This window comes from Carassius gibelio, chromosome A10 (genome assembly GCF_023724105.1).
Source record: "Carassius gibelio isolate Cgi1373 ecotype wild population from Czech Republic chromosome A10, carGib1.2-hapl.c, whole genome shotgun sequence".
NCBI classification, from domain to species: domain Eukaryota; kingdom Metazoa; phylum Chordata; class Actinopteri; order Cypriniformes; family Cyprinidae; genus Carassius; species Carassius gibelio.
The window spans coordinates 17,655,589-17,727,677 of NC_068380.1; the positions used below are offsets into that span (position 1 = coordinate 17,655,589).

Here is a 72,089-nt window from a genome sequence, read left to right on the forward strand (position 1 = left end):
AAACATCATGAAAGTAGTCCATGTTACTCCAGTGGTTCAACTGTAATTGTAACTATCCCTTTAAGTATCAAATATGATCCATCGGCTTTTGAGGAGCATTTATTTCTTCATCTCTCAATCATCACAGTTTTGCAATTATTTGCATTATTTGCTACAGCTACAGAGCTTTTATCATAAAACTAAGCAATGAAATTAACATCTTACTAAGAAATGGTAATGGTAGGGATAGAGTGCAAACTGATTTTTATATGGATTTTATGTAAGTCTGCTATACTAGATCCTATTTATTTACATTGATTACGAGTTATTAGAATTCAGAATTTTATTTGACTATTTTAGCCTTAATATCAGTAGCTGCATCAAATTGCACCTTTTGCTCAGTTTAGGTCTGTGAATAAAATCAGTGTGTTTTTCCTTCTCATATTAAACTTCATATTATATGGAAGCCCGTTTAATAAAATAAAAAATATAATTGTGACTTTTCATCTCACAGTTTTTTTGCCCTTCATAAAAAAAACCTGAATTGCCAGATATTTATTCTGAATTATGAGGGAGGAAAAAATCTGAGTTTATATCTCACAGTTGACAGGATATCTCAGAATGACAGAATAGTGAGATGTAAACCTGCAATTGTGAGAAAAAAAGTTGCAATTATCTTTTCTTTTTTTCCAGTGGTGAAACAAGCTTCCATAATATTCTCACTATATCAGAAAAGAGACTCAATGCAAACATATGCTTTTTAACAAATATTAATTAAAAAAATATATTTTCCTAAAGACTCAAAAAAGAGCTCCATTTAAAAAAGAATAATTAGGATTTCCTGAGTATTATTTCAATTGTCAGGCTTGACTGGGTTAAAAAAAAAAACATGTCTCGACCTTTTTCATTCTTCTGCTTCTCAGGTTTTTAAGCCCAAAAACTGGTTCTCTGTGAATGGCATCTGTTAGCAGCGTCTCTCTGCTCTGTCATGACTCATGAGAGCTCTAGAAATGCTTCTCGAGGCGTGTGGGACAGAGTGTCTGAGAGATAAAGCAGTGACACGGCATGGAAATCAAGGCGGTCATTACTCAGCGACTGAGGTCTCTGGCTAATGTTAATTAAGTCATCAGGCAGCTAATGAGCCAGAAGTCTTTTAGAGACACCACCAACATCTCCATGGGCACTTGCTACGCTTCTTCTAAGATCCTGTCGCCCATTTGTTTCACTCCCCTTTGATTTGTCTTTCACTTGCCCTTCATTCTTCCTTGGTATTCCTCTGCTTCTGTTCATTATTCCTCTCCTCTCCTGTCCGTTCAGAGCTGGCAAAGATTGATTCACTCTGATGGTACAACTCTTCAGGGTATCGTTCACCATGAACCGATTGGCAGCTATCAGTCACATTGTTTCTGGAGAGGTACTTTGTAGCTTGGTAAATGTTGTGCCGTGTTGCTTTGGGTTGTATACAAGTTTGACTGATTATCTGAAGTAGGATAAAGTAGACTTGCAGTTATGTGCTGTCGGTGATGGGATAATGATTGACACGTGCTCTGTGATTTGATTGGCAGGTATGATGTTAGGGGGAGGATGCGGCAAAGATTTTGCTCACTGGATTATTCACGGGCGTCCTGGAAAAGACATTTATGGTTATGATATCAGGTACATTTTGTGCGAGCAAGTGTTTCTGTGAGTACTACTTTATGTACTTTGTACTTTTTTATGTTTTTTTTTGTTCGACCAGTGGAATATGGGAAATTTAAGCATTTTGAGACGGACGAGGAACCGTTCTGAACAATTCAATGCGTTAGTCAGTTGTTAAACCAATAACTTATTAACATGTAAATCTTTCCCACTGATACACTTAAATATCATAAAATTAATTAGTTCATGATTCAGTCTAGGGCTGCACAATTAATCAAAATAAAGACAAAATCAAGATATGATTTAGTGCGATTATTAAATCATAAGTGTATTTGTAAATCCAGTGTTTTTAGCGTCTTCACAATAAATGCTGCTCCACAAAAAACTCATCTCTGCATCTCGTCCAAAGTTTGAGTCACATAACATGCATTTGTGAACGGAACGTGCAGGGAACATCTTCCCAAACTTGTGATGTAAAGTGCTGAGAGGCCGTTGTCAACAAAAGAGAATCTTTAGAGAAGCCATCCATTTGGTTTTCTGACAGGCCATTAATATTAGTATTGTAATTTTACAGTTCTAATTTAAAATAACAATTATTATTATTATTATTATATTTTGCTGAAATACTCTGTTTTATTTTACAGTGAAATTTAAAATGGTAAATTATTATTTATTTTTAATAATTATTTAAATATAATTTATTTAACAATTAATAACATTAATAATTAAATATAAATTGTTATTAATTAAATACGTATTTATTAACCTGTTAAATGTCACTCACATTTTTGAACATAGACTTGAAAGTGCATGATCCAAACCTAAATTCATGACTGAAACATTTTGTAACATGATATATACAATTTTCATGGTAATGCAATGTTTGATTTTAAAATGGGTTTTAAAGGATGAATTTTAAGATTTTAAGTTTTCAGTTGATAAATAATTTCTGCTGATTTCTAAAATGTGACAGAGAAAAAGGCAACGAAGAAGACTTTATTTGACAAAGGTCAGAACTCCTGTTATGATGTAGGTTTTTGAGGTGCACTTTTGCCATAAATTAATCTATTACGTTTCCTACATAATATTTAACAAAAAAGATTGGTAAAATATATATTTAGGAGTCTTAGACCTATCCAGCGATTATATAGTTTGCAAAGATTAGATTAGGATTTAATTGTAGTATAGCAAAGTAAACATAGTGTGACAGTTAGGTTAAATGTAAAGAATAATAAAATTATTATTAAAATGGTAAACCTAGAGGGCTTTTTTTTTTTTTTTTACAAATCATGTTAAATCAAAATTTTTATGAGAAATTTTTATTATAAAAAATAAAATTGTGCAACCCTTGATCAGACTATAGTGATGTTTTTTCGTCAGCTTCGTCCAAACTGCTGGAAGAATTCAGACATGAAAGAACCATTAACCACAGCAAACATCATGAAGCTCATAGTTTCTGCTAAATACGAAAATCAGTTCTTGATTGCCAGTCCTACTGGTGTCTGAAGTAGTATTTCAAACACCACACACGGGTTTTGTTAATATGGTCAGTTTAGGACCATCATGGCACTGAGCTCAGGACATCATCGGATGTGTGAGCTATTACCAGGTTCAGCCGTTCTCTTAAGTCTCTTTACCCACTTTTGGCTCAAGACGTCTTTGTTTTACTGTCCATTATAATTAAATAAAATTTCCTATAGGTGCATGCATATTAGTTGGGCTGATCTAGGCAAAAAAGCACATATTATTTTATCTAAAGGAGGAAAATTTATCCACTTTAATGAAATCTATTTTTTAATAATATATGTCAAATCAGCATTATATATAGAAATAAATGGTACCATAAAGGCTGCTACTCAAATCAAAGAAAGAAGTTAGTTTTTAAGGATGGTTCAGCTGATTATATATATATATTTATGTATTTATTTACTTGATTTATTTTCCAATATACTTTTTTTCCCACTGTGACCTTATTTATAGACAAAGTACAATCCCACCCTCCCCACTTTAAGGCATAAACAATCTTATAGTCATTACAATAATGCAAAAAAAGTTATAAATACATTTTATAGAATTATTATTTATTTATATTCTCTTGAAAAAATTAATTTAAAAAGGATGCATTACATTGATCAAAAGTGACAGTAAAGACTTTTACATTGTTACAATATATATATATATATATATATATAATTTATTTTTTTAATAAATAAAAAATATTCTCTAAAATATAAAAATCTAAATAACAGCCCCAATTTTCTAAATTATGGTACATTTTAGTGGTAATTGTTAATCTGAATTTAAGGTCATGAAAATAATGGCTCAGTTCAAAATTTTTTAATGGTATTAAATGGTCCTTCATTTTCTACTGATTTTTGTGGTAGAATATGACTAGAACAAATCTGGTATATGGTACTTTTTGCTGTTAGCGCTCTTTTAGCAGTAAACTAAATTAGCTTCGTTAAGAGACTAATCTAGCTAAGTATTAATGGGAAACAAACACGCCTTCCTTATTTTCTCTTTCTCAGTTTCCTTCTTTCTCAAGCGTCTTCCTGTCAGTTTGTAATTGCTCGTATTGAGACTACAAACTTTCCACAAGCCTGTCCCAAGAACAAATGGCGTTAATTACATCAAAACATCATCCCTTTAAGTGTAAATCATGATTTAAGTTGAGAAATTTCACAACATGGCAACTTAGCTTACACTTAGCTAGCCAAAAGTATTATGTGTGAATTTATTAGCAAGTGTTTCGCTGCCAGCATCTGTGGGGCTCGAAAGACTTGTTGCTAAGCTACTGCTAAAAAGATTATATTAAAGTGTTTCCAAAAATACCGCTTTGTTCTGGCTAGGCTCCAGGCGTGAAGCCACACAAGAAGACTTCATCCTTGAGAATAATAGTCTGCTGAAATATAGACAGCTAGCAATAATAACACTGCATTCATTTAGACCACTGAGACTCACAGAGATGACTGTAAACTAGACATTCCTCCAACATATAAGTGCCAGCAAAGGGATGTGAGACCGATATAATTTGGTTAAAAAGATACCTGCCTTATATCTGATCTCTAAAGTTAACATTTCACCCTTCATTCATGTTAATATGTCGAAACGTTGAGCAGCGTTTCGGGTGTTAGAGGAAAGATGGAAATTCTGTTGTCGTTTACTCTCTCATTTCATCAAAACCTGACTTTCTTTTGAAGAACTCAAATGAAGATATTTTGAAGAATGTTCAGGCTGTTCTTTTCCATTTAATGTATATTTTTATTAGGACTGCAAAGTATTTTGCCATTGTTAATGATGAAGGCTATTTTATTAGTAGATACACTAAAAATGTTCACCTATTTCAACTTAAATATTTAAGTTTTTAAGTACAATCAACTTAGTTGTGTTAGTCATTTCAACTTAAATTACATTAAACTGACTTAAAAATCGAGTTGAATCTCGTATACAAAAATATCTTTGAAATACATAATAGAGTATATTATAATATAAAAATATATTTACATTGTTACAAAACTATATGTTTTATGTATTTTAAGATATTTATATAAGTTACAAAACTTATATAACTTATTAGTTGCCATGACTTACTGATCATTACTGATAATTTTTTTTTTTACACTGCATATGTAAATATGTCTGTAAATGTATGCATAAATATATGTGAAATACTGAAATCATGAGCGGCTCTTCAAATTTACAAATATTTGGGTTTGCATTAAAAATTAAAATAAAAAAAATTAAAAATATCCCAAGCGTACTTATTTCCAAACATAGCTGTTCAAGTTTTTTCATATTGCATTATATAACAGAAAAAATAGATATTGCAATATCACTTTTTACAGTATATCATGCAGCTGTAGTTTTTAATCCATGTTTTATAGAAAGATTTAACATCATTTGTGGCGCTCTTTGTCATTTTTGGAGGTTGACCGTCTCCTTTTATATTCCATGAAGAATATATATTATACTCTATGAAGATTTTAACCAACATGAGGGTGAATAAATGATGACAGATTTTCATTTTTGGTGAACTACTCCTTAAATTCACAAGCTTTCTGTTACTGACACCTCATCATATGCTCAGGAAAGCAATCCAGCAAACCTTGACAGCATGAGGATCCTTGTCAGGTTTGTTTTCACCTCTCGAAACTTCTGCTTTCTATTTCTTCTCAGTGTCTATCTATCTCCACCTTAGTGTTTATTTTGACACATACTTCTATAAATTGCTCTGTTAAGTAATGGCATGGACTGCATGTACCTTACTGGCTCATTGGCATGGCAACAGCGGCCGAATTAATTCCTGCAAAATAATATTTTCAGCCTGAGCCTGTTAAAGAATGCTAGCCGTATCATTATCAAAAACAATAAATAACAGCGTTTCATGCTGGATAAGATGACGAGCTGCTGTGTGTGACTCATTGAGAGCTCATCAGCTCGTATTTTACGCCAGAAGAATAATATATGGATTTCAAAACGCCTGGAAATTGCCTAGTAACCAGTGTTTCTCTGGAACCGGGAGACAGAAGGAGAAACCTGGTGCTGTGTGGAGGGTATACCAGCTCTTTCTTTTTGATTTAGAGCTCAAGAATAGCTGGAGAAATCGTGACTGGCTATTTCGATTGGTGAAAACACAAGTGTGAGGGAAGGATAGCACATCCAAAATTGTTTTGTAGCCTAAACTGGCATTTCTGCTCAAAGTCAGGGTTGATTTGGGGTGTACGATAAGGCAAGCATCACTACACTATAACTGTTACCTTCATATGATATACCTTAGTATATCTTAGCCTGAACCGAAATTGTGAAGAAAACAGTCACTCACAACACATTACCAGCTGCCTAGGAAATACTGGGAAAGTGGGCAATGCAAGACAATGAGTTTCTTGAGAAAATGTAAAAAGTCCAGAACAAGCTTTCAAACATGCATTAAAAATATGATTTTTATGACAGTTTGCAAGGCACATACAGTATGATCTGAGTTGGCCAACTGAACTAGTTTCTGATATTTGGACTTAATTGTAGTTTTAATGTCAGTGGGTTTCTAGTTGAGGGAACACGTGTATTTATTTTAGGGAAAAATAAAATCATTTCTGCAATTAATCTTTGCTGTTTAATGTGTTAAAAATAATAAATACAGAGGTGTGATTCATTTTTAATAGATGATAAATAAGATAAAATAAATAAATCTGATAATTTGCCATTTCAGTTATTCTTTAATTTTGAATGGCTCTAATTATACAAATGTTTTCCTTAAACCATTTTATAGAGGTATCAGTTTCGGTGTCGTTGATATTTACGCTTATAGTTCTTTAGTACAGTTTTTTAAATATCAGATATTTTAAATACTCTCTTTATGTTGTTTCCACATTAATTTGTAATCAGTATATTTTATTATATATATTAATGTTGTAGGTGATACAATTTAAATCAATCAACAGCCCTAGTGTTTTTTTATTTGCTAGAAATAATTTTTCATTGCATGTAAAGTGTTCATTACAAAACTTTGTGTCATGGTTGGTAAACCGTGATCTCTGGGTTTTGCACTTTGTGGTGAAGTCTGTGTGTTTCACGTCTACACTGATTAGTTTGTGGGCGTCTCCGTTAATTTCCATCAGCAGCAGCTGTCACTCATTACTCTCTCCCTATATATTGGCTTGTCTCATGTCTTGTGTTTGTGAGAACGTTGTTTCATGTCTGGTAACTGTTCTATGCTTCTGTGTTGTTCTGCGTTGGATGTCCGTGTCTTCCCCCGGAACCTCATCCACTCCTCGCACCTCCACAGGCATCACCACTTACCTTCGGCTCAATTCCCCGCAGTTCCTGTGCCATCCTCTCCTGCTGCCAACTCACCATCACCATCCGAATTACTCACCGTCTCCCCACCATCTTGGATTGTCGTCTTCCCAGCATTGTTTTGTACTCTTGTTTGTTTGTTTGTTTTTTTCATTCAATTGTTTAACTCGCACTTGTTTCCAGCTCCTCCTTCACCCAGTCGTCACAGAACGTTCTCACCAAAATGGAAGCAGCGAGCACCAACTCTTTAACTGACTTTATTCACCACAGCGTCAACCGCATGGATTAGCAGCAGGAGAGCATCTCTAACACCGGACGCGCTATCCAAGCGCTGGTGGCACAGGTGTCCGAGCTCATCCAGCAGATCCATCAGCTCACCTTTCCCACTGCGCCCATCGCACCGCCTGCGCCGCCTGTCCCCCGGGAGACCCCCCAGGATCACTTCCGACCAGAGCTGCGACTTCCTGCGCCAGAAAACTACTCCGGTGAGCCAGTTTTCTGCATAACTTTCCTAAATAAGTGTTCCATGCACTTTGCCTTACAGCCCCGCACCTTTGCCACCGAATCGAAGGTGGCGTTCACACTAACTCTACTGTCCGGTAAGTCTCCGCCTAAAGGCAAATTATACTCTCTTTCTATTCCAGAGAGGGAGGCCATGGAGAAATACATTTCTGATTCCTTAGCATCTGGGTTCATCCGCCCTTCCTCTTTTCCAGTGGGGGCGGGATTCTTTTTTGTGGGTAAGAAGGATGGTTCTCTGCGACCTTTTATTGATTACCGAGAGCTGAACAACTTTACGATAAAGAACACCTATCCATTACCACTCATGTCCTCAGCTTTTGAGAGGTTACAGGGAGCATCCGTATACACAAAATTGGATTTACGTACTGCTTATCATTTGGTCCGCATCAGAAAGGGGGATGAATGGAAAACCGCCTTTAATACCCCTAGAGGGCACTTTGAATACTTAGTGATGCCGTTCGGGCTCTCCAACTCGCCAGGGGTTTTCCAAGCACTCGTTAATGACGTGTTGAGAGATATGGTAGATCAGTCTATATATGTTTACCTGGATGAAATACAGATTTTTTCTTCATCTCTCCAGGAACACGTTCAACACGTCAGACGAGTGCTCCAGAGGTTACTTGAGAATGTTCTTTTTGTCAAGGCGGAGAAATGCGTATTCCATGCACAGTCTGTTCCCTTCCTAGGGTATATCGTCTCGTCCGAGGGAATACGTATGGACCCTGACAAAGTTAAGGCTGTGATAGATTGGCCATCTCCCGATTCCCGTAAGGCCCTACAGCGGTTTCTGGGCCAATTTCTATCTGCGTTTTATTTGCAATTTCAGCCAACTAGCCTCACCTCTGACAGCCTTGACCTCTCCCAGTACTCCGTTCAGGTGGTCTGTCGCAGCTGAGACTGCGTTCACTAACCTCAAATGCTGCTTCGTTTCGGCTCCCATCCTTGTGGCCCCTGAGCCCACACGGCAGTTTGTGGTGGAGGTCGACACATCAGAGGTGGGGGTAGGAGCAGTGTTGTCCCAACGTGCTGTCTCGGACGATAAGGTACATCCTTGCACATTTTTTCCCATCGATTATCTCCTGCTGAACGCTATTATGACATTGGTAACAGAGAGTTGTTGGCCGTCAAATTAGCTTTAGAGGAATGGCGTCACTGGGGGGAAGGCTCAGGGGTACCTTTCATTGTTTGGACCGATCATAAGAATTTAGAGTACATTAGAACTGCCAAAAGACTCAATTCCAGGCAGGCTCTGTGGGCACTTTTTTTCGGTCGCTTTGATTTTACTTTATCATACCGCCCGGGTTCCAAAAATGTCAATCCCGATTCTTTATCACATCTTTTGATCCCTCCGCCCGCCCGGTGACTCCCGAGTGTATTTTACCTGAGAAAGTAGTGGTCTCATAACTCGTATGGGAGGTCGAGTCGAAGGTCAAGACAGCCTTAGAAGGGGTAATGCCTCCGCCCGGTTGTCTGAACTGTTTATTTTTGCCGGAGGAGTTAAGGTCCGATGTCATTCAGTGGGGTCACTGCTCTAATGTTGCTTGTCATCCAGGGATAAGTCGAACTAATGGGTTAGTTAAACAACGATTCTGGTGGCCACGTATGGCTCGTGACATCCGTGATTTTGTTTTGGCTTGCTCAGTTTGCGCCAGTGGTAAGTCATCTAACCGACCTCCTGATGGGCTCCTCCAACCGCTGCCTCTCCCTTCGAGACCCTGGTCCCACATTGCACTAGATTTTGTTACCGCCCTCCCGCCCTCTAATGGCATGACGGTCGTTTTGACCATAGTGGACCGGTTCTCGAAGGCGGCACATTTCATTCCCTTGCCCAAATTACCAACAGCCAAGGAGACAGCGGTCACTGTCCTAGATCACATCTCTCGGCTTCATGGCCTCCCAGTAGATGTGGTTTCTGACAGGGGATCTCAATTTATATCCAAATTTTGGAAAGAGTTTTGTAAATTGCTAGGAGCGTAAGTTAGCTTGTCTTCGGGTTATCATCCCCAAAGTAACGGACCGTCTGAGTGAGTCAACCAAGATTTAGAGAGGACGTTGCGATGTTTGGTCTCCAAGAATCCTTGTTCCTGGAGTCAACAACTCTCTATGGTGGAGTACGCTCACAATTCGTTACCAGTGTCAGCCACGGACCTTTCTCCATTCCAGTGCAGTTTAGGTTACCAGCCAGCAGTTTTTCCCAGTCTGGAATCTGAAGTCTCGGTCCCCTCCGCTCAAGCGTTTGTCGAGAGGTGCCACCGCACCTGGACCAGAGCCCGCGAGACTCTGCTCCGGATGAGGGAGCACACTAAGGCCAAGGGTCACCGGTCAAAGCCTCCTGTTTACGCCGTGGGTCAAAAAGTGTGGCTTTCTACCAATAACTTTCCTCTGTGATCCATATCTAACAAGTTAGCTCCCAAATTTATTGGCCCGTTTACTATCACCAAGATCATTAGTCCGGTGACAGTCCGCCTCAAACTACGTTCAGCGTACAGGAGGATACACCCCGCCTTTCACGAGTCCAAGATTAAACCCGTGTTTTATGCACGTATTAATCTGCCTACTCCGGTTCCCCCGCCGCCGCGTCTCGTAGATGGGGAACCGACTTATTCGGTTAATCGCATTCTGGACTCGAAACGGAGGGGGCGAGGATTCCAGTACCTGGTGGACTAGGAAGGTTACGGTCTGGAGGAGAGGAGTTGGGTACCTGCTAGGGACATAGTGGATCACTCCCTTATTGATGATTACAATAAGCAGGTAGGCCCTTCTGGGAACTCCAGAAGGCGTTCTTAGAGGGGGGGGGGGGGTACTGTCTCTGGGTTTTGCACTTGTCTCTGTGGTGAAGTCTGTGTGTTTCGCGTCTACACTGATTAGTTTGTGGGCGTCTCCGTTAATTGTCATCAGCAGCAGCTGTCACTCATTACTCTCTCCCTATATATTGGCTTGTCTCATGTCTTGTGTTTGTGAGAACGTTGTTTCATGTCTGGTAACTGTTCTATGCTTCTGTGTTGTTCTGCGTTGGATGTCCGTGTCTTCCCCCGGAACCTCATCCACTCCTCGCACCTCCACAGGCATCACCACTTACCTTCGGCTTGATTCCCCGCAGTTCCTGTGCCATCCTCTCCTGCTGCCAACTCACCATCACCATCCGGATTACTCACCGTCTCCCCACCATCTTGGATGTCATCTTCCCAGCATTGTTTTGTACTGCTTGTTTGTTTGGTTTTTTCATTAAATTGTTTAACTCGCACTTGTTTCCACCTCCTCCTTCACCCAGTCGTCACACTTTGCTGTTCATTTTGTATTGATTTGTCTGCTAAACTGGTATTTGCAATTGTTCTTTTATCAGGTTCTGGATTATGATTTCTATGGTGCCTACGATGTTCCCAAGAACACTGATTACAAATAGAGATATACTAGTAGACAAAGAGTACACATTTTACTTTTCTCCACATCATGATGTGGTGGGCATGTGTGTTTGAGAGTCTTTGTAGCCCCCCATGTCCATTTGAAGTTCTTCTCTTATGACTAAAAAGGTTTGTTTTCAGTTTGTGTGTGTGTGTGTGTGTGTACAGGATATGTGCAAACACATCTACTGATGCTACTGGACACATGTGTATAATGACATGGGTAACGTAAACATGGTTTATGAGGACATTTCCTGTGTCCCCATAAAACAAAAGGCTTAAAGGGTTACTCCACCCCAAAATAAAAAAAAGCTTTGTCTTCTGCACTCGGGCTGGGCGATATATAGGATATGATCATGCACATCTAATCAGTAAATCTGGTTCCGTGATTAGCACTAAATCGCCATCACCTGCTTTTAAATGGATGTGTGGAGGATGTGCAGAGTTTATATACGGCTCGCGCTCAATGTATGTGCATATTCTCAAGGTGAGGCGTATTACCTGGCTATTGGAGGTGGAGTGGCGCAGCATAACTGGAGCCACATTCAGGCAGTGCTGTAGGACCACTGCATGATCAGCATACAAGGACCCAAGAGGTTAGCACAAACACACACACACACACACACACACACACACACACACACACACACACACACACACACACAAACACTGTATAAATAAACTGTGTTCAAAACCAAGTGAGCTCCTGAGTCGACTATCTATATCTACTTTGGGCAAAATCCTAATGGCTTGTTGACCAAGCACATTAAAGGTAGGGTAGGTGATTTCGGAGAGGATAGCAATAGCATGCTAGCTTTGAAAGCATAAGATCCCCCTAAAAATACTGATTCACTTTAATTTAAAAATTATTTTACTTAATGTTTGTGGAATCTGTATATTAGCCTAACGTATCGTAATAGCTTAGCAACATGCTATCATTCAGCATTAAAAAGTTCAGATAAAATGGTTCAGTTTGATTAACAATAGGCTGTTTTACCTATCAAGTTCTTTGTATTTGAATGTTTATTCAAGTTTCACATTGTTAGCTTAGCAAAATGCTAACATCAGACTCTTTCAAAATAAATAGTTTGTGTTGCTGCCCTTATAGATTTTTCTATAGTCACTGATGAGATTCTGTTTCAGTTAGGGTGTTCACTTAGTAGACAGCTGCGTGTGCAGACAGTTGACCGCAATGAACAGAATCAGCAAACAGCTGCACATTAAATCTATAACGTGAAAACATGTAAGTCTCTAAAGTCTCTCGTGGACATGGAAACAGAACTGAGTGCACAGAGAAGCAACGGTGTTGTTTTTGGATCAGGAGTGACTATTTTTTATATATACTTTTTTACACTTTTGTTGTGCACTGCCTCACCTCCACCATGTTGCAGTCTAAGGCTTATCATGATAAATTCACCTGTTTTCACCTGAAACCATTCCACACGCAGTGTCTCTCTCTCCATTGCCCTGTAAACAGCAGAAAACAAGAAGAAAAAATAAAATCCAGTCATTCATTAAGTGCCTTAGAGGTATAATTAGGAAAGAGATGAAGAGATGCAGAACAGTGGAATTAATTAATATATTCTGAGGGAGAAATTAAATGAATAGTGTAACTGTCACATACTGTCATCCTTGTTTTTGCTTTTCAATCTGTTCTTGTATGATAAAGAGATTGTTTCATGTTTTAGTTTTATTTTATTTTTGTTCTTTAAAGTCCAGTTTTAAAGTTAAAAAGTTTCACTGCATCACACTTCATTTGGTAAATTTTTCATAATTTAGGTGAATTATTTTATTTATTTATTTTGCATTAGAATCTAAAAGAATCTATATTTGAACGCTTGCTTGTAGATGCTGCAGCTTTAGCCTGAGCAAAATCCCTGTCTGTCTATTACAGTAACTCTTTACAGTTTCCTGATGCTCTTAAAAGCATAAAACGTCCCTAGGTTACGTATGTAACCCTAGTTCCTCGAGGGAACGAGACGCTGCGTCGTAGCGCTTTTGGGGAACGCCTTTGGCAAGAACAACTCTGAATATCGTGTGCAATCAGTTCAATGGAAGAGCGTGACGTCACGGACGGGGTGACGTAGCGACCAGGAAGCTATAAAGGCACGTGCCACGCAGCTGGCCTCAGCTTCGAGTAGGGAAGCAAGCGCAGGCAGGGGTGCCGGGAGTATGGCTCGGCGACACAGCGTCTCGTTCCCTCGAGGAACTAGGGTTACATACGTAACCTAGGGACGTTCCTCTTCGGGAACTCGAGCTGCGTCGTAGCGCTTTTGGGGAACGATGTGCCAACGCTGCCAGACTACCAAGGCCCTGCCTAGTGTGTATCCGAAGAGCACAGCTTAGGACGAGAGGACAGAAGAGCCAGGAGCGGCTCGCATATCGAGATTGTAAAATCTGCTAAAAAGGCCTTAGAGGCAGCCATACTCCGCGTAGAGTGAGCCTTGGCTCCCAAAGGAAGGGGAAGACCAGAGGACTCATAGGAGACGTTGATAGCCTCGACTATCCAACGACTAAGGGTCTGCTTAGAGGCAGGAGAACCCTTTTTAGGAGGACCATAGCATACAAGCAATTGGTCAGACTTTCTCCACAGGGCAGCTCTGTGGATGTATGCGTCCAGTGCTCGCACTGGACACATACAATTTAGCTTCACCTGGGCTGGCTCCCGAAAGGGAGGAGGACAGAAGGCCTGCAGTACGACAGGTTGTGGTGTGACAGAGGGAACTTTAGGAATGTAACCCGCTCGAGGGTATAAAAATGCTTTGGCCATACCAGGGGCAAAGTCTAGATAGTTAGGGGCCACCGAGAGGGCCTGAAGATCTCCAACTCTCTTTAGAGAGGTAATAGCCAGTAATAGGGCAGTCTTAAGTGTCAGATGTCTGTCTGAGATTTCTTGAATTGGCTCGAATGGAGCTTTGCAGAGAGCCTCTAACACCACAACCAAATCCCATGGGGGAATACGGGACCGTACTGGAGGTCTCAGCCTCAGTGCACCTCGGAGGAAACGTGTAACTAGGGGGTGTCTACCCAGTGACTGATCATTGAAAGGGACGTGGTAAGCAGCTATGGCCGCCACGTACACCTTTAAGGTGGAGTGGGTTAACCCCGCAGAGAGCCTAGCTTGTAAAAACTCCAAAACTGTACCAACTGGGCAGTTAACAGGGTCAAGGTGGCGATCTCTGCACCATGAAGTGAAGAGTTTCCACTTCAGGGCGTACAGTTTCCTCGTGGAGGGAGCTCTGGATTGGAGTAGGGTCTCAACAACCTCGGTTGAGAGACCAGCTGCTAACAGATGTGCCCCCTCAGGGGCCACACCCACAGCTTCCACAACTCCGGGCGAGGGTGAATTATTTTGCCCTGCGCCTGAGAGAGTAGATCTGTCCTGATCGGAATCTGCCATGGAGAGCCGTCGAGGAGAGAAATCAGATCTGCGAACCATACTCGGCCCGGCCAGAACGGGGCTACTAACAACAGACGGACCCCGTCCCGGCGTACTCTCGCCAGAACTCCCGGGAGCAGAGCGATAGGGGGAAAAGCGTACAGACGAAGCCTCGGCCAAGTCTGTGCCATGGCATCTAGTCCCAGTGGAGCTGGGTGAACTAGAGAGAACCAGAGGGGACATTGCGATGTCTCTCGAGTCGCGAAGAGGTCCACCTGAGCTTTGCCAAATATTCGCCATATCTGCTTCACCACCTCGGGATGAAGCATCCATTCCCCGGGCCTCGGCCCCTGTCTCGACAGCATGTCTGCTCCCACATTCAATCGCCCAGGAATATACACTGCTCTTAGCGAGAGGAGTTTGCCCTGGGACCACAGGAGGATCTGGTGCACCAGCTTGTACAAGGGGCGTGAACGCAGACCCCCCTGGTGATTGATATAAGAGACTACCGCTGTGTTGTCGGTGCGCACTAACACATGACAGCCTCTCAGGTCTGGGAGGAAATATTTTAAAGCTCGATATACTGCTAGCATTTCTAGACAATTGATGTGCCATGTCAGATGGCGACCGCTCCACAGACCGCGGGCAGGGTGGCCACTCATGACCGCACCCCAACCGGTGAGGGACGCATCTGTCGCTAGCGTTACACGGCGACCAAGAGCTCCCAACACCGGGCCCTGATACAAGAACCAAGGTTTCTTCCATATGTCTAAGGCACGAAGGCATCGCCGCGTGACCTGAATAGTTCGGAAAGGATTTCCCCTCGGGGAAAACCCCTTGGTCTTGAGCCACCACTGAAGGGGCCTCATGTGCAGGAGACCAAAAGGTATCACGTTGGACGCAGCTGCCATGAGCCCTAACAGTCTCTGAAACTGCTTCACAGTGAGTGACTGGCCTTCTCTGACTCTCTTGACTGATGTGAGGATCGACTCGATCCGAGCAGGAGACATACGTGCCTGCATCGTGGTCGAATCCCATACTACGCCTAGATAGGTGGTTCTCTGAACTGGAGAAAGTACACTCTTCTTGGCATTCAGTCTCAAACCCAGCTCCCCCATATGGGCGAGAACGACACCTCGATGTCGAACCGCCATCTGCTCTGATTGAGCTAAAATCAACCAATCGTCGATATAATTTAGAATGCGGATGCCCTGCATACGGAGGGGTACCAGAGCCGCATCTACACATTTTGTGAACGTGCGGGGTGAGAGTGCAAGGCCGAAGGGAAGTACTCGATATTGATAAGCTTTGCCCCCGAAAGCGAACCTCAGAAACTTCCTGTGTTGTGGAAGGATGGATATGTGGAAGTATGCATCTTTGAGATCTATTGTGACAAACCAGTCCTCGGATCTGATTTGAGCTACAACCTGTTTGACAGTAAGCATCTTGAACTTCAGTGACATAACTGAGAGGTTTAACTGACGTAGGTCTAAGATCGGACGCAACCCCCCATCCTTCTTTGGAACTATGAAATACCGGCTGTAAAACCCGGATTCCCTGTCTAGAGGAGGGACCACCTCGATGGCCTCCTTCCTTAATAGGGTATTCACTTCTTGTTCCATAACCAGAGCCTGCTGGGGGCCGACGACTGTCGGTGTAACCCCATTGAATCTCGGCGGTGGACGGCCGAATTGAATAGCATAGCCTCTTTCTACTGTGTGCAGGACCCATTGAGATACATTTGGCAGAAGTTTCCATGCTGCTCGAAAATGTACTAAGGGAATCAGTCTCTCGAGACTGATCTCTGGTGTAAGAGGCCCCCGAAGGGGAGACGAGCTTCCCAGCTCCGCTACGCTCACGGGCGGAAATAACTGGGAGGGATGCTCGCGGGAGACCGCTGCGCCCTGAAGCACCGGCAGGGTTGGCAGACCGGCCTCCAGAGGGTACCGGGGAGAGGCGGGCACCGTATAACGAGGTGGATACCACTCTGACCCCGTAGGGGCTACCCTCGAGGTCACTGAGATACTGGCGTCAGGACCTCTTTGTCGAGGACTTCCTAGCTTCGATAACTGTACGAAGATCAGATTTTAATCTAGGAGCCCCCGACTCAGAGCATCGCTTAGACCCTCGGTCCCGGCGTGGGGGAGCACGAGTGGCGACGCTCTGCTTTTGAGCCTCACGGTATGAGGAGCCTGCTAGTGGCGTGAGTATCTCCCGTCCAGATAACCCACAAGAGCGACGAGGGAGGAAACTCTGGAACGCCGCCGCCTGTTTACGGGCCTCCTGGAACCTGTCGACGACAGTATTGACTGTGTCGCCGAACAGGCCCGAGGCTTGGAGCGGGGCGTCCAGGAGGCAGAACCTGTCACGATCTTTTATTTGGGACAGGTTCAGCCATAAATGCCTCTCCGCGGCCACCAAGGCTGCCATAGACCGCCCAATCGCGCGAGCGGTCTCTTTGGTGGCGCGGAGGGAGAGATCAGCGGTCCGTCTAAGTTCTGCAATATCGTCGGACTTGATCCCCTCTCCCTCGTCTACATCTCTCAGCAGGTCGGCCTGATATGCTTGAAGGACGGCCATGGTGTGAAGGCACGCCCCTGCCTGACCTGCTGCCACATAGCCCTTGCCCACTAACGCTGATGTTGTTCTTAATGCTTTTGTAGGCAAGGCCGGAGCCTTCAGAGACGATGCCGAACCGGGTGACAGATAGCCCGCAAGCGTCTGTTCGACCCGTGGCATCGCTCTGTAACCGCGCTCATCGAGCCCTGTCACGTTTCCATAATATTGTGAGTCAGGGCCGAAGAGACGGGTGGAATATGGGTGTTTCCACGACCTCGCTATTTCATCATGGAGGTTGGGAAAAAAGGGAAGGCTCCGGGCTGGAGGTGGTTGTCTGGGCCTGAGATACCGCTCATCGAGTTTACTTCTCTGCGGTTCATGTTTTTTCTGTGGGGGCCAGTCTATTTTTAACTTCTCGACTGCGCGAGTAACCACCTCCAGCAGCTCCTCATACTGGGGCGAAAGGGGTGGCGAATCCCTACCAACTGTCTCCACATCCACCTCATCAGACGAAGAGAGGTGGAGTGTCGACCCCTCGCCCTGGGGGGAAGAAACCGACGAGCGTGCTTCCGATCCCAGGGTTTGGGCGCCTGATCTAGCAGATGAGGAAGGAGATAAGGACTGGCCCGTCTCCATTCCCTCTGCCAGATCCACCTGCGAACCCCACGAGTGCAGCAGCCGCTCTGCCTCAGCAGAAGCGGGGCCAGAGCCGCGGGGAACGCTGGCGAAGGCTCCCTCCTCGAAGAGAGCCCTCCGGGATCGAAGCGTCCGCATTGGCAATCGTTCACAATGCGGACAGTCAGCTCCCTCGAGAGCTGACTCAGCGTGCTTCGACCCCAGGCAAACCACGCATAAATCATGTGTGTCTCCAGCCGTGATGTAGCGCTGGCATGGAGGAACACACAGTTTATAGCGCGATTTGGTTTCGCCCTTCAAATGTCTAGTCTTTGCTTTGGACTTAGGCATTTTAGTCTACTGACTGGACAGACAACAGTAAATAAGACTTACAAGACAGACTTATGAACATGCACACACAGAGCGCTTGCTGAAAGACGCGAAGCTGAGGCCAGCTGCGTGGCACGTGCCTTTATAGCTTCCTGGTCGCTACGTCACCCCGTCCGTGACGTCACGCTCTTCCATTGAACTGATTGCACACGATATTCAGAGTTGTTCTTGCCAAAGGCGTTCCCCAAAAGCGCTACGACGCAGCTCGAGTTCCCGAAGAGGAACTGAATGTTTTCTGTTTTTATCCCTGTGTGCTGACTGTTATGTAGATATTTTCCCAGAACGAGTGTTTTTTGCAGCTTTGTATCACTGTAAGGTGTTTTTTGACCCAGAGTTCTGAAAGGGTTTTGTTTCAAACATTCGAGGGAAATTACATTTTTATTATATGAGCCCTTATATGAGCCCTTTAAAACACTTGTGCTTCGCTCATCACGACAGTGTGTCTTTCGTCTGTGTCCTTCTTTTTCTCTTATGTCCAGATGTAAGCTAGATGAAAGCATGAGCAGCTTTGTGAAATCTCCCTCTTCATCCTTATCTCCTGCACTGTACTCTTCATGGTTCAGGAGAGGGCCATGGCTCCTGTTTCTAATGAACGCTACTATCAGCTCCATGGCTTCTCAGTCTGATCTCCTGTTCATCATTCCAGACGTTCACTCTCAAGAGAATCCTTTAAAATCCAGTGAGAATCAGCTGATCTCTTTGTTAACTTACCTTAAATGTTGTCATGTCATCATAGAGGAATATTCTGGGTTTAGTGCATGGTCATGAATGGTGAGAAAGTCAATGGGGCTAGTTTTTTTTAAGTATTTAAAAGCAGAAATATGAAGCTGATAATTTTACAAAAGCACTTACTCTTAAAACTGTTTTTGTTATTTTTCTTATTTTTGTAAGTGGTTTGTCATTGAATTTTTTTTTAGCTTTGATTATTAAAATGATGAAAAATTATGAAATGTGAAATTATAAACTGTGAAAAATTGCTTGCTTCGAAGATAAATTTCTTTTTATATTTCCCGTTTTCAAGGTTATATATATATATATATATATATATATATATGGGTCAAAGGCAAGATGTCCCATTTTGGCATTAATTGAAATTTTCAAAAGTGATTTTACATACACAGAAATCATGTAGGTACAGCTGATGAAATGCAGGACGTGAAGAAGTGATGATGTCCCGTCTGACTTGTCCTTGTTAGTGTGATTTTATGACTGGCCTTATCCTCATGAGAGGCATTCTCTATATTCTTGCTAGAATTATAACATTATGTTCAAAACTATGCTTTCCTCCCTCAAAATGTGATTTAGTGAAGTATGACCCGTTCCAGACTCAACATTTCACACAAAGGATGTTGATTCAGGAACTTGATCTCCTAGCATAAATCAGGATGTTTGTGATATTTAGATGTTAGTTAGGGGTGACGGTAGACCCTCCAGCTCATTAGATGCAGTGTATGTTGTTAAAGATGTCATGAGGGACACAGTGTGTGCATATTGAAATGATCCCGCTGTCATAACAGAGTGAGATTTATGCAGGGTTAGCAGAGCAAGCGAAAGTGTGCTTATGTTGAGTCCTAAAGTGTGAACAAATGCTCTGCCGTCATTGAGTGCTTCCAAAGCTGCGTTTGCTGTAACGTACTGAAGCTACTTGACTGAAAGGTGATGATTTGCAATGAACTCATGAGATGGAGTAAGCAGACAAATGTCAAATCAGACAAAGCAGCTAGATTTTGTTGTTCCCTATAAAATTTTACTCAACTGTTCACACAAAAATTCAAATGAATGTGATTATTTATTCAGCCTTATGTCTGTCTGTCTACTCTGGAACACTCTGGAAGCAGTTAATTAGAGCAGAATGTCCAAGCTGTTACATTTTCCAAACGGTGGACTTTTATTTTAGTTTGTTCCTCATGCAAAACCACTTTTTGAAAAAATGCCTTCAGAGCATGTAGAATATAGCGCACAAGCCACGGTCGCCGTGATTTTGCCAAGTAAGACATGTTCCTGGATCAACATCATTGTCCAAAAATATAAACTTAATCCAATCCCTGCCCCTAATCCTAACCCTACCCATAATTAATTCCTAAAGTCAGTGGGAAATGATGGCTGATTAACAAGAGTGTAGAAGCACCTGACCCTGATTTTAAGCCTAAAACAGATATTTCTTGAAAAGTTAAATCTCAATTCTGATTGGTTGATTGGAATGTTGTTCCAGGATCGACAAGGATGTTGATCCAGGAGCATGTTGTACTTGGTGAAATCATGCTCACCCACAAGCCACATGGATTGCATTTATTGTTGTAAATTTTTGGTCCCCATCCACTTGTATATGTACTGCACTATGCTTTGACTTCCTTTTCCTATTTGGCGCCTAAGCTCTGGAATAACCTACCTAACATTGTTCAGGAGGCAGACACACTCTTGCAGTTTAAATCTAGATTAAAGACCCATCTCTTTAACGTGGCTTACACATAACATACTAATATGCTTCTAATATCCAAATCCGTTTTTTAGGATTTTTAGGCTGCATTAATTAGGCAAACCGGAACCGGAAACACTTCCCATAACACCTGATGTACTTGCTACATCATTAGAAGAATGGCATCTACGCTAATATTAGTATGTTTCTCTCTTGTTCCGAGGTCACCGTAGCCACCAGATCCAGTCTGTGTCCAGATCAGAGGGTCACTGCAGTCACCCGGATCCAGTACGTATCCAGACCAGAAGGTGGATCAGCACCTAGAAAGGACCTCTACTGCCCTGAAAGACAGCGGAGACCAGGACAACTAGAGCCCCAGATACAGATCCCCTGTAAAGACCTTGTCTCAGAGGAGCACCAGGACAAGACCACAGGAAACAGATGATTCTTCTGCACAATCTGACTTTGCTGCAGCCTGGAATTGAACTACTGGTTTCGTCTGGTCAGAGGAGAACTGACCCCCAACTGAGCCTGGTTTCTCCCAAGGTTTTTTTCTCCATTCTGTTGCCTCTGGCTTGCTTATTTGGGGTCACTTCATCTACAGCGAAATCGTTGACTTGATTCCAAATAAATGCAAAGACACTATTTAACTGACCAGAGATGACATAACTGAATTCAATGATGAACTGCCTTTAACTATCATGTTGCATTATTGACGCACTGTTTTCCTAATGAATGTTGTTCAGTGCTTTGACGCAATGTATTTTGTTTAAAGTGTTATATAAATAATGGTGACTTGACTTGACTTATGTAATATTACAGTATAAGTTTTGTTTTACAAAGGTGTATTTTCAGCATCATCAAGCCAATCTTCAGTGTCACATGATCCTTCAGAAATCATTATAATATGATGTTTGCTCAAGAAGCATTTTTGGTAATTATTAGTTATAACTATTAAGTATTACTACCATGTTTATTTTTGAAAACTGCAATACATTTACTTTCTAGGATTATTTTGATGATTGGAAAGTTCTAAAGAATGATTTGATTCGAAATAGAAACTTTCTGAAGCATTATAAATGTCTCTACTATCACTTTTAATCAATTTAATGCACGTCGTAGACACTCAGACGAAAGGAGTAAGCCTGTGATATTCTGCATTACTTTCTTTATTCTAATGTAACCTCATAAACAAATGTTTTTCTTTCAAGAGACTTTAGTGAATGTTATGCACGTCATGATTTGCAGAGTGTTTTGGTTGAGCGCCTCGCTCTATTTCTGGTCATTTGTGCTCTGTGGTGAAAAGTGATTTCATTAAGATTATATCTGATCCTTGCCTAACTGACACCGCTAAAGGAGAGGCAGAGCGCATAATTAGATCCACACACACACACACACACACACACACATACACTGTATAATTAGAGTGGTTGTTGGCCTCTGTGCTTAAGTGAACAGTGATGTTTGAGTGGGTGGAGGGGAGGAGTCTTCCCTGAATCATGTCAAAGCCATCCACACACACACACACACAAACACACACACACATGCATCTGTACACATACAAATTATGTGCTTCTTCGAAAACATGGCATTCCACCTCCATCATTTCCATCACATCTCTCTCCTGACTCTATTCCTCCTCCATCACCTCTTCGAACCCTTTCTTCCTCTCCTCACTCTGCCCACACAGATGTTGTTTTCCTCTCTGTGGCTGTTGCTGCAGGATAACCGTACTGTGTGCGATACATGTTGCATGAAGCCGAACACACACTCTTGTTCTTGAGCTAACATCCGTCAGGCCTCCTTCTGCCTTTGTCAATAGACATACTAATGCAATGGCAATGGGCCAAAGCTGTTCCTGTCACCCCAAATGATGCAGCTAGAACAAGTTTATCACACACACACACATACACACACACACACAATCCCAGTGAAAGCACAGGTCAGATGAGGGCTGCAGGTGCAAAATAGAAAGATCTTATGGAGAGGAAGAGGGATGGAGAGAGAAGGCAAGAGAGAGAGACTGATGGCAGACCTGATGAAAGGGAGAGAGTTTAATGGTGACACGGGGGCATTTCCTGCATTCCATAAAGAATATATAATAATAACCAAGGCTTTTATGTTAATTTGCTGCTTAAAATGTGCTTTTCTTTACAGTAATGTCAGTTAGTTTGATTTTATATATATATATATATATATATATATATATATATATATATATATATATATATATATGTATATATGAATGATGCAATGACATTTTATATATTAAATGTGGCTGATGTGCAGCAACATATCAGGGCGCAGTATTTATTACAATTTAAAAATGATCAATGTTTGTTTTTAAGTTAAATGTTACTTTAGAATACTATTTTAAAGTAAAGTTCTATAATTTTAAACCTAACAAACCTCGTTTGTGAAACGGTTTGCTTAAAGTATGATTTTCTTCAAACTAAATGCCACGTGATTTGATATATTTTTTATGTATTAATGCACTTTCATTTTGAATTAAGTGTCCAAATACTTTTCGCACCAGTTTGTTTTGATTTTAAATATTAATTATCTGTGTATTTATTTAAATGTATCTTATTTATTTTTATTCTGAAATTAATTAATTAAATGTTACTTTATAATATTATTTTACATTAATTTAAAGTTTGCCACTTGATATGATACATTTTTATATATTATTACAATATTAGTATGAATTAAGTGTCCAAATACTTTTTGGAGCCACTTGTATTTATTATAATTTCACTAATTATTATTATCATGATTTTATGAATACTATTTAAATACAATTTAAAAATATTATTTTTTATTTATAACATGAATACTATTTAAATACATAAATACAATTTTAAATGCAAATTTTTTATTAATTTAATTTAGTTTAATGTGATTTAAATTAGAAAAGTGAGAAGTTCACTAACTTTTAAAACTCATAAAGCTGATTCTGATTAATGAGGTCTTGACTTTGTTGTCATGGTTCTATGCAGACTGTTAAAAGCGAGTTTTCAGTGAACTGACAGTAAATTGTGTGATTTGTGTGTTGACAGTCGTGAGCTGCTGCAGGAAGTGCTGGACTCTGACCTCAGCGACGATACGTTTCCCTCCTTCACACACAAGATCATGAACGCCGCTGGACACAAGGTAACACGCTCTCTTCCTCCCTGTCCTCCATCTTCGTGCAGTTCCAGCTCTGTCTGACACTCTCAGACACTTTTGTTCATGCTCTAATTAGTGGCACCTGCTTCGGCAAAGCATCACTATTATTATTCATCAACTTTTGTTATTTTTTCACCCTGCACCATGTGTCATAGACATGAAAGATGTGCCTCTTATGCTTATTATTGAGGAGATGTGTGTTAATTTATGCATTTTGTGGCATTGCATTATAAGTGTTACTATAATGTACATTTTTACCAAAACACTGTATTGACCAATCAGCACCCAGAAAAGGAGGATTGTATTTTACACTTTCTGTGCGTGTGTGTGTGTGTGTGTGTTTATGCATGTCAGACAGATTCTTTTGACTAACATAGACACACAGCTCTATTGGCTGATGGCTTGTGTCATCCTTTTTAAACTCTGCTCACTCTCTTTTTCTCTCACACCTCAGAAGGTGGTCATTTATAATAACAGTGTATATCAAGAAAAGCAAAGCCAAAAAAAAAAAAAACTTTGCAGTTTATGCATTTAAGAAAATCAAGCACCACTGATACTTAAGCATACATTAGACATTATATTACAGTAGATTCTTTTTTTTTTTTAGATGCTTCATTACCAAAGACTTCCACCTGACTGGTCTTGAATTTAAATAACATAATGATAACCTAATCGAGGAATATAGACATTGAGCTTGAGGTCAGTCAGCACATGGGAGTGAGCGAGAATGATTCATTCATTTAAAAGATTTGTTTAAAAAGCACCGATATGATGGATATTGTAAATCATTATACAGTGCATGAATTTTTCAATGATGTCATAATCACAGATGAATATAAAAAATATATGATTATTTTCTAGAGCACTAATTGGTAAACATTATACTGTATTTTACATTTGCGTATTTATGTGCATTTTTATTTAAGTAAGACATACAGTTTCTGCCAATCTCATGCTAATCTTGAGTACCTATAGAGTAGTATCACATCCTGCATATCTACAAACAGTCTTTAGTTTTATTATATTTTCAAGGAATTCCACCCTTCATGACAACCTTCATACAGGGACATACTCCACAGAAAACTTTCAGAAACTTGTACGAACCCTGAAGGATTGTATTTGCCACAGAAATACTCCTTTTTGAAGCTTTGGTCAGGTTTATCAAAAGAAATATGTGTTTCTGTGGCTCAGTGGTAGAGCATTGCGTTAGCAGCGCAAAGGGTTGTGGGTTTGATTCCCAGGGGGACACACATTAGGTAACAAAATGTTAGCCTAAATGCACTGTAAGTTGCTTAAGTGTGTGCTAAATGCATAAATGTAAATAGCAATAGACACCCCCTTTAACTGATCGATTTTATTATCAAATTGGAAATACTTGAGTCTGTTTTGCGACATGCATTTATACATACATATATACATAATTTAATTTTTTTAAATGATTTTTGAGTGTCACATTCAACCCTTTCTGTGTTATCATTAAAAGTTAATGTACTGTTCATAATTGTACGATCGATTACAATCGATTTTACAATCTAAAATAACTGTTTCCTATTGTAATATATTGTAATGTAATTTATTTCTGTGATGAAAGCAGAATTTTCAGCATCATCTCACATGATCATTCAGAAATCATTTTAATATGCTGATTTGATGCTCAATAAACATTCTTATTCTTATTATCAACAGTTGTGATGCTTCAGGATCCTTTAATCAACAGAAAGTTCAAAAGCATTTATTTAAATTATAATTCATTTGAAACATTCCAAATTAGCTTTTTCCAACACTTTTGAACAATTTAATGCATTCTTGCAGATTAAAATTATTAACTTAAAAACAAATGTGCTTTGAATGCATTTTTGGTGACATGTAGAAATGGGGAAATCTGAAATCTGGGATCATATACTCATGCATCATCCTGCTACTGTTTGCTTTAAACTAAACTCTTGAGTATCTTTCAAACTTGTTATACCCTGACCCTTACAAACAGCAGAAACAGTGGCTCTTCCTGAAAGAGCTGCTGGTGACACTAACTTCCTTCCTGCAGAAGCCGATAAAGACCTGTGCACTCTGACTCCCAGATACTGAATAAAACCAACCAGTCGGATTGGAACCGGCGAATTTTGCCAGCTTTTGGTTGAATATGCTTCAAGCGGTCTGTTAACGCATTTCTGCACATGGGCTATCTGAGGCTAAGACCCCAGTGGATTGCGGGTAACAGGGTCTCAAGCTGTTGAAACAACTGTCTTGAATTAGACGACAGCTATTGACGGCCAGAAACGCTTGACATGCTCACTGTATCTCCCTCCGGGTTACAGTGGAGAGCGCAGTGCTTGTTTCTGGCTGATAATGGTGTCCTTCACACGATCTTAGCCCCTCAAGCCTGGCACAATGAGCCGCTTCTCTCTGCTCACTGCAAACACACAGTAATGCACACACTCGGCTGAGTCTGGTCTGGAGAACGGCCAGGCTATTATCTAAGTGACTGCTGTGTCTCTGCTGTTTAGGGCTGTTGGTTCTTCTCTTCGCCGGCTGCTGTATCTTTATCCTGGTTGAGTGTTAATGTGTGTTCGGTAAGAGTTCAGCTCAGTTTAATGAACAGTTGAGCTTTAGGTTAATGGAGGCTGGACAGATGGACGCCAGGATGAGCCTCTACTGAAACTGTTTCAAAACAGTGTTTTCTGGCTCTCTTTATGGACAATACTTCATCATGTAACTTTTGTACCTGAATAATTATTAACAATAAAGCCATTTTAAGATTTGCAACATGTACAAGACAATCTTGTGAGAAATTAGATTTGTAAGAAATTTCTTTTTATTCCTCATGGTCAAATTAAATTGATCAAAAGTGACAGGAAAGGCATTTACGTTAACAAATGATTTCAAAGAAATTAGCATATCAGAATGATTTCTGAAGGATCATGTGACACCGAAGACTCGAGGAATGATGCTGAAAATACAGCTTTGATCACAGAAATAAATTCAAGTTTAAAACATATTGAAATAGAAAACAGTTTTTGTAAATTGTAATAATATTTCATAGTAATCCAGTTTTTGCTGTATTTTTGATCACATAAATTCAGCCTTGGTGACCAGAAGACTTTTTTATTTATATTTTTTAATAACCGTTCCCAAACTTTTGCATGGTAGTGTCTATTTAATTAGAAAAAAAATTATGGAAACTGTTTATTCAGATGTCCAGGGGTTTTTCCGAGAAAGTAAAAAATGTAATTTTAGTATTCTTGAATGATTTATCATACTAGCATACTGTTTTAGACTATGTTCTACTTGTGTTCTCTTTAGTCTCCTCTGTCTTGGTTTTAACCTCTATCCCCCTTAAGGGATTTTAGGGGGCAAGCGCTGAACTATTCCAGAGAGCTGAAACAAACTACAGTACACTCATGTACACGCACTCTGCATTTAACAAAAAAAAAGTCATTTTTTCTTTCCTTTATTTTGTGTGTTTATAGGTGAGGGTCATGCGGTTGTCGTTCGTGGGTGAGATGGGCTGGGAGCTTCACACCCCTAAAGAGTCCTGTCTGCACATCTAACAGACCGTCATGGCCGCAGGGGCCAAGTATGGCGACTGTAATGCCAGCTACAGGGCCATTGATTCCTTGAGCATTGAGAAAGGTGATGGTTAATGCTATTATTATTACCATCATTGTAATTCACTGTCACTATAAATATTATTTTGACTTGGGTCAGTAAGAAACCATCCAAAACATCCAAGTTAACACACAAACACTCTGCAGTGCCTTGGCAATCACCTTAGCTTGTGCTACATTTTGCATAGGATCCCCAACGTCTTCTTCTGGAAACATGAATAAGTCTAGACACACTGCAAGCATTAAACATCACTGTATCGCTCTCCAGTAGAGCCACATATATAATTCATTCTTAGTGCTTCTTTCAGCCTTAAATGGCAGTTTTTCTGCAGCAGAATTGGTCGAGTATGCAGTAAATGAACACAGGTGGAGATAATAGTTCAGGTGTACTGTAGGCGTTTCTTATGCAATGAGCTCTTTGTTGATTTAAAGGTAGTAGTAGACAGCGGGGCACAATAAAAACTCACTACTGCAGGTGAACATTCAGCACTTCCAGTGAACTCAAGAGACTCAACACCGCTTCACTGTTTGTCCACTAGTTAGGTCATATCTTCTAGACTGTGGTTGAAGTGCTCTACCTGGGTGCAAGATGAAGAAATAAGTCCATCTCTGTTCATGTGAATGCGTCAGCATGTTAGTGATAATGGATGTGCGATGTTTAGTGTTTTTTTCTGCATTTGGTTCAATGACGTGATGCTCTTTGGATATATTGATTACTTTTACACTATTTACACAGAAAATGAATTAAATGCATTTTATTTTCTAAATTAAAACTAATTTTGATGCCTTTTGTGTGGTCAAGTTTAAAATGCTAACATTATAAGAGATTGTATTATAAAAATACAATAATAAAATAAAAAAATAATCTACATTACCGTTTAAAAATATGAGTCAGTAAGATTTTTTTCAAATGTTTTATAAAGTAAAAAAAAAAACTCATACAGTAATATTTTGAAATATTATTACAATTTAAAATAACCTTTTTTCTATGTGAATATATTGTAAAATATGATTTATTTCTGTTATTTTCATCATCATTGATCCAGTCTTCAATGTCAAATGATCCTTTAGAAATCATTCTAATATGTGGATATTTCTTATAATCATTTAATAATTATTAAATTTTCTGTAATGAATAGAAAGCCCAAAAGAACAATATTTTTTTTATAACTAACTCTTTTGTCACTTTGGCTAATTGAATGTGCCCCTGATGAATAAGTTTTAATTTCCTTTTGAACTTTTGAATGTGTATATTCAGGAAGTCAATCTGTTCAAAACATTTGTACAATTATTAAATCAAAGTTTTGTTGACAAGTTTTGTTAATTTATTTATTTTTGTTAAAATTGGTTTTGAATTACCTCTCTCTCTCTCTCTCTCTCTCTCTCTCAAAGAAGAGATTTCAACCATAGCTATCACTGTTAATAATGTCAACGTAATAAAAAAGGCAGCAATATTAAGATTGTAGATTAACAGAAGGATTTAATAGGCCTTTGACTGAATTTCAAAATCATTTTAGTGGTTTTGCTCTGTTTGCTTTAAGCATAGTGTTTTAGCATTACATCAGTCGCTCACCACTGAATCCCCTGCAGTGAATGGGTGCCGTCAGAATGAGAGTCCAAACAGCTGATAAAAACATCACAATAATTCACAAGTAACTCAGACCACTCCAGTCCATCAGGTAAAGTCTTGTGATGCGAAAAGCTGCGTGCTTGTACAGAACAAACTTGATTCTGGAGGAAGTGTTGTTATGGATTGTGGACTCATATTTTAGCCAGACGCGATGGTTTGATGTTAAAAATGTCTTAATGATGGATTTGTTTGTTACAAACACACAGCTTTTCACTTCACACGACATTAACTGATGGACTGGAGCGTTGTGGATTACTGTGAAGAAACAAACTCGTCTACATGGACGGCCCGAGGGGGGGAGTATATTTTCAGCAAATTTTCTTTTTTGGGTGAACTACTTTAAAATTCAAAGCACAGCTGTAGACTAATATGCTGCTCATCACTGGTTTCATAGCCTCAGGTATTTGGCAAGGTTTTTGACATTTATTTACAAACCATCGGACTTGAAAGTGAATAATTGCTGTCATTCCGAACTAATGATATTATACATCACAATACATTTGACTGATAAGGTTTTTCCAAAGAGACATCTGAGTTTGACCAACACTTTCAACTTTTCATGTCCACTTAGAGCTTCATTTGTTCCTGACATTAGCCTTAGTCAATACAAGTTAAGCAAACTAATGTTTTACATATGGCCCAAACAGCTTTATAGTTTATAGAAGTTGAATTCACAACAAACTTGGATTCAGTGATGTTAATACTTTTTAGAAGTTGAAAGCAAACTGCCAATTCTGGAGATGGCCTCAAGGATCTGCTATGAATGCCATGCAGTTTCTCTGGACCAGTGCTCATGTTATTATTGTATCCTCATTTGATCAGCACTGTATGCTAGTAATATGCATACTAGTAAGCAACTAGTTAATAGTTACAATTGGTTCCTAAACCAAGGTCTGCTACCATGCTATGTATTTTAGCCAAACTACTGTACAGTACTGTAGATTGCATTATTAGCATAGCAGCATGCTAATAATCACAGCATCTACAGTAACTGTATTGAAACCAGTTGTGAATCAAGTGAGTTACTGCCCATGTAGAGTGATCCAAATCAGACTGTTATGAAGATCCATATTGACCTTTGTAGGCAGTAGAGAGCAAAGGAGATGTTTTACTCACACAGTCGGATTGGAATATGAGAATGGGTCACTTCTTATCATTAACATGATATTTTAAGTACAATTGAACGTTGGCAAGGATGTTTAAGAGATAAGTACTAAGAAACCCTCCCTTTTCTCTGATTTGTGTCTTTGTTGCATATGAACTCATTTCCCTTCTCTGCTGTAATGATTGAGAGCGAATCATGCGAGTTGTTCCTCATATAGGCTAATTTAACAGGCCTGTAAAGAGCGATGATTAGATGAAGGATACTGTGTGCCATCGTCTCTGCTGTCATTATTGTGAAGTGCTCATTTGCATTTCTTAAGTTTTTGAAATGAAAGGTGAGGTTCATTATGGCTGGGTGCTGTAAATTGTTTTATATACAGTTGTGCTCATAAGTTTACATACCCCTTGAAGAATATGCAAAATGTTAATAATTTTCACAAAATAAGTGAGCTCATGAAAAGTGCATGTCATTTTTTATTTAGTACTGTCTTGAATAAGCTATTTCACATAACTGATGTTTATATATACTTTATATATTCATAAAATGACCCCGTTCAAAAGTGAATGTTAATACTGTGTCATTTCCTGGACGATAACATGTTTTGTGATGGTTGTTCATGAGGCCCTTGTTGGTCCTGAACAGTTCAACTGCCTGCTTTCTTCTGGAAAATCCTCCAGCTCCTGCACTTTCTTTGGTTCTCCATCTTCTTCTGCATATCTGAACCTTTCCAACAGTGACTGTATGATTTTGAGATCCATCTTTTCACCCTGAGGACAATTGAAAGACTCATACGTAACAATTACAAAAGCTCAAAACATTTACTGATGGTCAAGAAAGCAACACGATGCATTGATGTGTGATGTGTAAATTTTTCTTATTTTTCTTCTGGTCGCTTGTCTTCATACGAAACGTTGGTCTGCCATCACAGAGGGATCCCCATCCTGACACGACTGTGGGAACCACTATTCGTCTAACTACTGTGTCCCGTACACACCTGGTCGCTGCTCTACGGCAGGGGCTGCTTACAACGTGTGAACAAGTGAGCGACTGGAATTTCCTGAGCTCTGAATGCGGCTAACCATTGCTTTGAGGCTAGGGGCTGCCGCTATAATGTGAATGAGTAAGTGATTGGGACTTCTCTGTGTTCTGTACACGGTTGGTTACTGATATCCCGCTAATTAGAGAGCATACTCTTTATACTCTGCTTACAGTTGGCTGTAGCTTTGAGGCAATGGGGTACTGATATGGATTCTGTGAAAGAGCGATTAAGCGACTGGATCTTCTCCATGCTCTGCACACGGCTGACCTCTCACTGCTCCAAGGCCAGGGGCTGCTCATATCCTGCGAATTAGTGAGAGCCTGGAACTGTTCTGTGTTCTGCACATGACTGGCCACTGTTTTGAGGCAGGGGCTGCTGGTATTGTGTGAATGAGCGATCAAGCGTCTCGAACCTCTCCGTGCTCTGTACACAGCAGGCTGCTGCTTGAATCATGCCAATGAGGGTCTGTGAAACCCTGTAAACCTTCTCTAATAGATGGCACTGTCATGTGGGGGCAGTGAATATCCACTCTGAAGGAGACATGGGAGGTTTAAGTGAACAAGGGGGGTGCAGAATTGACACGTCGCAGGCCCATCACCTAAACTTTCTGTCCCAAGCTGGCATAATTTCTGTCTCCATGATTCAGCAGCAGAGGTGAGGAAGTAAACGGACATCTCATCCGTACTATAAAATGATGTTATCCTCACTGCAGCACTGCAGGGAATGGCAATCCAGGCACTGAAGCATATACTTCAATGGTATGCGATAAGAGGCTTCTTGAAACAGCATCGCTAAGTGAAGGAGAAAGATGCGGAGGTAAATCGGCGCCCAACATCACCTATATAGCAGCTGAGCCCACCAATCAGGTGAATACTCGAACGCCATTGGCTATTGACAGAGCAATAAAGTGATTCAATCAGATTTCAGCATCTCAAGAGGAAAAGGGTTTCCCCATACGTAATTTCAAGAGACCGACTCGAAAAAGGAACCCTCTTTTGTGTGGAATTACTTCCTTCTTCCTCCATGGATTCAAATCTCAGTTTGACAGTTTAACAGCTGAGCACAGAAGTCTCTGTTACTAATTCCGAAGCATCACTTTAGAACTTTAATAACGAAGAAGCGTTGAGTTGCTTCATTGAAAGCTTATTGTATTGAAAGCCAATACCATTCTCAATACTTAATACTATTGTTATTAAAAACTACTATTATATATATCAGATATAATTTTTTGATTAATAATATTTCATAAACAACAAAAACACCCATCATAAAATTTACTAGGGAATTCAATCAAAAGTACAAATGCAGCGCTCTGATATGCAGCATTAAAGTTACATTAATTAATGTGTGAAGAGATTTTGCCCTCAGCCCGTGAGATTTACCCAAAACTAATTATATCTCATGTTTAACCACTGTAGAGACATCAGAACCGACGGAAGATTCCAGAATGAGTGCTGAACGGCCGCTGGATATCTCCAAAAACCTTCAAATAAACATTATCTTTATTAACAAACTGCATATTTGAAGTTTAAACAACTACATTCTTGCCTAAACTCATAAACTCTTTAAACTACATTCTGGGACGCAAGAACAGTATTATTTATAAAATTGTGGTGGTTTTTGGCGTCTGCCATGACACTCGCTGTGAGAAATACTGAAAGAGGAGTGAAATGGTTGGAAGGCTACTATCACTAGCATATTGCATGCCTGGAAAATGCCCTCACCCAATCAGGTTCAAGAACCAGAAAGGACTGTTTTATATATATATATATATACGGTCAACAGTGTGGGTTATGATGCTTGGACACAGTGGCAGCTCTGAAGTCCGTGTACCTTGAATATGACATGATACAGGGGGATGTGTACTTAATGTTAACTGACAGAGAGGTATATGAGGAGGGACAGATGGGGAGGAAGAGCGGAGACGTCTCCATTCCACAGCATAGACGGCAGTGCTGTTGAACAGGGCTGAGTGCTGATCTGATCAGACCTTTACTCTCTCTCCGGTCCCTGCATTGCACACCACTGACACATCACTGGACATAATGTCAGAGAACTATTATTCACAGCCGAGAGACCTCGTTACTTCATGCATAAGACTTTTCATGGTTTCTAGTTCACATTTTTTAAGTTTCCGAACCCGTGTGAGTTGCTTTCTACAGTGGAACACAAAAGAGGAAATTTTGAAAAATGTCCTGGAGAGTTTACAAGCTTCAAAAGGACTGAATGTATTGTAAAAGCAGCCCTTACTAGTCAATGTATTAACTTACTAGTAAATAAATACTATAATTTGTTCAAATAAATGTGGTCTTTCATTTGTCAATACTGGCAAATGGTGCCATTGGATAATACATGGCTAGCTGTGCATTAAACTATTTTAATGCACTCCGGGGAGGCAACCACCAAAATTGATTAATGCATTTAACCTTTACATACAGTATACAGTAAAAAAAATGTTTTATTATTATTATTATTATTGTTTATTATTTAGCATATAAACATTATAAGAAATATAGGACTATGTATGTATGTAATTTCATGTTTACTGCAGAATAAGAACAGATATCCAAATATTTAAGCAGGTCCATGCATAGAAGGACTGATTCAGTTACGTGATTCTCATTTTAGAATCATGAGTTTTTCTCCAGGAATTCACCATAATTATGAATACTTAAAAAACTGACTGCTTCAACAAAGCATATCTACAGTATATATCACCTTTTTTTATTTGTATTTTAATACCTTTAAATACATGTATGCAGGAGTATATGGAGCTCAAGATACTCTGTAGAGTTTCTGTATTAATTGCATGAGCAAATAGTATGTATTTATTTGCACACTGCACAGCAGTTTTGCTTTAGTTTCTATGGCTACAGCTGCTGCTAACTGCTTAATTCTATGTAGCAGTCAGTGGATTTGTACCCATGTGTCCATTAAGACTGCATTGTGCCCACTTACAGAGGTCAGGCTAGTTTTCCAGCCACTGCGTCTTGATCTCGACTCCACAGGGTAATGCCTGCAGCTCGCTCAGTTTTAATTAAAAAGAGATGTAACCCCTGACAGAGAGCGAGCCGCAGGGGCACAGATAGAAAGAGAGGGATGTGAGAGCAGACTTCATTTCTATTGCATGGTTTGACACTGTGATATGAGACAAAAAAACATTAATGTGGATTAAAGAGAATTAAAATAAATAAATTTTACTCAAAGTTCGCTTGAATTTACAGTATCTCTGTTCACTTCGCCCCCAGGTGAGCCCTGATTTCGTCCGCAGCAGTGAATTCATTCTGGAGAGGATGGGCGTCACAAACAAGGCTACAGCTCACCTGAGATCTCCCTCGACCCCGAGAACAAGCATGTTAAGGGCATCTACGGCTGAACAAAGACTGATTCAGTGTAACTGAAGTGAATGTTTACAGGCCTTTGTCAAACACATCAGCATCAGTATTCCAGGACCGAACTGAATACACTTCTGTATTTATACTCAGTGTCTTTAAGGGATGATTCACTATAAAGCATCATAGAAGAACAATGAACTAATGTGAAGTTCAGAAATAAACTGGTTATACAGTCTAAAAGTGTTCAGCTTCTTTCAGTGCCTTAAATTTCATCATTTTCAGAAATAAATAATTTATATTTTTCAACTCTTTTTTTGTGTTTTCATAGAATAGTTGTGTATTAAAGATTTTATTCAAATCAAATCAAATATACTAATGTAATGGTTTGATTACTGTAACTTTTGCAGAATATAAATCGGTGTAATTAAATAACTGAACTTAAATTAACACTTCACTGGATTTTAACCATGCAGTAAAAACAATAACCACTGCATTTAATTTCCTTATTGCTAATAATAGCAGTTCTTTCTAAAGTCTACCCTTTAAGCTGTATGCTCTTTAACTTAATTTGTTTTTAAATGGAAAGTGTGAATTTGCTAAATGTATGAAGATTAAAACACTGTCATATTGTTTTTATGATTTCTTATAGGAGAACATAGACTTCCATTTAAAAGTTTGGGTTAAGTAAGATTTTATTTATTTATTTATTTATTTTTGCTTTTATTAAGAAATAATGACTTAAATCGGCCAGAATGAGAATAAAGCTATTTATAATCATTCAAAAGATTTTTATTACAGATAAATGCTGATCTTTTGTTACTTTATTCACACACTGATAATAATCAAAAATGTTTCTTAAAGGGTGGGTGAAATGCTCGTTTTCACTCAATATCCTGTTAATCTTGAGTATCTATAGAGTAGTACTGCATCCTTCATAACTCCAAAAAGTCTTTAGTTTTATTAGATTCATAAGAGAAAGATAGTCTGTACCGATTTTTCCCGGAAAAACACGACCGGCTGGAGGCGTGACGTGTGGGCGGAGCTAAAGAATCACGAGCAGTAGGCTTTTGCGTTGAGGGCGTCTGGGAGCTGTGACATTACCGTGAGGAAAAAAACATTAAAAAAAAAACCATGGCTAACAGTCAGATTCAGCGTATATTTATGATCCAGAATCAGATCCAGAGGCTGAAATTGAACAAGAGCAGCATCAGCAACGACGTCTCTATGTGGTATGTACTGAAACTGTATATATTTGCTTAGCGGTTTTGGAAAATGACTAAGTTCCACTTTATGTCGTCTTTTTTTTTTTTTAAGCTGTACATGTGGAAAGTGCAGTTTGATGTCAACATCGCATATTGTTTAATTGATGTGCTTACGCGCCGATAGCTAAGTTAACAACACAGAGATATTTGAAGCAGTTTTACTCACCGCCTGTGGTTCCAACACACGATTGTGATACTTTTTCGTTGGGACTGCATTATCCTTAAGAAATAAACGATGTGCAAATTCGGCGTCAAACTGGGCCTTGTTTGTAAAACAAGCATCTTCGAAATGCAGGGAACAAACAAAAACACTTGCACAACTCCGTTGATGCTCTGTAAAAATAAACTCCATCCACTGGTCCCTTAATGCTGTTTCTTTTTGGATGAACTGTGCAGGGTTGTCTTGCCCTGGCAACCAAAAACACACTTCTTTTGTGACATTTCGCGACGCTCTCGCTCTGATCAGTGAACGTCTGTGTTCTCAGTGCTCTGCTATACAGGAGCGAGTGCTCTTCCGGCAGAAGTGCCTCAGGACCCATATAAGGATATTCCGCTCCATCTAACGTCACACAGAGCCATACTCGAAAAAAAACTTTCCGAAACTTGTGACAAACCGGAAGGAACAAAAATACTCCTTCAAACGTACAACTTAATTTTTTCAACTTTGTCCATGTTTAGCTTGGGAATCCAACTCTTTAACAGTGTAAAAAACTCAGTATGCGTGAAATAGCATTTCACCCCCCCTTTAACAAACTGAACCTTATTGTGAAGTGTTGACAATAAAGCTAATTTTAGATTTGCTAAAGATGAATTCAGAATAGTATTATGTTTATTGTGTTAATTCATGTTCATTTACAGTATGTTCTTACCTGTTTCTTACCTCAAGTTCTCAGTGTGTGATGTTAATGGCAAATCCCAACACATAACAAAAAGTTTTCAACCAATTTATTATCCACATTGTATTCTTAATTGTATTATCAATTACAGGACCATTTCGGTATCACCTTAAAACATAAAACAATATTAATTACCTATGGCTGAAACAAAAATACTGTGATAAAGCAATGCTGCAAAAACTAATAATAGTAATAAATATAGCTGCAAGCAGCAATTACGGGGCCAAGCACTCCAACAGCAAATGTAGGAGCTAAGCATGGCATGAAGCATCACACCAAATACATTAATGAGCAATAACAGCAATTTTGGAATTATTGTGATTGAAATGGCTAAAAAAATCATAATACCACTTCTAGTAGCATGATTACTTGTTATAAAATCAATTTGGTGTACTCTGTGTGACTTTTCAATGACACACACAAAGTTTGGTGTCAATATACCAAAGCATTCAAGAGATACAGCCTCAAGTGTCATTTTGTAATTGTACCTCAAATTCGTCGCTGTGGTATGCGAAAACGGTTTTGTCTATCGACACAAAATTTCAGCATAGTCTGAAGATCATCTGATTCGAATTTTGTGAAAATCGGACCTACGGTTGATGAGGAGTTAAAAAAAGTAGGTTTTCAACATAAATAAAAATGTCGGACCGGAAGTTCAGCTTAATCTGGCATATTTAGTATCTATGTTGTCGGCATAAGCCAGGGAATATTTTGAGCCCAGTTTTGTTGCAATAGGCCAATGTATTTAAAAGTTATTAGCATTTTTAAAAGCGTAATTATTCATGGTTAATGAATGGTTTATTACTCTTGACCAATAGGTGGCGCTGTTACCAAATTTATGTGACATGGTCAATGTGAGGTGACAATGACACATACAAAGTTTGGTGCAAATATGTCAAAGCTTTGCAGAGATACAGCCTCAAATGCATTTTGGCACCCTTCCAGCAAATTCGTTGATGCGCTAAATGAGAACCGTTTCGTATATCGACACGAAATCCATAACTTTTTGCCAGCATGGTCTGAAGATGATCCATGTTAAATTTAGTGAAAATCGGACTAATGGGTCTAGGAGGAGTTTGAAAAAGTAGATTTTCAACGTTAATCAAAATGGCGGACACGGCGTTCAGATTTCCTACTAAAAAACTGGTATGTCTATTGTTGGCAGAACCCAAGGAATATTTTGAGATTAGTTTCATTACAATAGCCTAATGCAATCAAAAGTTATTAGCATTTTTGGAAATTTCATAATTGAAAGTTAATGAATGGTTAATTACTCTTGGCGAATAGGTGGCGCTGTTACCAAATTGATGTGGCATGGTCAGTGTGAGGTGACAATGACACATACAAAGTTTGGTGCAAATATGTCAAAACTTTGTTGAGATACAGCCTCAAATGCATTTTGGCATCCTTCCAGCAAATTTGTTGATGCGCTAAATGAGAACCGTTTCGTATATCGACACGAAATCCATAACTTTTGGCCAGTGGGGTCTGAAGATGATCCACATCAAATTTGGTGGAGTTCGAAAAAGTAGATTTTCAACATTATTCAAAATGGTGGACAGGAAGTATGGCCAATTTTGGAATAATTAGATTCTATGTTCTCGACAGGACACAAAGAATATAGGGATACCATTTTCATTTCAATAGTCTAATTTATTCAAAAGTTATTAGCATTTTTTAGATATTTCATTATAACTCTTGACCACAAGGTGGCGCTTCCACCAAACTTTTTGAGTACCTTCAGGGCATGGAGCTGAATATTTTTGTAATTATTTTCATAATGATACGGTAATGCGTTCAAAAATACAGCATTTTAAAACATAATTCAAAATGGCCGACGCCTAAAATGGCTGATACGGGAAAATTGGATATCATTCGACTCGACATGACCCAACGAATCTAAAGAGATGTGATTTTTGGCCAAACCATTCTGAAGTTAAAGGCAAAAATATGCATTTTTCATATCTCCTGACCACTAGGTGGCACTGCGTCGAAACACTACAGGTAGGCTCAGGTCATGCTTGTTATAACACACACCAAGTTTGATCTCAATACACCAAACCATTGCCGAGATATAGCCTCACATGCATATTTGCGTGCTTTTCGTCAAATTTGTTCACGTGTTATTCGAGAACGGTAAGACGAATCAACTTGAATTCCATAACTTTTAGCCAGCATTATCTGAAGATGGTCTGAGACAATTTTCGTGAAATTCGGACTAACCGTCTAGGACGAGTTCGAAAAAGTAGGTTTTTCGAACAATCGAAAATAGCAAAAAAACTAAACCTTGCGATTTTTAAAATTTGGGGGTTCGTTCGACTTGGCACGAGCCAAGGATTCAGAGGAATAATTTCTATTTTCTGGCTTACGGTTCAAAAGATATTAGCATAAAAATATTGACATTTTGGACAAGTGGTGGCGCTAGAGAGTTGGAGTTAGGGACTTCAAATTTGCTGTAGTTAATGATGGGACTATCCTCTATCAGTGTGCCAAATTATACAACTTTCCCGCAATCGGTTCTATGTGCTGCCATAGTCTTGCGGCGGAAGAAAAAAATGACGCTAATGGATACAATTGGTGCCTTGCACCTACGGTGCTTGGCCCCTAATAATACAGTTGGCATTAACAGGCACTGAAACATGTATGTGTGCAGATGAGAGACACAGCGTGAGATTTAAAGGGGTCATGGAGAGTGAAAGAAGAGCTAGGAGAGAATTCTGAAATCACAACACAACCACAAGGTGATCACAGAAGTCAAAGTCACCTGCAGGACTGTAGTGTGTGGCTACACACCCAGCGATAGAAGAATATCACTGTCAAACAGTCTAGAAACAGAACAAATATTCTTGATAATCACTGTGTCATTATTAAAAAGAAGAAAGTTGGTGCATGGCCTCACTTGTTTTGACATCAACAACGCACAGGAAATAGGCTAACTGTCACCTCTGTAAGCATGAACAGCAGAGAGAGAAAGAGCGAGATAGAAAAACCCTTCTGGCAGAAGATGTTCTGTTCATAGTCCAACAAGCAGCATTTAGAAAGAGCAAATGTAGCACTTGAAATCAAGAATCCACTGCCCTTATATCCATCTCACATTTGGGTTTTAAAAATAAAATCAATGGAAATCATTTTAATGCAGCCGAAACAAAAACATGTGCCTCTTTAGATAGGAGAAATGTGAATTTAAAAAAAATATATATTTAAACATCCAAAACAGAACAAATAATTCACAAATTGTGAAAACATCTATTCATTTATAGAATCCCACACAGTAACTTTTCAGTATAAAAAATGCTTCTCATCCCATAATCAAATGCTTACATTATGTTGTTACATTTTGTTCTAACAGTTTTACTGCAGCCCACTTAGGGATTTTCTTAAGTTGTATTACATGTGTTGGTGTGTTAAAACAAAGTTGGTGGCTATATCATTTATTATTCAGCTAAAATGTCCCGAGCTACTTGAACAATAGAAAACTTTCCATTCAGAACGAATATTTAAAAATACAAGATACAAGTATTCCGTGTATTGATGTGTCTTTCGACAAAAATGTAAGGAAATCATAAAAACCTCTGAGTCATTTTCTGAATCCTCTTTCCAATTACTGAAAACACAAAACAAGAGATTCAGGAGTGAAGCAGGTGTGCTGAAGGAGAGAGAGTATCTCAGAATGTTTGCTCTCACCCCATTTTTGCCTTTATAGTTCCCAGTTACAAACAAACACACTGGGATGCCTTCCTAAAAGCTTGCCACTCTGGGAGTTTCCAGAGGACATTGTTGACATTGTATTTATGCAGGCAAGTACAACAGCTTTATGAAATGAGTAATGTTTTTTTAATGAGAATTGAGTCTGTTGCCTGCGTTGATGCAGTTAGCTGTTAGCATTTAGCATCATTTAAATCTGAATGGCTACACGTCAGTGCTAATGCTGCAGCTTCGTGTGAACATCTCCCTCATGGTAACTGAGCGGCTGAGGTTTAGTTTGTGGTAGTTGGGTAGTGGCGTCGGCAGCTGGGTGGGCAGCAGGGTGGGCAATGGAGTGGGCAGCCCCAAATCTTGTTGATACATGCTGCGGTAGCTAATTCGTTCTCCGCCATTTCGCAGGCCGTCTGGCTGCTGCAAGTAAAATGGCAGGTCATAATGTGTACAGGATGGACAGTAAGTCTGTGAACGGGTCAGTTTTCGTGTTTGCGGGGGCGTGAAAAGGGCAGGCCCATTGGGGGTGGTTGACGTTGGGACAGTGGCCGCCAGGATGTTGTGGTTTGAATGCACCGGTGGCAAACGAGATGTGACGGCGAAGTCAGGCTCCTCCTCCTCTGACTCCGACTCCTCCTTCTTACAGCAATAGTACTAGAGGGGTATAAAGACAGACTGTGTCAGCTTATTATTTTAAATGTACATATAGCAAATATAGCACATGTGCATTTTTGTACATTTGTAAATGCATTAAGAAGTCCAATAAGAAAGTACTGAAAGGCACAGATTTCACAAACTTAGAAGTGTTTACAAATATTTTTGACGTTCATAGAATTATGAATACTAAATGAAACTGAATGGCGACAAATTTATGTACACACATTTTACATTATAACAGCATTCTATTCTGTATTTTTTCTAAAAAGAAATAAGAACCACTGTGACAACAAATACACATTTAAAAGTTGGGATAATTAAGATTTTAAAATATTTTTCCAAAGAAGTGTCTTCTGCTCACCAAGTCTGCATTTGTTAGATCAAAAATAAAGGATAAATAGTAGGGCTAATACTGTGAAATATTATTATGATTTAAAATATGTGTTCTATTGTAATATTTTTTTAAATGTAATTTATTCCTGTGATCAAAGTTGAAATTCCAGTCTTCAGTGTTACATGATCCTTCAGAAATCATTCTAATATGATGATCTGCTGATCAAGAAAAGCATTTATTAATATTATCATTGCTGAAAACAGTTGTGTATATTTCTTGATGAATAGAAAAGAAAGGTTGAAATAACAGCATTTATTTGAAACAGAACTTTTAAAATTTACTGTCACTTTTCCCTAAACCAACTTTTTTTAGTTAATGATCTGTAAGAATGGGGCTTTATTAGTGCTGTTCATTGATTCGAGTAACTTTTTTTACATTTGTCAAAATTTCTACAATATATGGTGTAAAAACATGTGCTGCCCTCTTCAGGTTGAATGGTGGCTACTGCAGTTGATTTTTCCTATTGGATGTTTGCGTGGTAGGTGACGCAAGCAGTTTCCAGCTCACCACGCCCTTGGTACGAGCTACCACACCCATGTAGGTATAAAACCATATTGGTATGTCAAAATCACTGTAGCAAGTCAGGAGTTTGAAAATGATCAGGATAGAGTATTTTAGCATCTATTTAGGATAGCATTTATATAGTTATTTAGATTATTTTGTGTAGGCTATGTAGTTATTCAGCATAGTTGTTTAGTGTAACTTTAGTATTGTAAGAAGCATATAGTTAGTATTGCATCAGTTAGGATAGCTTCAAGTTAGCATAGATTTATCTGTATTTAGTACAGTGGTCAGGATGGTACGTAGGTTTAGTGTTGCTGGTTGCGACAGCACTGCTGGACTGCATAGTTTTCCAGCAGACTTGAAAATTAGGCGCCAGTGGTTACATGCACTTGGCCTGGAAGACCGGGAGTTCCCGCCTAGAGCGGATGCTGATGCGGGAGTCAAGACTGCAGTTTGAGCCAGCGGCTCAAATTGATATGGCTCATATCAATGTCCACAGACACTTCGAGATCCTCCACTTAAGGTTAAGGTGGGGGATAAAAGTCCTCTACTTCAAATGAACGTTCAGTTGCAAAGCCACTTGCGTCACTACAGTCACTTTCCATTTTAGCGACTCTGACAGCAGCTGTCAATCAATTAATCTGTCACTGCGTGCCTCAGGTTCACTCCCCACCCACTCAGCCCCACCCTCGGTTCGTCCCCTCTATCTCCGCTGTACTCTGCCCACTTTTTAGCATTTTTCAAATATTGCCAGTATGTGGAGTCAGGCTCTGACCAGGGGTTTAGTTACACTTTAAAAAAAAATTAATAAAATATTCCAGTAGTGCATTTTATACTTGATGTAACTGAATTACACTGCCAATAGTAAAAATTGCACAAAGTTCCATCTGAATTTCAATTACACAAAAATGTGGTCATTATTTTCAACTATGGCATTATGTCTGAATATGCAAATTGGTCATCCGACATGGCAGTCAATTTTAGTGCCAACCAGTTGTTTCAGTGTCAAATCAAAATGTAAAATCTAACAAACCATCTGAAAAAATTATGCAACCTGACTTTTCAGTTCTGACGTGACCAAGCAGTCACTTCCTGTACAGAAAACATGAGATCTATCAGCAACTACAGAAAAACAAGAGCACGCCACTACTTCCTAAGAGAAGAGAAGGTACTAAAACACAGCAATATACCTGTAAGACAAATATGTAGCTATTCAGATTTAAATGATGCTAAATGCTGTACTCCAACAGAGAAAAGCACACAGCTCACCTGCAGCCTACAGTAACACAGTACAGCGATAATGCACAGTAAGATTACTGTAGCTAGAATTCCTCCTGTGATTACCACTGTCCCGGCTGTCATTCGAAAGGCTCTCCATCAACACCTTAAAAAACAGAAGCAAAGAGAGAAAGGCTTTAGGTTAACAAGAAACATCTATATAACAATGGTTTATAATTAAAGGTAACCCTTCATACAACCACAGTGTGTGCGACTGAACTCCATTAGATTCAATCAAATATGCCAGAAGAATTTTATGGACATTTCAGCATGATAAATGTTTCCCTGTATCTATGATTTGAATGCCACAATCATCACCGCACAGGGATGTATGTGAATGGGCAGAACAAATGGGAGGAAAAATACAGGAGCCATAATGAAGGTCAGAAGAAGATGAAATTATGGAGAGATAACCTTGGACCAAGATGACGACAGTTAATATAGAAGGTCAATAAACAAAGATGTGAATGATAAAGAAGAAAATTGTATTTTAAATGGATCCAGTCGTCATTTGGCACAGTGAATAGAAAACACTTCAACAGAACTTATATACAGCAAATTTTACAGTTTAATTCATATCTTTATTCTGAACTTTGTTCAGAGAGATGTTTGTTTGCCTGGTTTATACATAATTGTATTGCTTAAAACAAGGTGAAAGTGTTTTTTTCTTCTTCTGTCTGTTGACAGTATTTTCTGGTTTATCGATAAAACAATAAAAAATTCCTTCTGTAAAATCTGTCATGTCCTCTGGTTAATCACCCCATCCTTCAATTGGGGTGTTCTGTATCTGTTTGCATGTTGTGTGCACATGGTGTTTTGTTTTGATTGTTCGCTATGCACTCCTCTATTGCGTTCCTCCCTCCCTCTCGTTACCACCCTCACTGCTCGCAATTGTTTGATTCTGCTCACATGAATTCAATGTTTGTTCATCTCTCGCTCTATTTATTCCCCTCTTTGGTGTCGAATGGTGCCAGATCATTGTTCACCAGTTAGCCAATGCTCAGCTGCTCTGTCTGGTCCAGTCTAGTCATGACATTGTTGGCCCCTGTCAGATTTTTGTTGCTTTCTCCCATTGTTTTGTTTTCAATTTTTTTTCTCCCTCGTTTCCTAGGCCAGGCACCTGCATTCCTGCAGAAGTTTTCTCTGTCCACTTGAACACCAGCTCCCTCGCTTCCTCTCCTCTCCGTCTTCTGATTCCCAAGCGGCCACGCCATTGAGCACCCTCTGCCGGGTGTTTTTTGCAAGGACATTTTAGTTTTTAGCATTTTAGCCTTCTTACCTCGGCATCACCCTTACGAATGTGCCACTGAGCTCCTCCCAGGCACTTCTCCACCTAAGGGTCAATTGTTTTCCCTTTCCGGTCCTGAAAGAGAGGCCATGGACAAGTATATTAATGAAACTCTCAAAGTCGTTCTCATCCGACCCTCTTCATCTCATGCAGGTGCCGGGTTCTTCTTTGTCAAGTTGCTTCCTGCATCCCTGTATAGATTATCGAGGCCTGAATGACATCACTATAAAGAACAGGTACCCCTTGTCTCTTATGTCGTCTGCCTTTGAGCTTTTGCAGGGAGCCAAGGTCTTCACCAAGCTTGTCACCTGATTCGCATATATGAAAGGATGTATGGAAGACAGCTTTCAACACACCCATGGGAAACTTTAAGATCCGTGTCCTACCGTTTGGTCTGACCAATGCCCCATTTGTCTTCCATTCAGGTTCATTGGCCCATACTCTGTGGTGTTCCTTCCTCTCGTTACTACCCTCACTGCTCTTAATTGTTTGATTCTGCTTACCTGAATTCAGTGTTTGTTCATCTCTTGATCTATTAATTCCCCTCTTTGGTGTCAAACGGTGCCATTTGCCAGTTAGCCAATGCTAACTAGCCGCTCCATCTGGTCCAGTATAGTCATGACATTGTTGGCCCCCTGTCAGGTTTATGTTGCTTCCTCCTGTTGTTTTGTTTTTCTATTTTCTCCTCCCTCGTTTCCTAGGCCAGGCACCTGCATAACCGCAGAAGTTTTAGTTGCTCATTGTTTCTGTTGAACTATTTTTCCTAATATCCCTGCTGGTTTTTGTTCTCTTTGAGGGAGTTTCTTTTTTGACTTATTAAAAATAAACGGGTCTCCTGCTGAAGCTTGCATCTGTGTCTGGGTTTTGTGCCTGACAAAAACATTTAATATGTCATATAAAAAAATATTTTCAACCTGGCTTTATCCAATATTCAGATTTATGTTTTAAGAAAATGTATGCAAATTACTACAGATTTAATTAGATGTTTTGCCTACAGTATTTTGATACTTTGCATATTTAAATGTAACATTTCAGAAAACAACTGTCTTATTGCACTGAAACTAATCAGCTTGGGGAAGTATGGTGATATCATATCATTTTCACTCTATTCTATGTGATTTCTACAAAGAAATCAGACTCAGCAAATACACACACATCAGTTTGCACATTTTGCTGTACGGTGGGAAAATGCTTCAGGAGAAACTCCGGGTAAAACATCTAGTTCAAAGTAATAGTGATGCAAGAGCAGCATTGTGATCACAATGACACTCCTGCTACTTCAGACTCAATCTGTATTATCTGTTTTAACAGCTTCCTTAATATTAATCTACCATCAACCAGGAGAGACAGATCAGAGCACAAAGAAGCTGACGTCTTCACTCACAGCAAGCATGAGCACCATTCAGGAATGAAATGACACCTGCTTTTAAAAACACCCGCCAGAATCCACCAGCAGGCATTTGCCTATAGAGCCCCAGACCAGCAGGGGGCCCTGAAAAGCTGTAAATGTACTCCAACTGTAGCCTCTTATAAAATGATTGGTAACACTTTACAATAAGGTTCCATTAGTTAATATGAAACTGGCTATGTATTTATAGTTGGGGCTCCTTGGCATCATAAAGTGGACTCCACAAGACTTTCCATTTTTGGAGATGCTCTGACCCAGTGTTCTAGCCATTATTTCTCTTGTTTGTTTCGACATGTAATAGAATGAAAGACAGCTTTTGGGAGACAAGGCTCAATGAAAGGCTGGAAACTGGTGAGTTTAGATGAGTATTAATAGGTAATGCCCTTTCTGCGGTGCTGGCCAAAAAAAAAAATCTTTATTCAACAATTTTTCTCCTCTGTGTCTCTCCACATCACCGTAGCGGCATTTTGGAGAATATGAGCTGAACGCAAACGGTGTACGCTATTCTGTGTCAGCCGCGCCATTAATTCAGACTAAAGGTTTGAAAAATTATTAATAAGAAAACTCCTCTAACATCGGTAAGGTATTACGCTTAAATAAGACTAGCTGTAATGTTGTGTGAATCACGTGTGAAGTGACAAAAGCAAAGTAATCTTGTGCAGTGGCAATAAACTGTAATAAGCTTCATCTGTCTTCTTTTCTCCATTGGGTGCTCTTTAGACATGGACCTTCCTCAAGCTCCTAGTTGAATTCAACACCAAGACTATTAAGAAATAACAGAATGGAAACATTATGTCCTGAATACTGAGGGTGTTCCTGTACTCTTCTTTAAGGGAAAATGACAGTTTTTTCATATTCCACTATGTTCTTCCCTCAACTTAGACAAGTTGATAAGTACCTCTCCCATCTCAGTGGGTGCACTCAATCGTTGTAGTGTGCAGCGCCACTATGCTAGCATTTAGCTTAGCACCATTCATCCCTTAGGATCCAAACAGGGATGAATTTTGAAGCTACCAAACACTTCCTTGTTTTCCCTATTTAAAGATGGTTACATGAGTAGTTACACGAGTAAGTATGGTGACAAAAAATAAAACGTGGCGATTTTCTAAGCAGATAGAAATGATGACAATAATGTATGGTGGAAGAGCACTTTGCAGCACTTTGACCTCGGTGCAGTAATATCATTACTCCTGTAAACTCCCTCCTCCCTCTAACTACCATCAATACAACCAACGTGAGGAGCTCTTCCGCCATAAATTATAGTTATCATTTTTTATGTAACATAGTGGAATAAATGCAGTGGCATTTTTCTTTAATAATAGGGTCCTGATGAGAAAACACACACACACACCAATTTAATGTCGTCTTCAACCACCTTGATTTAAAGAATATGAGACTGTCCGTGGGATTCTAGTCTTTCTGTGTTTTATTTTGACAGGCAGCTGTCCTCGAGTAGTTCGTATGTGCTCTCTAAAATCTAATTAGGCCTTCGTAACCTGATCCGTCTAGTGGCCGAATGCAATCAATCGATCTGGGTTGGAAATGGAACTGATGTTGGTTTTCATTTGATTGCGAAAAAGGCAGCCAGATCAATAATGCGTCAGAGTTCATTGTTGATGTAAGGCTGAGGAAGAGCTAGAAATCATTCTGTTAACCCCTGGGTCACTGACAAGACACTCATGTTGTTGTTGTTTTTTTTTGTCTGTATACCAAAGTCAATACATTAAACTGGAGGTAACTGACTTAAAAATATGTTTATAGCATTACAATGTTATTAATTTGAATAAATAAATACATAAATACAGGAATTCTTTAAAAGAAAAAAAATTAAGTAATTTTTGATTGTTATTATTTTTTACGTTTTCAGTCATTTAATATTCAATATTAAGATTTTTTTGTTTATGACAATACCATACAATTTTACAAAAGATTTCGATTTCAAATAAATGTTCTTCTTTTGAACCTGAATTTTTGAAAACTCTGATTCCACAACAATGTGAAGCAGAACAACTGTTTTCAACAATGCTAATAATAAGAAATGTTTCTTTGAGCAGTAAATCAGTATATTAGAATGATTTCTGAAGGATCATGTGACAGTGAAGACTGGAGTAATGATGCTGAAAATTCAGCTTTACATCATAGGAATAAATTACATTTTTACATATTACAAAAGAAAACAGTTTTAAACTGTAATAATATTTAACAATATTACTGATTTTCTGTAAAAATAAGATGTACAACCCCAAATTTATTTGAACTAGTGTATCAATAAATAATTTATGCATAAATATAACTATTAATATATATTTAATTATATAAAATAATGATCAAGTTTAACATTCACATGATTTTAAGATGCATGATATGTTGTTGTTGTTGTTGTTTTTTTGTAAAAACAACAACTAGATGCTTAAATCTTTTTGTTTTCTTTGTTTTAGACACTCTTATTTGTCATTGACCCTGATACTGACTGCCATGTCTATGACCTTTAACCTATGAAGATCAGTAATACTGGGACCCATTGATTAAAAAGTCATATATATATATATATATATATATATATATATATATATATATATATATATATATATATATATATATATATATATATATATATATATATTATATAAAATATAAATATAATATATATATATATAATTTTTTTTTTTTTTTTTTTTTTTTTACATGAGCAGAGACTCAAGCCTGTATCCTACGCAAAACCCAGCTTTTACTCACAGCGCTCATGTGCACACGTAGCTGTAATTTAATGAAGTCAAACCTCCATCAGCGTACTGCAGTCTACCTCACAATCCTCCCATGGGGATCACTAAATTAGATCACAGTTTGAAGAATATGTTGCCATATCACAACATATTCATCACATGACGCTTTAATTACAGGATGTGTGCAAACACACTTAAAACAAAGATACACAAAGCCGACCACAGGCAGATCCTTGTACGCAACAGTCAAAGTTGAAGAAATTTAAACTCAAAATAGATTTTTTTTTTTATATTTATCTTAAAAATATTTATCATATGTATCAGAATCTCATGTCTGAATCACACAGGTTTAATCATACTTAAAGGGGGGGTGAAATGCTCATTTTCACTCAATATCCTGTTAATCTTGAGTACCTATAGAGTAGTACCGCATCCTTCATAACTCCAAAAAGTCTTTAGTTTTATTATATTTATAAGAGAAAAATAGTCTGTGCCGATTTTTTCCAGAAAAACACGACCGGCTGGAGGTGTGACGTGTGGGCGGAGCTAAAGAATCACGAGCGCGAGTAGGCTTTTGTGTTGAGGGCGTTTTGAAGCTGTGACATTACCTTGAGGAAAAAAAAACATCATCCAAAACAAACCATGGCTAACAGTCAGATTCAGCGTATATTTATGATCCAGAATCAGATCCAGAGGCTGAAATTGAACGAGAGCAGTTTATATATTTGCTTAGCGGTTTTGGAAAATGACTAAGTTCCACTTTATGTCGTCTTTTTTTTTTTTCTTTAAAGGTGTACAGGGTTTACTTGATGTGCTTACGCGCCGATAGCTAAGTTAACAACACAGAGATATTTGAAGCAGTTTTACTCACCGCCTGCGGTTCCAACACACGATCGTGACCCTTTTTCGTTGGGATTGCATCGTCCTTAAGAAATAAACGATGTGCAAATCCGGCGTCAAACTGGACCTTGTTTGTAAAACAAGCATCTTCGAAATGCAGGGAACAAACAAAAACACTTGCACAACTCCGTTGATGCTCTGTAAAAATAAACTCCATCCACTGGTCCCTTAATTTTTTTTGGTAATCTGTGCAGGGTTGTCTTGCCCTGGCAACCAAAAACATACTTCTTTTGTGACATTTCGCGACGCTCTCGCTCTGATCAGTGATTGTCTGTGCTCAGCCTCTCAGAGCGCGCACTCTTCCTTAGGACCCATATAAGGAAATTCCGCTCCATCTAACGTCACACAGAGCCATACTCGAAAAAAACTTTCCGAAACTTGTGACAAACCGGAAGGTTTTGGGAACAAAAATACTCCTTCAAACGTACAACTTAATTTTTGAAACTTTGTCCATGTTTAGCATGGGAATCCAACTCTTTAACAGTGTAAAAAACTCAGTACGCATGAAATAGCATTTCACCCCCACTTTAATGTCTCATAAACAAATCCCATCTGAGACGCATCAATCAAAAAAAATAAATAAATAAATAAAAAGATAGCAAAATCAATGGCGCCATTCAGTGCATGACGAATCATATGCTTAAAAATATACTGCATATTTGTGAATGTTTTTCAAAGTGTTGTATTTGTACTGATAACAGACTAATCATTCCCTTGTTATGAAAACTTGGTTCACATACAAAGCATCAAGATCCTATTCAAAAAATCCAGATAAATTAATTCATATATTTTTTTGTCAAATAAAATTAAGAAAAAAAAAAAAAAAAAAAAAATATATATATATATATATATATATATATATATATATATATATATATATATATATATATATATATATATATATATATATATATATATATATATATAATTTTTTTTTTTTTTACATGATTATGTTGTATATAAAATATTTTGAGGTAGAATTTGCTCCAAAAAGAACCATATCATGTACATCGGCATATTATGAGATTCGTTGTTCAATATTTGCCATTCAGGTCTTTTATTTTCTCATTGTGATAAAATCATTCACAAGGATTTTTTTTTCTATTCTAATCTAAAGTTCATTTAACCTCTTTCATTCCCTTCTGAAAATGAAGTACACTTGTTAATATAAGTTAAATACATTAGGCAACAATGAATTAACAATGAAAAATATCTCTATGCATTTATTAAGCTTTGCTAATGTTAATCTCAACATTTACTAAACATTTTTAAATAAAAAATTGTATCTGTTAATATAAGTTAACGCACTGTGAACTAACATGAATATTTTTTTAAAGTAACATTAACAAAGTTTAATAAATGCTGTAAAATTATATTTGCCTGTTTTATTATTATTTATTTTTAAATATACAAAATTATACAAAAATATACAAAAAGTTCATATTCAATCAATTAATCAATTAACTTCAATTAAGCACACTCCTTTTTCACAAGGGTGTGCTTTTACTATTTTCTTTGTTTACAATCTTACTTTCTTGCAAGCAACTTCATGAAATCACTTTCCTGTGACACTGCAGTATTTTCAAGGGGAGGTCAAAGGTGCATTGAAGCCCTGGTGTGAAATGTGTGAAAGGGACTTAACAACTCCTGACAAAAGTTTGCACATTTCTCAGTGGTGGTGTGGCATGGGAAATAATGAAAATACATTTTTCACTGATGCATAGCAGGGGCGCACAGGCAAGTCCATTCGTGTGACAGCATAATAACACAACCTGACCGTGCACATGAATGTGGAAACATAAAACTGCAACAAAAGTCATTAATTTCTGCACACACGATAAGATTGTGACTCCATACAGCATCAAGTACACTTCCAGAAGAATACATCTGGATTGCATGCACAAAGAGCTTTGAATATGGATCACCCTGCTGACAAGACCACCTTAGACCTGCATACATTTCCATGCTGGCTCAGACTGGTTTATGCTAATGCCTGTTTGGTGCTGGAACCTCTCATGCTGGGAAACAGTGAAAGTGTAGCAGGGGAAGCTAATCAAGCAGAATGGTTGCCGGTAAGGCTAGTTAAGAGGTGTGATGTCACACTAGCACCAACATCCAAAATAATATAAAAAAAAATAGTAATAATAAAATATAATTCTGTAGGCCACATTACAGCCACAAAGCTGAGTAATGCAGGCAGACGATAACATGATGCTACTTCTGATCTGTATATACATATTGTCCAAATGAGAAATTGCTGCTTAACTGTGAATCACCACAACTTTGATATGACTTTGATAAAACCTTGCTTCAGAGGTTTTCTAAAAACCTTATTGTTGTATGTGACATATAACCCACATTATTTGGATGTACACTGTAAAATCTGAAAAATATATGGTAAAATCGGCAGCTGTGGTTGCCAGAATTATACCAGAAAAATACAGTAACAACGTTATAGGTTTTACCTTAAATTTACAGTTTAATACTGTAATTTAACTGATATAATGTTAATATAACAACTTATTGAAGTACTGGAATCTGTTTTGTACCTTTGTAATACACTGATAACCACCAGAAGCAGGTGGTGATGAGAAAGTCACGTGATGAAACAAAGCCCATCACAAGCAGCTTTTAAATAATAAGATACATAGAAGGTGCACAGTGTGATTCACACAAGCACTAAACACCATCATGATGAGACTAATTCAACTGAAATATGCAATAAACATGAATTTAACAACATTATATGTAACATACAACCCTAATAAACATAACAGATAAGGAAAAATAAATAATAAGAAACAGTTATTTCATAGAAAAAACATCAAATTCAAACTAAATTTGAAATGCAACACAGAGAATTCTGGGAACATCTGTTCACAGGAAATTACCGTTAACCACTTAAAGGGTGGGTGAAATGCTCGTTTTCACTCAATATCCTGTTAAACTTGAGTACCTATAGAGTAGTACTGCATCCTTCATAACTCCAAAAAGTCTTTAGTTTTATTATATTCATTAGAGATTTTTCCCGGAAAAACACGAGCCGCTGGAGGCGTGACGTGTGGGCGGAGCTAAAGAATCACGAGCGCCAGTAGGCTTTTGCATTGAGAGCATGTGGAAGCTGTGACATTACCGTGAGGAAAAAAACAAACCATGGCTAACAGTCAGATTCAGCCGTTTATTTATGATCCAGAATCAGATCCAGAGGCTGAAATTTAACAAGAGCAGCATCAGCAACGACATCTCTATGTGGTATGTACTGAAACTGTATATATTTGCTTAGCGGTTTCTTTATTTTTATTTTTATTTTTTTTTAAGCTGTACATGTGGAAAGTGCAGTTTGATGACAACATTGCATGTTGTTTACTTGATGTGCTTACGCGCCGATAGCTAAGTTAACAACACAGAGATATTTTAAGCAGTTTTACTCACCGCCTGCGGTTCCAACACACGATCGTGACCCTTTTTCGTTGGGACTGCATTATCCTTAAGAAATAAATGATACGCAAATCCGGCGTCAAACTGGGCCTTGTTTGTAAAACAAGCATCTTCGAAATGCAGGGAACAAACACAAACACTTGCACAACTCCGTTGATGCTCTGTAAAATAAACTCCATCCACTGGTCCCTTCATGCTGTTTCTTTTTGGATGAACTGTGCAGGGTTGTCTTGCCCTGGCAACCAAAAACACACTCCTTTTGTGACAATTCGCTCTCGCTCTGATCAGTGAATGTCTGTGCTCTCAGTGCTCTGCTATACGGGAGCGCGCGCTCTTCCGGCAGAAGTGCCTCAGGACCCATATAAGGAAATTCTGCTCCATCTAACGTCACACAGAGCCATACTCGAAAAAAACTTTCCGAAACTTGTGACAAACCGGAAGGAGTATTTTCAAATGAAAATTTGAAATACAACTTAATTTTTGAAACTTTGTCCATGTTTAGCATGGGAATCCAACTCTTTAAGAGTGTAAAAAACTCAGTATGCATGAAATAACATTTCACCCCCTCCCCCCTCTTTAACAGGTTCATAATGTAGCATTTTCACAGTAATTACAGTATTTTTTTTTACCATTATTATTAGAAATGAATTTCTGTAAAGTTGCTTTGCAATGATTTGTATCGTAAAAAAGTGCTATACAAAAAAAATTTGAATTTGTTAGCTTGCTATGCTTATATATTGCATTATGTATGTTAACATTACAGTATATATATATGTTATACATTTTAGCATGTTGTTGTTGGCATATGTTCACGTTAGCAATATGTATGTTAGCATGTTTTTACAGTATGTTTATGTTAGAAATTAGTTTGTTATGTTTAGGTTAGCAGTATGTAGCATGCTTTTACAATATGTGTGTTAGAAGTGTGTTACCATGTTATTACAGTATATACTAGCAGTGTGTATTATGTTGTTACAGTATGTGCATGTCAGCAGTCTCTATGTTAGCATGCTGTTACAGTATGTGTATATTAGCAGTGTGTATGTTGTCATGCCGTTACAGTCTGTGTATGTTATCATGTTGCTACAGTATATACTAGCAGTTTGTTATGTTGTTACAATAGGTGCATGCAAGCAGTATCTATGTTAGCATGCTGTTACAGTACATGTATGTTAGCAGTACTGTATGTTGTTACAGTATATGTTAGCAGTATGTATGTTATGTTGTTAGAGTACGTGTATGGTAGCAGTATGTATGTTAATTCTCTGTGGTTAATTAGCAATTAAAGAAACACTTAAGCAAAATATGGTCAGGTCAAAGCATCAGAATAATTTTTGGTCACAAATAGTTTATCAATTTCACTGGTAGTCCACAGTATGACGAATTTTTGGGTATAATATTTCACAGTTCGCTTTATTTTGCTGTACTCACTTACATAAATGAACTATACCCTTATGAAAATTAACCATGGTTTTACTACAAATAAAACCAAAAAACCATGGTTACTATAGTTAAACCATGGTAAACAAAAATTAACCATGGTTTGCTAAATTAACCATAGTTTAACCATGGTATTTGTTGTAAATCTGTGGTTATACAAATGGTAGTCAACACGCCAAAAAACCATGGGTTACTACAGTTTTACTATAATAAAACCATGGTTATTTTTCGTAAGGGTAGTGTCCTGCACCCACTAATAAAACATGTCTGGTGTCTCAATAATTTTCGGTTTGGCTGTGGATTGATTATTGTTAAAACAACATATTAATTCAGTCAAGAGCAGTGATTTTCTGTCTTCCATTTTCTTGGATTAACATTGTTTTGTAATTTTTGAAATGCAATTTTTGCAATGGAATATAATTATTCATTAATCAGTCTGAAATCTTTCCAAACACTACATGCAATCAACAAAGGGTTTGCTAACAGATTAAATTGGAAGATGAATTAGATTTTTTATCTGTGTCATTTTTATTGACCGTCATGTCAGCCTATTTTACCCTTCACCAAGCCTGTGTGTAAATAACCAACAGGCACAAGCTGCTTTAAAATGTGCAGTAAGTGTAATAAAACTCTCCAAGAACGGATATAGTGCAATTTAAAAGTTTTGCATACTCTGCGGTCAAAATTTAATTTCTTTAATTTCAAAGAGATAAAAGGATGAAAAACCCTATTAGACAAGCACAACACACTTGGCTAGAAGAGAAAAAAAATATATAGAGCCTGAAGAACAATTTTATATAGGCCAAAAGAATTATGTGAGAGGCTGAGCTCCAGGGGCTTTTTCGAGCGATGAAGGCCCAACGTGGCCTCCCTCTCTTGGGCATGAGGGTGAGATGGCGCCCCCTACTCCGGTTCTCCGTGAAGTAAACTATTATGACTTAAAGTAATAAACTGTCTCATGTTACAGTGCTAATAGAGTCTTGAAACTATCATACTTCAACAAGAGGCTTACAGTAAACAAACACACCAAAGTTACCATGCATATCAATATCACTTCCCTTTGAGGGATGTTTGGTTTATTTTTCATAATACAGTACATTAATTCCATGACTTCAAGTTTTCATACGCTGACTATGAAGAATAAAAAGCTTATTCTCATTACTAAGCCAAATATCAAACTCAGTAAAAGCATTTCCAGATGAATAATATGAAACATGGCAGTGCCATATGCACCCCGCATAATCTTTCTATTAGTGGTTCGTGACAAATAAAGCATTACCCTTGGCTACCCCATGGTTACTACAGAGGCCTATTTGAGTGATCCATAGTATGTGTGTTTGTGTTGAGGGATGAAGCATGCAGGTATGCCTTTAGATAATTAATTCCCACACTAATGAAGGGCCATGAACACAGATTATTTTCTCATGAGTCTATAAAGGACTGATGTTAAACCCCCACTGATCAGAATATAATGACAGGGAAATGTATTTCCTTACCAAAGTACACAAACACTGCTTTTTCCTAATGTGCAGAATATCTCCGGTATCACAAACACATGCATACAGGAAGTAAGCTGATGGCAACGGACAGCTTGGATTTGAATTGCATTGATTATGCAGAAATGCATACCTCAGATAAACAAACCCAAAGCGGGTGCGCTCGAATGCCAATGTGGACTGATTTACTGTTTCATAAAGGCCTGCTGGTTTGCTCGAGCAGTCTGATACATTAGGATGATCTTTCATGATGCAAAATTTGCAGTCGGGAAAAGAAGAGGGTAAAATGCAAACAGGAAGTGCCTGAGGACAAACTAGAAAAAAGAAATCATTAAACAGAAGGACTGATTTTCTTCTCCATTGTCTGCCCATATGAATGGTTGAGCCCATGCTAATTCAATTTAATCTTATTTTTTTTGCACGTGAGTTTTGCGAGTAAACACCACTCATGTTTCCTTGTAAAATGTACAAATGTATGTATTCTGAATAATACAGCAAAGCATTGATATAAAAATTGCACTTCTGTCATTCCACAAAAAATTTGCTTTTCTGTATCATAAATATGTGTGTGTGTGTGTGTGTATATATATATATATATATATATATATATATATATATATATATATATATATATATATATATATATATATATTGTAGTAGTATTGCAAATAATCTGAAAAAATAGTCACAATTATGATTACATTTTGTAACGATTAAACAATCATATGAAAAGTGCATTACAGGCTTATATTAATATTTAAGTTGTATCAAAGTTTATAATTTGCAGTGTATTTGTATAAAGATTCACCCAATGCGACGCTACACTACACAGTTCTACAGTACACTTCACATAAATCATCTCATTACAGCCATGATGAAAATAAGACATTTATTATGCAATGCTTCATTGATTTTAAAAGAAGTTTTTGCTGAAATATTAACGATAATATAGAGTGACAATTTTCACAGAGCTTTATTTAATTTAATAATCCATGTGAGAGGCACTGATGAATTTGCTGTGAATAACATAGTGATAAACAAAAACATTTTGGTGTCTCAAGACTCTAAACAAGAAACATGGATCCAACAGTTTGGTGTTCGCTATTTTTAATCAGAATCATTAGTAACCAAAGTTGTTTTATTTTTGCTGTATAATAAAGTGCCCTATGGAGCAGTTAAGTTAGAAATTTCTATTCATCAATGTTTATAAATGCAATTAATTGAAAATTATGATTTGTTATAATCGTGCAGCTCTAATTTATGTAGTATGACTTCGGCACAAATAACAGGAAGTCTGTCCATCCAGGTCACCATGACCTACAGTATACCATCTAAAGTGATCTTTCAAGGGCACTCAAAGTAGCACCTTGTCACCATGGAAACGGCAAGCGGGATTGCTGCTTGAGCAAGTCTCATCAACACGACACAGTGATTCATGCTCATACAAATTAATGGTTAAAATGGCTTTTGCTGTAAATTGCAGGTGTTCTGCACTGGGGTTCATCCATTTGTGACCCGTGTCCTTCAGTCTATATATGATCAGCTTAAGCTAAAAGTTACATTAACTAGATACTGCAAAGTATAAATTCATGGCATGAAAATAAATGCTTGCATTAGATTTACTCATGGAACAGTGATGGTCACTTCTATCATGCAGGCACTGAGAGTTACACCTCTTTACGTTTTATGGATTTTCTCTTGATTGTGGTATCAACTATTTCAGATGCAACTGCCTGTAACAACAACATTAACTGTATGGTCATTTTACAAGTGAGTGGGTGGTTCTTGACCAGAATAAGTCAAGACAATAAGGAAAATGATGCCAACAGATATGAAAATGTTAAAAATACCTGGATAAGTTGCACTATAAACAGACAAATAATATAAATACTATCAAATAATATTTAATAATAAAAAAAAAAATCATTAGTGACTCTTTAGAACAACCTGAACACATTAGCAATGCCCCTGCAACCACCCAGAACCCTTTAGCATACATTTATCAGGTTTTTCAGAACTCTGTGAAGAAAATGTCAATATCCAGCTCATTTCAAAACATCAAATTCTATTTTGTAAGAGCTAAATATGGAACAGACGATTCATTCACTGACAAGTCATATCATATACATGTCAGGGTGCCTGAGTCATCTTCTAGCTGAGGAGCACTTCCCATCCCAATGTACTCATCGAAATATCTACTTATAACTATATTACTTAGTAGTTTAGGTATTTAACTATAAGTGATTTTCATATTAGGTACAAAATGAATTCATGCACATGCAAAACATGTTTCTTTTTATATAAAAATGTAGATGAATGTCTTTGGCTTTTGCATCACATCTTGCTTATTTTCAGCCTCTCAAAACATGTGCACTTTTAAGACACTGTGTCAAGTCAAAGAGAGTGTGAAATGACAAGTCAAGACACAAATAATTGTGTTAACTTCAATTAATTAACTCTTTACCCGCCATTGACTGAATTTCCCTGTTACATGGTAGGAGGCACTATTACACATCTTCCGAAAGAGGACTGAATGTCTGGATGAAAACACTGCCAAAGAAGAAGCAGAAACAAGCTATCGCATATGTAAGTTGATGCATTATTTAAATAAAGTGGTGATCAAACATTAAACAAGGTTCAGGAGGAGCACGTTCAGATAGTCAATCAATTTAGCACAGGTGGATCTCGTCTAGATTAACAATTTAACTGGCACGATATGCATATCTGTCCCACAACAGTTTTCCAGCATCCCTCCTCCACCCCAGCTCCTCACTTTTAACTATTCAGAGTTCTCTGGATTCGGACTACATTCGGGGCTCGGAGCCCTCCATCAGGAAAGCACTCCAAATATGCTTACTATTTGCTCAATCTGATTATATGTAATTGGATTGAAAGGGCATATAAATCAAAACTGCCTAATGTTACCCAATGAAATGTTGACAAAAAAGGTGGTGTAGGACCGTGTAAGCTTTGGGGGTGTTGATAAAGCAGTCTTCTCCATCTATGGTTTGATCATCTAAATCCAATATGGGATAGTCTTTGAAAATATATATATATATATATATATATATATATATATATATATATATATATATATATATATATATATATATATATATATATATATATATATATATATATAAAAGCGATTCACTCATCTTGTTCAAAATGTTGCTTTTTTTATGAAACAAAGCACATTCAAGTTTTGATAAAGAATGCATGAAGCTAGATTTTGTTTTTTAAGTAGAGGATCTGTTCTTTCTTAAATATTGGCAGTGGCTAGCAACAAAAAAACATGGACTTGTCCTCAGTTTGACCGGAACAACAGGCGGTTCAACTCTCTCGGGCCTCAGGGGCGACTGACTGTGTCTGCATTAGAGGGCCAGAGTGAGCATATGACTGAGTCCGTTTTTTTTGTAGCCGCTATGTACACAACCTCCAGCCTTCTTCCATCACCACAAAGAGGATAATAGTGTTTACAGGACTTACATAAAAACACTCTTTTGTGAGATAACATAGTGTGTGTGTGTATGGAGTTATTTCTTTAGGGCGGCTGAGTACAGCTCCAGCCTCTTTTCCACTTTGCTTCCTGCCCTAATCTTTTTATATCTCTGCCTGTCCATTTGGCAAGAGGCCACTCAGTATCCAGAGTCATTCCACCATTATGTGCTTTAAAAGTTATTCTGCTGCTGTCTCACATTGACAGCATCACATTCACATCCCTATGTTCATGGCCCCTCCTTGGAGAAGATCACCCTGAGGAACCTCCTCCACACACAAAGATGTGAGAAATTATGCAATTTGTTAATGATTTGGGACTTTTCCAATTGATCTTAAGCAGGTTTGGGGGATGTGTGAGCAAGCTTCCATCTCTGTATTAAAAACAATCTTTGTATCTTCTAACATATTTATATTCTGTAAGGCATTGGCCAGCATGTTCTCCCAGGAGTGTCGTAAGCCCATGCTGGTGTCTGCGGTCGCAGGAAGTGACATGGCCTTGTGGCAAGAGACATAGCAAGCGGTGTGGGGGAGGAGAGCAGGAACAGTGAAGGACATAAATGAAAGGGTAGCGAGGAGATGTAGAGTGAAAGGCAGAGGTTCTGGCAGAAAAGAGTTACAAGAATGATGCTCCAAATATTTCAATCATTAAACTTCTCTGTGCACAAGCCGTATGGTCAGAATAAAGTAGTCAATTTAAATGTATTTTACAACTGGGTGCTTCAGAAACGTTGCATGACTTTAAAATATTTCAATACTTTATGAGGTGATGCAATAAAAAGTCAATGTTACATTCTGTAATTATTACTAAACCTCGCTGCTTGCAGAATACAAATCATTTTAGTGTCTGAGTAGCACATTCATATGATGTTATAAAAAAAAACGTTATTATGTTATAAAAAAACGTTAAATGATAAATCAAAATTCTATCATCACTTAATCACGACATTCCAAAGCTGTATGACTATCTTTCATGTCAGGAACAGGAAGAAGATATTCTGAGGAATGTTTCAACTACATGCAATGGAAGCAAATGGGGTCCAATAATAAAAATGATAACAATAATAGAAAAAAAAAAAAAAAAAAAGCAAATTATTTTATTTGTATTCCAGAGAAGAATGTCATACACACATTCAACAAAACAAAGACTATTATTTGAACAAGAAAAGTTTGAAAATTCCACGAAGAAAATATAATATTAGTATATCTACTCTAAAATTTCATGTTCAATCTGTTTCTTGCTGTTTCTTTAATTTGTTAAATTTAAATCCAACACCAATTTATTTTTCAGTGCAGGTTTAGAACGGCATGAAAACAACAACATTCATTTGACAGGTTTATGAGGTTTATGAGAAAATATGATTTAATATGACTTAACAAACTTGACTACATTTGGTTACACCACTGAAACTTATTTTTACATTTCAGATCATGATGAAGTAACTTCTTAAGGTACCAACTACTCAAGTCCAATGCTTCAGCACAGAAAATCTGTGTTTTGAAGGTGATTTGGTTAAAAGAAGGTCTGCATATGTGACACTGGCTTATTCCTCCTGTGAAGATGACACTTTGGAAAAGGCATGCTACGTCTCTGTGATTCACTGGTATGGGGCATCTTGTGATTAATATGTGTGTGACAGAGAGACAGAGATGTGATGGGGGAGGGTCAAGGATGGAGAACGCTCATGGCTGGGGGTGGACACAATTCTTTAACATTATTATGCTCGAAATGCCCATCCCCCTTTACGCACCATCTCGTAAATGTCATGGGGGAAAAATCTCTTTGCACCATTCAAGGGGTCATGGGGGAATCACATCCACCAATCAGGAGGAGTTTAGACTGCCATATCTGCTTGACTGCAAGTGACATGCCGGGTTCAATACCTCTTAATGTTTGAGTTACCATAAAAAGTGTACAGGTTGAGAAGGATGGTCTCACTGGTCACATGATCAGAGCCATGATGCAAAATCATGAAGCAGTTACAACTCATAGTAGATGGAACAACTACCAAGGGCTGTCTCTTTGGATGAAAATGTTTTTTTTTTTTTTTTTCAATGGTTGGTCTTGCCTGGATTTCAAAATCTTCTTAGGGGTCTATAGGCCTATAAGTTCAATATAAGATTTGTTTTGGTAAAAAAAAAAAAAAAAAAAAAAAAAACTAAAATCAATTACAGAAAAAGTAAAAAAAAAAAATTTATGAAGCAGTAGTGCAAAGGATCTGTCTAGGATATACTCAATGTATGTAACATCACCTGATTTGAATTAAATCAAGTTCAGCAGGTCAACTTTCCATAACTTCAGCACCATGGACAGCGACTTCCTACCAATGCCAGATGAAGCTATTTAAGGCATAATGTAGTTTCATTAAAAGTCCTAATACTGAAAATGTCATCTGGAGAATGTGTCCAAGCATTATTGACACATGAACGCGAATTAGCAATGATTACTAATATTGTGCACAAATAAATCGTACTAAATCACAGTTGTGTTGTAAAGCCCATAAGGAGGTATTCTTACCTACACGATGGTTAGAATAGAACCAGAGCACATCTGCAGAAGTGACGATGCTCGAACGAGACGGGCACGAGCTTATGAACGAGTTTCAACCGAACTGTTACGGAATCGGCGGAAGTGACTTTCGGTGCCCTAAAACGGATTAAACGTGAAGCGAATGGGTTGGGAAACAAAGACTGCGGCGTAAGAACAGTCACACGACTAAGATGAAGCGATTTCCAGGCGTAACCAAAGTGTTCCTTATTTCATATCCATTTACGCAGAGTTGTCAACATCCTGAACGACTTCTCACAGACGGTTCCTTAAGTGTGAGGAAAAAAAGAGAAGCCCCGAAAGCACAAATATAGTCATTTAGAAAAAGAAAAAAAGAAAAAAACTTGTTCAGGTGACCAAAAGTCCTTTTTTAATAGCTATTCCAATTCAGATCCGCCGGAGTGCTAATAAATGGTCATGGAATAGTTCTGCATCAAAGTGGTCGGTGAAATGAAACGCTGTTCCTTCAGACGTCCTCAACCGGAACACGCAAACCTTCGCAGCTCCATATCACAGTACACCTCGAGCTTCACGCGCACCGGAGATGGTGGTGTCTTCTCCAGCCCTCCTTCTCTTTGTGTGAGAAATTACTACGGACTGTGAAATCTCAGCGTGCTTGTTCTCAGAGCTCGCGACGCTGGTTTTTGCCGTAGGTTTGTCGAGGCGAGTGTTTTCCCCTCGAGGTAATTGCTGCTGTTTGTCTCGTGCGGCTGAAGCGCGCTGTAAATCTGCCCGCGCGCGGGGAGTGGGACGAGACGGTTTTACAGTTCCGGTCACTGACTGACGATGTGCGGCTATCAGGAACTGTGATGTGAGTTCAGCGAATCCAGAGAAGCATCATAAATTGATCAGAGCCCCCGGAAGGCGTTAGGATACCGCCTCACTGATTGATTAAGCCGTTAAAATGTACGCTACTTTCTGAGGCCACACTTTACAGTAGTGTCAAGGCTGTTGCTTAGGCTATTTAATCAACGCATTGTAGCCTAATTTAAATATTATGTGGCGAAACGTGTAATTATTTTAAATAGTGTTAATAATAAATAGATAAGTTTATAAAACGCTATTTAGTTCAGACTCTAAATTCTGACTGGATGAGCCGCGTTCTAAGCTGTTAATGAATGCTGATGGAATTTTAAGGTTCTGTCTGCCATTTTTGTCAAAATTGAGTTATTCGCATATTCTTAATCTGTGACAAATTATTTATAATTGATAATTTATAATTATCACACATTTCTGTGATCTGTGTGACACATTCCCCTCAAAATTGGAATTTATAAATAGCAACTGCGAGTTTATATATCACAGTTGAAAGAAAACATGTCAGAAATGTGAAATAAAAATGCCACAATTATATATATATATATATATATATATATATATATATATATATATATATATATATGTATGTATTTATGTATGTATCTATGTGTATATATATATATATATATATATTTATATATATATATATATATATATATATATATATATATATATATATATATATATATATATAATTGTGGCATTTTTATTATTCAGTGGCAGAAATTGGCTGCCATATTATGATGCTTGATATTGCAAACAGTGTTTGTTATCATTTGAATGTATCGTTCTATTTATTAACACTGGTTAGTGGAGATTACCATTTACTGCACTTTATTCTTCTTCTAGTTAATTACCCAGAGCTGCTAATGAAGTCTTGCACATTCACAGAAAATAGCTTACTAAACAAATTAGGTGGACAAAACCTTTGTAACATACAGTGGTAAATATTTCAGTAAAGTCTTCACGAGACCTATTGCTTTATTTTAGTCCACATTTATTCAAAATGAGGAAAAACTGAAGGCCTAGTTATTTAAAATGTTATTGTGAGATTAAAGTTGAATTCCTGTTCCACTAGGCATCACCAAATAGAAGCTGTCAGAACACTCTCCCACCCTTTCTGTCATTAGTCGAACAAACAGATGGTCCCACCATAAACACACCATTGGTCGAGTTGGATTGCTAAACAAACAGAGTGATGTGCCACACTTTTCAGGGGAAATAAGCTTTATATTTACTTACACAGTAGATGTCTTTGCATATCAACCTGGGATAGCTTTAAAAATCTACCATCCGAAAGCTACGCACTTCACTTTTAATGCCTGTAAGCTGTATTTACAGTCATAAACATCTTAATATACATTAAACTGTATATTTTGTTCCTCAATAAGCATTTACTGTATTGGCAGCTACATTTACAAATGTAAAACGTAATTCACATTTCCACTTTTGTGCGAGACATCAAAGAGGACCAAGACAGCTGTTGTGAAGTGATAAAACGGTGTGTAAATCATATTTTAATTTCTCATTGATTGCTCTTTCCCGATTTGCAATTTGATGGAACCAGCGGCTGTTTACAGTCAGCAGTGCATATAATTCTTGGTGGGAGAGATGAGCGTTGAGAATTACACACCCATCCTCACAGTCTTCCTTTCTCTTGGGCAAAATGTTGACATAAGATCTACTGTAGATGATCATGTCATGTCAGCCACTTCGACTCCTTATCTGCTGAAATCTGGCCGTAAGGTTGTTCTGAAGACTTAACAAAAGAACCACCCAGTGGAGCTGGATGAAGGCCAAAATAAGCAGTAGCCCATCTGTAAGGCCTGCTCATTGATTTTGGCCAGTATGATAATGACTTTTAGGATACATACAGAGCAAGGACTCAGCTGTAATGTGTCCGGTTCTCCAGCTGAAGGCACAGAATGGACTCACAGAATGGATTAATGGCAGCAGTGCATTTTGTTTATACAGTGAAGAATAGCAACCAATTAGTCAGCTATCAGATACAATCAGATCTCTGAATGATCAAAACTGGCTCTTTTCAATGACATGCCCCAATCTGGCATCAAATTCTCCATCTGTATTGTCCATCAATGCAATAAGCTTTCCAGATCTTTCATCTGAAGGCTGCAGCTTCAGAGCGTAATGTTCGATGCTATCCCTGCTGTTTGATGGTTGGGTTGGGTTATTAAGTGAAGTGAGTGAGTGATGGACTTCAGAGTCCTCTTAGAAAGGTTCATAGCTTTGCCAGCCTTTTCTCCAGCTTTTTTTCCATCATAACTTCAACTTGAGGTTCATCTTGAGAGCTTAAAGTGGTTGTCAGGACAGCAGGTGTGAACTGCTCTACTAATTTAACCAATATCAATAATATAAGTATTTTACATTTTGGTGAGTTGTTGGATTATTTTGCATGATTGCATTCACACGTTTTCATACAGTCTGTTTAAGCAGTTGTACAGGTGAATTTGTATATTTGTGGATGTATTGTTTTTAGTGTGTTGTTGTGTCTGGTACCAGCATTTTTTTCAAAAATGTGTCCAGCTAGCGCTCATACTAGAGTAAATAAGAAGGCCATTGGTTCTTTTAGCTGATGAATTTACACTACCATTCAGAAGTTTAGTATTTCGTGTTTTGAGTGTAAAGACATTTGTAATGTTTCAAAAGATTTCTATTTCAAATAAATGTGTTCTTTTAGACATTCTGTTCTTCAAAAAATCCTGAAAACAAAAACTGTTTTCAACATTGATGATAATAAAAAAATGTTTCTTGAGCAGTAAATCAGCGTGTTAGAATGATTTCTGAAGGATCATGTGACACTGAAGACTGGAGGAATGATAAAAATTCAGCTTTACATCACAGGAATAAATTACAATTTATTTTGCTGTACTTTTGATCAGCATTAGTGAACAAAAGAGACTTCTTTCAAACAGATTAAAAATAATTCTGTCTCCAAACTTTTGAACAGTAGCATACATCTCACAGAGAAGATTTCACTTCAACAAGAAGACTGTCCTCGCTTAGTTCTTCTAAAACAAGTTTTACAAATTAAAAGTATTGCATTAATTATTCAACTCTTGCATATTAAGCTCTATTATAGTGCAAGGCTGTGCATTATACATGACCAAAAGGAAAGCGACAGTACCAGAGCTGTTCCCTGCCCTTCACCCCTTACACCCGGAGTCAGATACATCTCTCTCTCTCTCTCTCTCTCTCTCTCTCTCTCTCACTCTCGCTCTCGCTCTCTCTCTCTCTTTCTCTCTCTCTCTCGTGCTCACTTTCTCTCTCTCTGTGTGTTTAGTGTGTTTGAGGTAATACTGACTGTTCTAATCTGGATAATGTCAGTTTGTGCCTCAGGCCATCTGACTCCTCAGTGGTGTGTGTCTGCAAGTGCTCATCCACACTTTGTGACATTCATGTGTGTGTGACATGCAAAATACACACTAAAACTGATGGGTCATGACCTAAAATAGGCTGAATGTCTGCTCTGATCGGAACTGCAAGGAAATGGGAAATAACAAAGCAGAATGTGAATAGTACAATGCAACTAAGAAATCAAAGTTATAATAAATAAATATAAAACAAATAAAAGACTTATTCACATTGCATACACATCCACTTGCAACATGAATAAATATGGGTTTTGTGCAATGAATTACTGATTGTTGAGACCATGGAACCATGGAAACTCAACAGACCAAAATCTAAATAATAGAAACTGATATTTAACCAATATTTGTAATTAATTTATTTTATTATACATTCATAATATTTATAAATTTTATAGTATATATATATATATATATATATATATATATATATATATATATAGGGTTGCAAAGAGGTGGAAAATGTCCAGAAAATGTACAAAAGCAAATATTTGCAAAGTTTTGGAAACTATCTTGCCATTTTCTACCATTTGGATCCCTAATAATATTTATGATGTTTTTGGCATATGCAATTCAGCATAGATTTAAAATGATCAAGAGACAAGTCAAGAAGCATTTATTTGTCATTTGCATAGTTAACACTGGGGAAAACTGGGCATTGAAATGCTTGTGACGAGGCTCAGACATGCAGTGACAATAACAAGACATAAGACATAAACGTACATGGACAGCACTGAGGTTCTTGAGTGACTAAGTGCCCATAGACAAAGACATGGACAGAGCATTATATACAAATAAGAGGAAGTAACCGGTACAATAAAGTTAATCAGTGTTTAGAGTTATAGTGTACATATGGTCAGAATGCTCTCAATATTGCAGCGGTAGAAGTTTAACATGATGTTAGAGGAGATGCCAAACCTCTTCAGTCTCCGCAGGAAGTAGAGACGCTGACGGGCTGTTCTCACTATGGTCTCTGAGTGAAGGCTCCAGGAAAGATCCTCAGAGATGTGAATGCCAAAGAACTTGTAGCTCTTAACTGTCTCTGCTATCTCTCCGTTGATATGAAGGGGAACGTGACCCTCTCTCTGTGACTTCCTGTAGTCCACAATCATCTCCTTGGTCTTGCTGATGTTTCGAGAGAGATTGTTATCAGCACACCATGCTGTGAGTGCATTAACCTCATCTCAGTAGGATGTCTCATCGCCATTAGTGATGAGTCCTAGGATAGTAGTATCGTCAGCAAATTTGATGTTGATGTTGGAGCTATGCTTAGCAGAGCAGTCATAAGTGAACAGGGAGTACAAGAGAGGACTGAGTACACATCCCTGTGGGGCACCAGTGCTGAGTATAAGTGAGGAGGATGTGTGATTGCCAATTCTGACCACCAGGGGTCTTCCGGTCAGAAAGTCCAGGACCCAGTTACATAAGTGACTGTTAAGACCCAGATTTTTCAGTTTGGCTATGAGTTTGGTAGGGATGATGGTGTTAAATGCAGAGCTGTTATCAACAAACAGCATCCGCACATAGGTGTCTCTTCCCTCCAAGTGTTCTAGTGCAGAGTGTATGGCCATTGCAATGGCGTCATCAGTGGATCTGTTAAAAAGATGAGTTTTGAGTCTAGATTTAAATGTGACTAGTGTTTTAGCACATCTGATCTCTTCTGGAAGCTGATTCCAACTGCGGGCGGCATAGTAACTAAAGGCGGACTCCCCTTGTTTTGTGAGAACCATTGGTATTTCTAACTGACTCGATCCTAATGATCTGAGTGGTCTGTTAGGTTTATATTCAGTGAGCATATCTGAAATACAAAAAAAAAATGCTAATTCAGCATAGATTTAAAATGATTTTAAGTATTAAGTTTATTATTATTATTATTATTATTATTATTATTATTTTCTTTTTTAACTTTTTAACTTTTTAATATTTGATCCCTTGTAAAACAAAACAACATTATATTCTTATTTTTTAGTATTTCATCCTTCTTATTTGTAAAAAAAAAAGCAAAGCTAAAACACAAAATAAAGCAAAGAACAAAAAAATAAAATTAAAATAAAAACATTTTCGATTTCGGGGACAAATAATTTTGATCTTTATATTTGTTTTCTATTTTCCTTTCATTCTGCATTTTCCCTGTCATAATTTCTCTTTCTCGTTTGCATCTCATAGTAAAAACAAAACACTCAGAACACCTTGGTAACCAGAAAGCCTCACCCTGGCAACCACTCACAGAACTCTGAAAACTTTTGCATGGGCAAACACAGCTCACACTTCCTTCAGAAAATCCAGAATCCAGTTCTACCTGTTTTTTCCTTTGGGTCCAGATCAGGCTGGGTTTAGCGTGTCATAAGCCTGATGATCTGTTGCTCTGAATCAAAGAACAGTCATGTCCCCGGGGCACCGAACACCCCTCTGGCCCCATAACTTAATTTCAATAGTGGATCAGACAGGCATCTGTTCCTGTCTCGCTTCTCCCACATTTACACTGCCTCCCGACACTGCCACAGGGACCTAAATAACCTTTACCCCTCAGACAAGCTCTCCACCTTTCTTGATTGAGATGACACAACTGGCAGCTGCTGCACTGTGTCCCTTTGACTCCAAGGCATTTGAACCTTCTTGTGTGTTAAGAAGGTAACTGTGATTGTTTAATCTCAATATTTTTTTATTTCTTATAGTCCAGTCATAGGATGAAGGCACAGGTGGTTCCTTCCAGAATTGTAAAGTATGTTGTTAATATAATATATACTGCAGTATGTCATATAAATTAATAATCAAAATACAACTAGGTACAATTAATACTAATACTATACAAAAATATTAATAAAAATAGATCATTTTTAAATGTGCATATATACTCATTAATTAAATATCCAATAAGCAAACATGTCATACAACTACAAATATAGTTACTATACTATATAATATATGATGCAAAATAGGTTTACAAAATACTATACATATTTTTGACAATTTACAAAACAGACAGATAGATATGCAAATCATTTTTAAACTAAACATTAAAATATACTATAAACTATGTTACATGCAAAGGTAAATCAAGTTAAAGTCTATAAAGCCAAACCTAAGCAAACCTCTCTTCCTCACACTAGAAATCACTGAAAAAGATGGAAGCAGCTGGAAGCACATTCATTTAGAGCTTAATTAGGGTTTTTTGTTTCCATTAACTGTGATAACATGACATTTATGCTCTCTAATGTGCAGCATTTTATTTCCCAGTAAAGAAAAAACATCCTTCCCAGACACCCATCAGACATCTCTGATCTCAATATTGATGAATCAGAATTGCTGTTATGCACTATAAAGCCTCATTTTGGTGGTCCCAGAGACATCAGTGCTATATTGTAGTAATAATAATTAAAACAAAAATGATTAAAATAATAATTATGAAAAAAAGTTCTGCATTTGAAAATTCGCTGTATTAATTTTTTTAACTATACAAACAGTAATGTACCATTTTACATAGAGGGTCTTTTACATGTTTTATCAAGTTGAGGTTTTGTTTATAATTAGTTTTCATAAAATGTATAAAATCATGAAGTATTAACCTAATCCATCAATAAGTATATACAGTTTTGGTTACACTTTATTTTAAGGCATCCCTATTTTTACACTGTAATTGCACAATATTGATTAAAAACATGAACTTACTATAGGTTTATAGAGATAGGCTTAGGAGTAGGTTATAGCTGCTTGTAGTTTTTAAATATGCATAATTATAATGTTACATGAAACAAAGCAACAGGCATATGCAAAATAATTAAATGCAATTTTCACATGCATATAACCTAATGCAATATTACACCACAAACCACCTTACAAGTCAGTTATTTTTTTTTATAATACTTATTCAAATCTACGTCAACAAAAAAAGTTTGTATTGCAGATATCCACCCTGCTTGCTCACAACAAGCAGTTGTTGAGAAAAAGTGTGACCAGAGGGAAAAAACAACAACTGAATTTTCATTAACCCAGCTAATACAGTTAAGGCAGGATAAAGTAGAGGCTGTCACAGGGTCATGCCAGAGAGAGTCCACAGCACAACAGAAGCAGACCAGCATGAGGAACAGTGTACGCCTACCAACTGAGACATCAAGCTGAAGCCGGGTCTAAGAAGTCAAGATTAGAAAAATTGACAGAAATGCTCAAGAACAGCAGCAGTGAAAAAGAGTTAACGCAACTGCAGTAAAATCAAATCAAAAGTTTTTACAACTAGAGGCAAGAGAATATCTTCAGGAAAGCCCAAAGATGTCCTACTAAGGAACAACAGAAGGGCCTTCAAGCAGAAGACAACACAGGCAATGCGTCTTCTGTTCAAAGACCTGCGCTTCCAAGACGTCACCCTCATGTACCTCACCGTTTTGGCCACTGGGATAGTGTTTCTGGTGGCTTCCTACCAGGCTCCTGCGGTCCACTTCAGACCCGCCCTGGCCTACCACATCCCCTTAGACCCCTGGGGTCAGCTGGACCTGTCCTGGAACATCAGCTACCCAGGAGGTCTATCTGGAGCTGAAAATTAAAGAGCTCCACAATGGTGTTTTGCTGGGAATGTCCGATCGGGGAGAGCCCACAAATTCCGACCTGGTTCTTCTGTGGGATGATGGTCACAGATCCTATTTTGGGGTAAGAATAGTTTATACGATGTGATTTTATGATGGTTTTTGCTTTATGGTGTTGCAAATCTGCTCCAGGGACGGTGTAGGATTATGTGCTTTAGCAAAATACGTATTTGAGATGAACAGGAAAATGATGCAACATAATGTAGAATCTTGTCAATATGAGGGGTTTTGAGTTAATTCACTCAAAAATTATAACTTTGTTACATACCTTCATGTTATTACAAACCTGTATGACAAGTGGAGCATACACACACACAATATATATATATTTTGAAGAATTATTCAACTGCTTTTGTCCATATGTCCATACAATGAAAGTTTATGAGGTCCAATAGTGTTCATTTGGATCCCGTTGACTTACAGTACACTGTACAGACAAACTAACTAACTAAATAAATAAATACATTAGTAGAAGTATATAAATAGTAGTAGCACATAAAAAAATAAAGATAATATATGATATTTGTTATGGCAAGACATGACAGGTGAATAGGAGAAAAAAATTAACTTATGGATATCAACATATCTGCCCCATTTAACTCATAACAGTACATTAAGACAGTTGTTTTTATTACAACTTTTCTGTTATGTTTAAATAAATACCATCAGAAATAAGGTCTTGCATCATTAAAGATGCACTAATTTGGAATACATTTTCAGAACAAAAATCTTAGTTATACAAGTTTGGAAAGACATGAAGTTGAGTAAATAATAACAGCATTTTAATTTTTGTGTCAACTTTTTAAAAAGGCTGCACTCAACTGGTGATTTTCTTTGTTGTTGAAAAATGAACGACTGATGACGAATTTCCAACCCCGGTGTCAGAGCAAGTTCTCTGTGTTACTCTTGAGTCTGAAGAGTCTTGCTTTCTGGATCTTGTTATGATTGTTCGGCTACAGTAGACACCCACATGCTGGTAGAGCTCCTTCCTAACATCGAGCCGAACAGCTCACGTCTGGGTTTTGGCCTCCACAGCCCAAAGAAAGTGGTTGAAAGTAGAAGGTCTTGTGTGTGTCAAGGCCCCCCTTCATTCATTATGCATGATTTATTTCATTATTTTACCTTTGGACTGCACAGTTTGGTCTGTTTTGAATAAATGTTGAATGGCGAGCCACTCACCCTTCCTCCCACAGCGCATGTCAAGGAGAGGAGTTACAGACTGCAAGTCAAAACATTGTAGGGCTGGAAAAAAGCTGGCAGTAAATGCTGAAAAGATCTCATCTTATTAGAATGATTTCTTAAGG

At 38.1% G+C, this 72,089-nt stretch overlaps 1 protein-coding gene and 1 pseudogene across 1 annotated transcript; one reads left to right on the forward strand and one right to left on the reverse strand.

Moving 5' to 3' along the window:
* Positions 1–7,936: 7,936 nt before the first annotated feature.
* Positions 7,937–27,501, forward strand: LOC128020661 (sarcosine dehydrogenase, mitochondrial-like; annotated as a pseudogene).
* A 10,863-nt stretch (positions 27,502–38,364) lies between these two features.
* On the reverse strand, positions 38,365–62,787 carry LOC128021427 (protein FAM163B-like). Its single transcript, XM_052608573.1, has 3 exons — positions 61,971–62,787; positions 43,253–43,367; positions 38,365–41,082 (listed from the first exon to the last, which is right to left on the reverse strand). Exons 2-3 carry the CDS (start codon positions 43,343–43,345, stop codon positions 40,642–40,644), a joined length of 534 nt encoding a protein of 177 aa, XP_052464533.1. The 5' UTR covers positions 43,346–43,367; positions 61,971–62,787; the 3' UTR covers positions 38,365–40,641.
* Positions 62,788–72,089: the final 9,302 nt, after the last annotated feature.

What these genes read in the sequence shown, in the direction of transcription:
- LOC128021427 (XM_052608573.1), bottom strand. Translation starts at nt 43,345, where the DNA reads ATGACAGCCGGGACAGTGGTAATCACAGGAGGAATTCTAGCTACAGTA. An exon ending in TGTGTTACTGTAGGCTGCAG is followed by an intron (nt 41,083 to 43,252) that starts GTGAGCTGTGTG and finishes ATACCCCTCTAG; the next exon opens with TACTATTGCTGTAAGAAGGA.